Genomic DNA, 61,942 nt, shown 5'->3' with positions numbered 1-61,942 from the left:
TATCCATCCGTCTATCCAGCCGTCTATCGGTCTGTCCACCTGCCTATAGCTGCCTATCATCTGCCTATCATCTGCCTATCTGCCTATCTATCCGTCTACCTACCCGTATGCATCTCTCTCTCTCTCTCTCTCCGTAAGCATACAAGTATAGATACGCGTATCCACCCAGCTACACGTGGACGTCTTGCGCGGGAGGGACAGTCAAGCGGTAAGACGGACGGCTGGTCGGCCCCCCGTTTCCCAGGCGGACGGTCAGGGGAGCCGGCGGGGACCGGTAGACCGGGATCCCCCCGCCGCGGGAGCCGGTAGACCGGGAACCCCCCGAGCCCCTCCGGAAGCCGTGAGGGAGCCTGGCGGCGGACGCTACCCGGCCGGCGGCTCCAGGGGCCCGGACGCTTTCGCGCGTCGGCCCCGCCTCGCCCGCCCGGGGGAGCTCCGGAGGAGCCCTCCGCGCGGAGGCGCCCGGGCGTCCCCTCCCCTCTCCTCCCGCCGGCGCGGGTAGACCGGGGAGCCCTCCGGCGCCGGGAGGGCCCGGAGTCTACCGGGGGAGGCGGTAGACAGGGGCGCCCGCGCCGGGCTTTGCCGCCGCCGCCGGGGGGGGTGGTGGGGTGTCTGTCGGGTAGGTGAGATCGGGGGCGCCTCCCTTCCCGTCGCCGCCCCACCCTTCTTCCTCTCCCCGTTCGGGTAGACCGGGACCGCCCGTTCCGGTTCCCCGACCCGCCTGCAGGCAGGCGGCCTCCTCCTCCTCCTCGTGCTCCCCCCCCTCACGGGTAGATCAGGGGGCGCCTCCCTTCTCGTGGCCGCCCCGCTCTTCTTTTTTTTTTTTTCCCCCGCTTGGGTAGACCGGGACCGCCCGTTCAGGTTCCCCGCCCACCCCTCGAGAGGGAGGAGGGGCCCCTCCCGCAGGCGGGCAGACGTTGTCCTCCTCCTCCTCCTCCGCCCAATCCTCCGCGTCCCCAGTAGCGCGGGTAGACCGGGCCGTTCCTCCGAGGGGAGACCGGGCCCTCCCCGGCCCTGACGGGTAGATCGGGATCCCCGGACTTCCTTGGCGCCGGGGGAAAGGGGTGTTCTATCTGTGTCTCTCGGCCCGCCCCACAGGGGGGGCCGGCGTCCCTCTCGCCCCCGCCTCCCCGTGGCCGTCGCCGGGACCCCGGTATGCCAGGGCTCCCGTGGACCGGAGGCAGTGAAGGGGGCTCGGGGCCCGAGGGACAAAGTCCCGCGCGGGGTCCCCGGTCTGCCCGAGCGGGGACACCACGCTGGCCCCTGAGTACCCGCGGACGCGTCTTGGGGCCCCCGGGGGTCCCCAAAGGGCCGCGCGCGGCCGGCGGGGGCGGCCGGGAAAGCAGGCCCGGCTCCCAGTTCCCCGGACCGGCCTCGGCCTTCGGATCCGACCCCTCGGACGCTTCCGCCGGTAGACCGGGCCGTCCGCGATATTCCTCCGGCAAAAGAACCCCCTCGTGCCGGCGGAGGACCTCGCCGCCGTTAAGAACCGCCGCTTCCCGCTTCACGCCGTCTCGCTTCCGGGACCGTCGACCGTCGCTTTCTCGGCTTCGGTCCGACCGTCGCCTCGGAGCGGAGGATTTACCTTCGCCGCCGACCGACGCCGGAGGCCGTCCTTACGGGGGCTTTCGGCGCCCTCGCTTTTCGTACGTAGATTCTTCTTTCTCCAGGACTTGCTCTTGAGGCTCGTCGTTGCTATTACAGATACCCGTCTGTATATAGATGGGTATGCGTACGGACAGACAGACAGACACCTGGATACAGCTATGTACAGCTACACATCTATGGATCTCTACATCTATCTCTATACCTATACCTATACACACGTATATACGCGCACCTAGCTATCTAGCTATCTAGCTATCTTGTCTGTCTGTCTGTCTGTCTACCTGCCTATATCTGCCTGTCTGCCTATCATCTGCCTATCTGCCTACCCATCCGCCTACCTATCTGTATGCATCTCTCTCTCTCTCTCTCTCTCTCCGTAAGCATACAGATACAGATACGCGTATCTAGCCATCTGCACGTGGACGTCTCGCGCGGCAGGGACGGTCAAGCAGTAAGACAGATAGCTTGTCGGCCCCCCGTTTAACCGGCGGGGGCGGAGGAGAGCAGGCCCTCCCTCGGGCGGGCGGACGGGCAGGGAAGCCAGCAGGCTCCGGTAGACCATAAACCGGGTCTTCTCGGAGTCGGGTTGCTTGGGAATGCCCGGGCGTTCCCTCCCCGCTGGTGCGGGTAGACCGGGGAGCCCTCCGGCGCCGGGAGGGCCCGGAGTCTACCGGGGGGGGGCGGCGGTAGACAGGGGCGCCCCCGCCGGACTTTGCCGCCGCCGGAGGTGGGGGTCTCGCGGGTAGGGTAGATCGGGGGCGCCTCCCTTCCCGTCGCCACCCCGCCCTTCTTTTTTTCCCTGTTTCTCCCTGTCAGAACTCCAAAGCCAATTACTGATCAATATTCACATTCCCTTTGGTTACTGTTCATATTTTGTGTAATTGCTTTAACTGTAGTTCTGTCAGCTTTGCTTTGCTTTGCTAGGGGGGATGGGGCGCTTGGGACGGATTGCAGCTTAGGGTTGGAATGCACTGTTTAATTAGCTGGAGACATCTGCGGAGCCTGTCCAAGGTCAGGTTGGTTTCTCAAGCCTAGTTAGCTTGGGAAGCAAGGGGGGAAGAAGGTGGAGAGGAGAAAAGGCGGGAGAGGAAAAAAAGGTGGGGGCTTGAGTACTTTTAACTTGGTGTTTGAGGTTTGGCTTTCAGATTTCACTGAAAAGTCTGTCTGATCACTTTCATCTGTATCTCAATAAACTTCACTGCTTTTAAGCAAGTTGCTGTTGTGGATCACTGGTGGAAGTTGTTGGATCTTACACTCCCCCTCCTTCCTCTCCCCGCTCAGGTAGACCGGGACCGCCCGTTCCGGTTCCCCGACCCGCCCGCCCGCCTGCCCGCCCGCCCGCAGGCAGGCAGCCTCCTCCTCCTCCTCCTCCTGCTCCCCCCCGGAGGGGGGGTCTCGCGGGTAGATCGGGGGGGGGCCTCCCTTCCCGTCGCTGCCCTGCTCTTCTTTTTTTCCCCGGTCGGGTAGACCGGGACCGCCCGTTCAGGTTCCCCGCCCACCCCTCGAGAGGGAGGAGGGGACCCGCCCGCAGGCGGGCAGATGGCCTCCGCTGCCCGACCCGCCTCGTCCTGGGCGGGTAGACTGGGTCCTCCCTGGCCCCGACGGGTAGATCGGGATCCCCGGACTTCCTCTGCACGGGGTAAAGGGGGTGCCCTATCTGTGTTCCTCCGCCTGCCCCTGGGTCATCTCCTTTAATTTGTATTTTTATCTGAGCTGGAGAAAAATTCAAAAGCTTCTCTAATTCTCAGCTCCATTTGAGCACAGCAATGTTTGCAAGTATCTCTCTTGGAAACTTTATCAATGGTTGAGATTCTGTAGATGAAAAATCAATAAGTTAATCAATGGTTTTTTGATTGCCGTGAACTGGGGATATAAGTTTTCATTAATTTTCTTCTTGAAGAAAGCAACAATTAATTTTAAACATTATCTTCCCGCTGTCTTTTAAAACCAAAATATTTTCAAAACATACACTTCTACTGTACAAAATTCACACATGATTGTTTTGCACAGAAACATTCTGTTATTTTCTCTGTTAATCAACTACTTGCTAATTTTACATAGAAGTCTCCAAGTACAGCACATTCTGTGCAGGTGCAACTTTTCTTGTCCACAAAATAATATTTCTAAACATAGATATTTTTTTCTATTCAAAAGCATGCTGTTTTCTGGATGAAATATGCTTTTTTCTGCACAGAAAATGCTTTTTTCTGTACAAAACAATTATATATTAATTTTGTGCAGTAGTCCTGAATTGCAACAATTCTTGACAGAGCAGGAATTTTCTCATCAAGATTTCTCCTTTTACAAGGAGCTGCATGCTTTCATTAAAAGTGATGGAAGTATCAGACCCAACAGACTAGCCACCAGTGGGGAGCATGTGATGGTCCTGGTGGGCCAGCCAGCCAGAGCGGAGCCTGTGGTGGTGGAAGAGGAGGAGGACGAGACCCCGGACCTTGAATGTGCCCAAGACCTTTTGATGCCCCCTCAGGGTAAGATGCGCCATGGCCCCTGGGGGGAAGGGAGGGGGAAATGGGGGAAGGGGAAGATGTGGCCCTGGGGTGGGCACAGGGCAGAGATGACCCTTGTCCCTTGTCATACAGATGAGGAGCAGGAGGAGGAACACCCCGACTCGGGCGATTCCTCCAGCAGCCAGAGACCTCTGGACCCCCGCGCCCTGCTCAGACAAATGTCTGCTGGGGCCGGGAGCTCCAGAAGGAGACCACTATCTCGTGCTGAATCCTCTTCCATGACCAGCAGCTACCGTGACCGCTCACCTCTCTCCCGGGCCAGTGCACCCGCCAGTGATGGCAGTGAGGCCGAAAAGAATATGCAAGGTAAACCCTATATTTATGTTTATAACTGCATGGCTCAACTGCGCAATTGTGGCATGTTTCTTTCACTGCTTACTGTGCTGGTATATTTGCAAGGTTGCTGTGGAAGTAGGATTGTGAGTGTCCCTGGCATGGTCATGTGCTGCATGTGTCCCACATTCCTAAGGCACCCCTCTCTTGCATGTAAATCTCTCCTTTCCCCACGCCCTTAGTTTGAAGCTCTACCCTTTGCCACAGCTTTGAGTGAGAGTTCCTGCATGGCAGAATGGGGTTGGACTAGATGGCCCTCAGGGTCTCTGCTAACTGCAGGCTTCTGTGACTCTCCGGTTGTATGTCCCATAGTAGGAGGACGAACAGAAGAAGAAGAAGGAGAAGAACCACCTCCAGCTAATCCTATAGCTGCCATGACACCAGAGGAGCGGCTTGCGACCAAGAAGAAAAGGGTGCGTCCATCAGCAGCTACTAGAACTGTGGCGGCTGTGGATCAGCTCAAGGCTTGGTCAGCAGAGCACATGACAGCACTGATGGAGCAGGGGCAGCGAGCCTCTGAGGAAAGGGAGAGGGGCAGACAGTCCCGTAGGGAGATCATTGAAAGGGCACTGGGATTTCAAGAGAGAGCACTGGAAGTTCAAGAGAGGGCCGTTCAGAACCAAGATAGAGCAATAGACAGGTCAGACCAACATCACGAGACCACAGTCCAGGAGCAGAGGCGACTCAACACCACCTTGGAAGCGGAGACTGTTCTGATGGGGCAAATGCTGGAGATCATGAGGGGAGGGCAGGGTGGCCCAAGACGCAGAAGGGTACATAGGGAGCACGGTGGAAGAGGCAGGGCTGTCCCCAGGGTCGTGGAGGAAGGGGTTGGGCAGCAGGAGCCCCCAGCAAGAGCAATCCTTCCAGCTGAGGAGCAGGGAGTTGCAATGGAGGTGGAACTGTCTCACCAGCCTCTTGCTGGGCCATCCTCCAGCCTCTTCAGTGACTCAGTGGCAGTCCCACCGCCCACAACTCACCCCCAAAGGCAAAGGGCAACTAGAGGGGGCCTGGGATCAAGGGGCAGGGAGCACTGACAAGGCACTAGGTCCCATATGTCCCATAAAGACATCATTTCGCCTCCCAGGGTATGTGTTCCCTCCCAGCCCTATCTAATCTATTCTTCCCTTCCTGTTACCTCCTCTCACCATGCCTGGCTCACTGGTCCCCAAACCAGCAATGTCCAAACTCTGTCCTTCAGGTGTTTGGACTTCATCTCCCAGAATCCCCAGACACTTTGCCTGTGGTCTGGGATTCTGGGAGATGAAGTCCAAACATCTGGAAGGACAGAGTTTGGACATTGCTACCTCAAAGCACTCCTGCCTAGGATTAGAATGCACAGTTGCGCCTAAGCTGTCACATTCACACACACAGGCACACTGCCGCAGTTGCGCACAATGAACCACACAATTTTTTTTTAAAATAAACTTTTTTATTCATAACAACAATAAAAATTTTATTTACAACTATTTACAAAGGGAAGGGGGAGGGTGAAGGGGGATGACAGGGGGACAGGGAAGGGAAGCTGCTTCAGGGAGGGGGAGGCGGGGGTGGGGCAGGCAGCCGACGGAGGATTTCCTGGAGGGTCTGCTCCATCGAGGACACTCTCTCCCCCAGCTTCTCCACCTTCTCCTCCAGGGCAGAGAACCTCCGCTCTGTCCGGTTCTCTGCGGGGGGGGGGGGAGAGGATAGTTAGAAGCAGCCTGTGGAGCCCATCACCCACTCCCACAGGCAGGGTTTCTGGGTACTCCCTCTCCCTTCCCTGGGTTCACCTCTACACTTACCTCGCTGCCGGGCTTGGAGGACTCGATCCAGGGCCCTGGCATCAAGGGCCAAGTCCCCTGGCTCCCCTGGCAGGCGACGGCTCAGGCCAGGCTCCTCTTACTCGGCGGCGGCAGCAGCAGCAAGGACATGAAGCCCTGCCAAAGGGGGGAAAAAGGCCCGAAATCTTCAAGGGTTTCAAAGAACGCTGCCTTGAGAGTTTTAAACTTTACTCTACATGGGTGCAGCGTTCTTTGAAACCCTTGGTTTCGGAGGGCACAAGATGACTCGAGAAAGTACCCCCGGTTGGGCTTGTTGGTGCTGGCCATCACCCTTCTTGCAGCTGCCTGTGGCATCAGGGAGTCCAGGAGGATCCCGACCTCCTCATCGGTCCAATAAGCGATGCGGACCAGGACCCTCTTGCGTGGCGCTGCCATCTTGATCGCCGTCCTGGGGTCTTGCACAGTTGCGCACGGGTATATATGGGCACCTGCGACTCAGGGCCGTTAGGCCAAGGTGGTCCTAGGCCAATGAAAGCTCTCAGAGGAGCAGTTTGAATCTCTCCCCCAATAGATGCCCTCTGGGTGCCCTATTGATACATTCAAATGGGCCATTAGGAAAGCTTGAGTTTGAGGGGGATTGATACATTGTCAAAGGGGAAATTGGCAGTTGGAGCTGATGTATCATTTTGACCCAGGAAAACAGGCGCCAGGAGACCTTTTGTGTGTGTGTGTTTGTGTGTGTCCCCCTTAGGTACGTGGCAAAACATGCCCACAGCACAGATCAGGAATGATAGGCAGACTCAAACTGTGGATAATGGGATACATTTATTCATGTGCTTATGCTATTACAGAACAATGCACTCTGACATCACAGATGATGGCACAGGAGCCATACTTCAGATTCTCTGTGTCAGAAAAAAAAATCTGCCAGGGCATCCCTCACAGCCTCCCCTGCATCCTTCTTGGCAGTCTCTTCATCCTCCGTGATTGCTCCCAGGGTGGGCAGCACAAAACGACGCCTATATCGCATGCCCTCATCCAGGGCCCTGCCCTTGGTCCCACAGATGTGCAGAATGGCGCATGATGCGAGGATGGGCACCACGTTCTCCTCTGCCACCAACAGTGGGGCAGTGAGACAGCGCCATCTCGCCTTCAATCTGCCAAACGATCTCTCCACGGCCCCCCTCACGCGATTCAATTTTTTGTTGAACAGCTTCTGTTTGGGAGTCTGGGGGGTCTTGAAGGGTGTCATGAGCCACTTCCGAATGGGGTAGGCACAGTCAGCCAGTATCAGGGGCCTGATCTGCTGGCCTCTGATGTTGATGCTGGGGTTCCCTTCCACATAGATGCCAGCCTCCATGGCCTCATAGATGAGAGAATTCCGTGCCACCCTGGCATCGTGGGCTGACCCATGCTATCCGAGCTCCATGTCCACGAACCTTCCTGTGTGGTCACATGTCCCTTGCAGGATGACAGAATAGGAGCCCTTTCTGTTGACATACGCATTCCTCAGCCCCAAGGGAGGTATGATCAGGCAGTGGCACCCGTCCATGAGGCCAACCACTTGTGGGAAGCCGCGCCGACCAAAGGCATCCATAATCTGTGGGGGAAATAAAGGGAGAGAAACAGAGGAATTGACATGACAACTCTTTTACACATGCGCAACTGCACCATAGCAAGAACAGCAAATGTACAGTGAGGGGGTGACATTTGACACAGAATATCACAGAGCTGCCAAAGATTAAAGGGAATGTGGTCTGGCTGTCCCTACCTCACGTGCGTTCCCCAGGTACACGGTCCGTGACAGCAGCAGCTTCTCCATGGCCAGGGCAAACTCCACCATGATTTCCCCCACGGTGGCAATGCCAGCCCCAAACAGCACCGCCGTCACAATATAGCTGGATTTGTGTGCCAGTGAAAAGACACCAATGGCCACTCTCTTCTCCACCGGGATGGCTTTCCTCATCACTGTGTCTGACTTCTCCAGTTCTGGGCGCAGGATGCCCACTAGCCTGTGGAAGAGGGCACGGGGCATTCGGAAGAAATGCCTCCATTGCTCATCAGACCATATGGTTGAGACAAAGTTGTCCCACAAGTCTTGCGATGTAGGGACCTTCCAGCATCGGCGGAGCCGCGCCACTTGGGCCAGGGCCATGGCACCGCCAACAGCAGCCTGATGAACTGCTATGTAGTTTTATTGCTGTAAACCGCCCTGATGTTTCGAAGGGCGGTATATAAATAAAGTTTTTATTTATTTATTATTATTATTATTATGGCAGTCACTGCCATTCGCTGTTCTGTGTCATCATCATCATCACTGCTGCTGTCATCCAAGTCTACAGCTGTTGTGGTGGTGGATGATGGGACCTCCATTGCAGTGGCAATGGAGGTGGAGGAGGTGGAGGAGGCGGAGGAGACGGCGGTGGCACCGGCGACACCTGTGGCTGTGGATTGCAGCTTCAGTAAGACCACAGGGAACAAAGGAGAGGAGGCATCCATGATGCCGGTGGCACTTGCAATGCGCAAGCGGGCAAGGATGCCAACATCAGCTGATCACCAGCTGGCAGGAGGCCACCTTTGTTCTTGGGTAGGGCAGGGGGAAAAGTTTAAAGGGGCCTGGGCGCTTTAAATGTGCACATGCGCATTCCGTAGCCGGCAAAAGGGAAATTGCCGGCTGGTGCTGGACTGCCGCAGCTGCGCACTTCTCACCCGGCAAAAGGGAAAAAAAGCCGCGTTTTTGGCCGCCGGTGCGGAAGCTGCCTCTCTCTTTGCGGCGTCCTGCAAGGCGGCGGTATGGAAGCTACGGGTCAGAAACGGCCCCAGGTGAGGCATCTTCACTGCCCCCCGTGTGGAAGCCCGATACACCTGAGCCACGCCCCCAGGGCGGGCGGTCTGGAGGCTCCATATTCAGCAGAATACACCTTCAAGACATCTTCCCCTGCCCGTCTGTATCCCGCCATAGTTTGTTTGTGCGAGGGGACACTTGAAGCTGTGTTGGAAAGGCATATATCAGGGGAGATATGGGGAGACATATCTGGGATTGTTTCTTGGAAAGAGTCCTTCACGTTGGAGCAGCTCCTGTAGTAAAAGTATTTCCCTTTTCCTGATTGTGCTAGTCTCCAGTCCAGAGCATGTGGCCTCTGGAAATCCACTACACACACTGGTTGTGCTCCTCTCCACCCCATTGAAAAAGTTGAGAGTCTTTCATTGCCAAGGAGAAGTTTCTCCCTTTGCACCTGGTCACAAAGGCCATCCTCCAGCCTCTTCAGTGACTCAGTGGCAGTCCCACCGCCCACAACTCGCCCCCAAAGGCAAAGGGCAACTAGAGGGGGCCTGGGATCAAGGGGCAGGGAGCACTGACAAGGCACTAGGGTTTCGTAGCAACTAAGAAGCTGGTTGAGCAGTGAGCAAGAAGCTTCTTGCCCACACTGTCCTCTGGCACAAGGCCAGAGGGGGAGAGAGGCTTCTTGGTCATTGCTCAACCCCCTGCTCAGTTGTTGCTCTGAGGGTGACCAGGTGCAAAGGGACAGTCAAGCAGTGAGAAGTCTCTCACCTGTGCCAGCCTTTACTACAAAGCTGGCATTGTCGAGAAGCATGGTCAACAAGGGGATTGGGTGCAAAAGGGGCAGTGACCAAGATTGGTTGTTTTAAATTGATAATAGAACAGTAGACCTAATATCAACAAATTGGCATTGGGGGTGGGTGAGTGCTAGGGTTGTCACCCAAGAGGAAAGGGGACAGTGATAATGTTATATTTTTTGTGATGGAACCACCTTTGGCCTCACAGTTCTAACTCTTGGGTTCTTATCACTCAACTTGCCCTTTTATCCATAAGATTCCTCCTTCAATCTGGTACTTGGACCTCAAGGTGACCATTATGTTAAACAAGTGGCTGTGTTGGTTGTTGGTTCCTGGGTGGTATAGTGGTACTATAGGTCCTCCTTGCTGATTATTAAATCACATGTTCAAACAGTGATGCAGAAAATGAAAACAGGGAAGATTTATCATAACAGGTAAAATAAACATGTAGCCTTACACTGGTTTCAGATGCAGTATATCAGGGACGTAGCCAAGGGGAGGGGTCCATGGTGTCCGGACCCCCCCCCCTTCCATTAGATACAATGAATGGTGTGTGCCGCCGCACCCAAGCCGCATTATACTGGTGGCACTTAGTCTGGACACCCATTCCTTCTCAAAATCCTGGCTATGTCCCTGAGTATATGGTAACACCTAACCTTCAAACAAAACAGCACTTTCCCCTCAACAATTTCCACATTTTCAGCTCTCAAAAATTCTGTCTCTTCCATTTCCCTCTTCCTAATTGGCCCTACCTCTATCTCTGACTGACTGACTAACTGCTTAACAGACAACCCTCTAGATTTTATTCTCTCCCCCCCCCCCCCCCCCCAGCATTCACGTAATGTGATTGCTTGGCTCTACCAAAGCTTTTCTAGATTCTTGCTTCACATTTCTCATGAAGCAAAAAATAAAATATAATGGTTAAATGAAATCTAGCATCAGCACTTCCCAAAGGTGAGTGGAAACTGAATGGAAACACCTGGCTGAATGAGACTACATGTGAAAGGGATCTGGGAGTCCAAGTAGACCACAAGTTGAACATGAGTGAACAGTGCGATGTGGCAGCTAAAAAGGCCAATGCAATTTTAGGCTGCATAAATAAAAGTATAGTCTCTAGATCAAGGGAGTAATAGTGCCACTGTATTCTGCTTTGGTCAGGCCCCACCTGGAATATTGTGTCCAGCTCCAGGCACCACAATTCAAAAATGACATTGAGAAACTGGAGCGTGTCCAGAGGAGGGGGACTAAAATGGTGAAGGGTCTGGAAATCATGTCCTATGAGGAACGCCTTAGGGAGCTGGGGATGTTTAGCCTGGAGAAGAGAAGGTTAAGAGGAGATATGATAGCCCTGTTTAAATATTTGAAGGGATGTCATATTGAGGAGGGAGCAAACTTGTTTTCTGCTGCTCAAGAGAACAGGACTCGAAGCAATGGATGCAAGCTGCAGGAAAAGAGATTCCACCTCAAGATTAGGAAGAACTTCCTGACAGTAAGGGCTGTTCGACAGTGGAACACACTCCCTCGGACTGTAGTGGAGTCTTCTTCCTTGGAGGTCTTTAAGCAGAGGCTGGATGGCCATCTGTCGAGCATGCTTTGATTTGGATTTTCTGCATGGCAGGGGGTTGGACTGGATGGCCCGTGCGGTCTCTTGCAACTCTATGATTCTATGAGTGGAAATGAACAAAATTACAATGGCATTAAGAGACAAAGCTGATGATGTAAATCACATTTGGGACCCACTCTTGAAGTATTACAAAGACAGATGGATAATCTAAGCAGATTTCTCAGTTAATTTTTTTAAAAAAATTTTTGATAGGTAATTTTATAACAGCGGTTAACGGGTAGAGATTTAAGAATTGTCAGTAGATAAATATGTAATCTTTTGCGTTATTATACACACATGCACACGCACACACAAGTGTTATAAAGGAGATGTAGCTGCATGTAGTTTCTGTTTTGATAGAGGAATATACAGTATATGATCAGCTGTTAAGGTGACATTTACTACAAATAACTATTTGGGGGAGGGGGAAGGGGGGGAACTTATAACAAAGAGGATTTTAAAGCAAATTTTCCTTATTTGCATATACTGTAAATTTCAATAAAGATTACTTTTAAAATAAAATAATAAAAAAGAAGAATTGGTTGAAAAAGTATTTCCCAATATTCAAACCAATTATAAAAATCATGATTGGCTGAGTGAATGAGCTATTTTTGATGCCAAGAACAAAGACTAACATTCAAATCAAGGCAGTCACATACAAGACACTGTTGTGGAAGCAGATGAAGTGGTTAATTATCCAACAGAATTTTTTAAATTAACTCAATCTGCCAGGGATGCCAACACACGTACTGCCATTGAAAATCAATTATCATGTTGCGCAATATCAACCAGCCAAATCTTTGCAATGGCATGCGACTTGCAGTAGAAAAATTAATGAGCGATGGCGTTGAAGCAACAATCTTGACAGGACCTTTCAAAGGTGAAGATGTCCTCATTCCTCGCATTCCTATGATTCCAACGGATATGCCATTGCAGTTTAAGAGATTGCAATTCCCAATTCGATTGGCGTTTGCTATCACCATCAACAAAGCTCAGGGCCAGTCTTTAGAATTGTGTGGTTTAGATCTAGACACGGATTGCTTCTCAATCTCTATATCTACACAGACAATGGAACAGCAAAAAATATTGTACAGTGTGCCCTTGGCTTACACGGGGGATCCATTCTGGACCCCTCCACGTAAGCCAAATACCATGTATGCTCAAGCCCCATTCACTTGAATGGGGCTTGTGCACACGGTGCACGCCCCATTAATTCAAGATTGCAATTCCCAATTCAATTGGCGTTTGCAATCACCATCAACAAAACTAGTTTCTCTCCTGTATAGTCAAAACGTGTGAAATCGGTAAATTGTGGGAAATGAGTCTAAACAGGATACGTTTTGACTAAAAAGGGAAAAAAATATTCAAAGCATTGTTGAACTACATGAATCAAGGAAAAGTATAATTTACTGGGGTATCTTGTTAGTTAAATGAAAGACGGTTACCGACTAACTTTGATTAAACTCTTTTTTCTTTATAAGAGATTAAATGAAATTTCTAGCAAGCTTTCTTATAGAACATCGATAATTTAGCAAGACATTACAAAATAACATTACATTTACTAAGTTATAATAGTAGTTTGTTAGGAAGTATAACTAAGATTGAATGACATAAAAAGTATGTTTGTATATTTCTATTAAAATCAGCACTATGCATAAAAAATGGATAGCAAAAGAGAAAAATGTTATTAAGATGAATGAAATGAATAATAAGGAAAAATCAATATTGAAAGTGGAGTTGTAATACACTGTAGATATATAGCTAAGGCCCTGTACAGATGGGCCCATAGCACATACTCCTTTACAGATGCTCCCTAACCCAGTACATACTGAGTACGTCAAAATGGCGGCGCCCTGTCTACATGGACACCGCCATTTTAACATAACAGCCACATCGCGTCCAAACAGCGCGTCCGTTATGTACTGGTGCCCTTTCAGCGGTGCCAAAAGGAGCTCTAAAACGGAGCTCCTTTTGCACTGCGTATCACTGCATTTTACATGGCCACGCCAGCGATACAGAAGAGAAAGGGGCCAAGTGGCCCCTTTCTCTCTCTCTCCATGCCACTGTCGAGGTGTCCTTGGGGCATGAAGCCCCAAGGACACCCCTTTCCAGACCATGGGGAAGCGGCATTTTGCCGCTTCCCCGAGGCCTGGAAAAGCGGCAGATCAGGGCTTCCGGGGCCGCCGCTGTGGCAACTCAGACCCCAATCCGTCAGGAAAAGGGGCGGTCTGTATCCCGCCAAAATTAGATAACTCTTTATGTTTGATCCAATTGAAATTTAAGCATTCAGTGTTTGGAACATTTTTCTGTTTTTGAATGATGGATTTTATTTAATAAAGTTTATGAACAACAACAAAAAATCCCGTGGTCTGTAGCATTTGTCTCCTGTATGGACTCCCTCATATTCAAAAGGTGTGGATTTTGAGGAAAATATTTCACATATAACAATTGAATGATTTTGCTCCTCTGTGGATTCTCTGCCGTTTCAAAAGATGCCAGGTTTGAGCAAAGCATTTCCCACTCTCCTCGTATTTTTATGGTTTCTCTCCTCTGTGGACTTTGTGGTGCCTCACGAGAACTGACTTGTCAGCAAAACCTTTCCCACACTGCTGGCATGTGTATGGTTTCTCTCCTGTGTGGATTTTCTGGTGCCTCACAAGGGCGGACTTCTGAACAAAACCTTTCCCACACTGCTGGCATGTGTATGGTTTCTCTCCTGAGTGGACTATCTGATGATAAACAAGGTTTGTCTTCTGAGCAAAACTTTTCCCACACTGCTGGCATGTATATGGTTTCTCTCCTGTGTGCACTCTCTGATGCTTCACAAGATCTGACTTGTAAGCAAAGCCTTTCCCACACTGCTGGCATATGTATGGTTTCTCTCCTGTGTGGACTCTCTGATGCTTCACAAGGACTGACTTCTCTGCAAAACCTTTCTCACACTTCTGGCATGTGTATGGTTTCTCTCCTGTGTGCACTCTCTGATGCTTCACAAGGGCTGACTTCTCAGCAAAACCTTTCCCACACTCCTGGCATGTGTACGGTTTTTCTCCTGTGTGAACTCTCTGATGCTTCACAAGGACTGACTTCTCAGCAAAACCTTTCCCACACTCCTGGCATGTGTATGGTTTCTCTCCTGTGTGCAATCTCTGATGGACCACAAGAGCTGACTTGTAAGCAAAGCCTTTCTCACACTGCTGGCATGTGTATGGTTTCTCTCCTGTGTGGATTTTCTGGTGCCTCACAAGGGCTGATTTCTGAACAAAACCTTTCCCACACTGCTGGCATGTGTATGGTTTCTCTCCTGTGTGCACTCTATGATGCATCACAAGATCTGACTTGTAAGCAAAGCCTTTCCCACACTGCTGGCATGTGTATGGTTTCTGCCCTGCGTGGACTCTCTGGTGTATCACAAGATGTGACTTATGAGGAAAGCATTTCCTACACTGTTGGCATGTGTATGGTTTCTCTCCTATGTGGATTTTCTGGTGCCTCACAAGGGCTGACTTCTGAACAAAACCTTTCCCACACTGCTGGCATGTGTATGGTTTCTCTCCTGAGCGAACTATCTGATGGTAAACAAGGTTTGTCTTCTGAGCAAAACCTTTCCCACACTTCTGGCATGTGTATGGTTTCTCTCCTGTGTGCACTCTATGATGCTTCACAAGATCTGACTTGTAAGCAAAGCCTTTCCCACACTGCTGGCATTTGTATGGTTTCTCTCCTGTGTGGACTCTCTGGTGTATCACAAGATGTGACTTATGAGGAAAGCATTTTCCACACTGCTGGCATTTGTACGGTTTTTCTCCTGTGTGGACTCTCTGGTGGCTCACAAGACGTGACTTATAAGGAAAGCATTTCCCACACTGCTGGCATGTGCATGGTTTCTCTCCTGTGTGGACTATCTCATGGTAAACAAGGTTTACCTTCTGAGCAAAACCTTTCCCACACTGCTGGCATGTGTACGGTTTGTCTCCTGTGTGGACTATCTGATGGTAAACAAGGTTTGTCTTCTGAGCAAAACCTTTCCCACACTGCTGGCATGTGTATGGTTTCTCTCCTGTGTGCACTCTATGATGTTTCACAAGATCTGACTTGTATGCAAAACCTTTCCCACACTGCTGACATGTGTATGGTTTCTCTCCTTTGTGCACTCTATGATGCTTTACAAGAGTTGACCTCTGAGCAAAGCATTTCCCACACTGCTGGCATTTGTATGGTTTTTCTCCTGTGTGGACTTTCTGGTGTCTCACAAGTCCTGGTTTTTGAACAAAACATTTGCCACACTCCTGACATTTGTAGGGTTTTTCTCCTGTGTTGTTTATCCAGTGGGTCATAAGATCCCTATGCACTTTCAAATGTGCCATAAGCAGTGAACTGTGTGCAAAGCATTTTCCACACCTCCAGCATTTGTGTGGTTTCCTTACTGTATGGGCTTCTTGATAGTTTACACTGAACAATTTAGAACCTAAACCTTTCACACATGAAATTTCACACCTGAAGTGTTTCTTTAGGGAATGAGGCATCTTGCAAGGCAGAAGCCCCGTATTTTGGTGTTTGTAGGGCTTCTGTCTGATATAACTTTCCTCCTCTGATGGTTGAGTTTGCTTAGTAACTTCCAGTTTTTGCCTAAAACACTTTCCATACTTAGCACATACATATGTTTTCCTCCAGTCTTCTGCTGTGAAGAAGAAAAGCAGAAAATAATAATTGTGTGAAAAAGTGGATTAGAGGAAAATAAATCATCAGAACAAAAGAAGCCATGCTATGCTCTCTCTTACGGCATAAATCCAGACTATCTGATAGCCTGTATCTTCCCACAAGAGCCTCCTTGAGTTTTACAAGCTTCAGGGGAAGGCTCTCTCCACCCTCCAGCAGATTTTGACCATAGAGTCATGCTGGAGGACCTCTAGATGTCTAGAGAGGCAACTTCTGAAGGTCTTCCAGCATGAATCTAGGGTCAATCTCCAGCAGAAATATCAAGGATCATACTTACAAATCAAATCAAATCAATCAATCAATAAATCCTATATACTCAGCAACCTTTTAAGCTCCGGACGAATACATTTTCATTCTTTCATAATATTTTAAATTTAGGATTTTACCTGCTGACACCCCTATATCATTTTAGCTTTGTTTCACCCGCTATACCAGTTTTATTTGAGCTGCAACAAAAATATAACAGTATCCGTCATGAAAGGCCAAGAGAACTGTTCAATAGGTCTGAAGAGAAGGACTTGGGGGCAAGCACCTGGCTCCCTGGACTGTTGCTTTCCTCTCTTGTTTGAGGCCTTTCCAGAGACATCTGCTCTCAGAGGAATGGAGCAAGACTACTGAGACTGGAGGATTTGTGAGAAAAGTCTGAGGGAGGGGAGCTTCCTCTCTTGAGCTGAGATTGAACCTGAGTCCTGCGGTGCCTAGTGCTCAGTAAAGATGAATCATATTGTGTTGAGCAGAGCATCTAAGGCAGGTGTTCTGTGGGCAACACACTGCTGCTAGGCCTGGTTTTGCTGCCAGGTTTTCAAAATAGCAATAAAGGACATTAATGACATGCAGGGTTGACAAATGCTCTACCTAAATACCAAATGAAATTATTGATTTCAGTTAACTTAGACCCTAAACAGACCAGCAGAAAGCACCAGCGTGAGAGCATGGTGTTTTGACACTGCATGCCCTGCCATTGGCCTCACGCACCATCATCAGGGGACACTCCTTATAATAAGCTTCAGCTGTCGGCCTTATAAGGGACAAGCTTTCCAAGTTTTAAATAAGGGGCTTCTCTTAGAATAAGGCATACTTTGCAACCTATGTATGCCTGTTTGAATGTGCAGGTTTTTGTCATTTTGTGACAAGGAACTGATTTAATTTAAAAAACAAAAAATAAAAACAAACTATGCTGAAAACCTTTTCTCCCCATAATTTCTGTTTTCCCTCCTCCCACCACCTGATTGTTCTTCTCCAATGTATAAAGTTCTATGTGTAATCCATACAGCAAAATAGGCCACAGCAGGAGCCTAAAGATCATCATCATCATCATCATCATCATCATCATCATCATCATCAGTTAATTTGCATCCTGCTTTTCTCATAGGGCAGCTTACAGTCTAAAAATACAGTACAATTAAAAACTTACAAAAGTGACAATTAAAATGGAATAATTAAACTATTGAAATGTAGGGTTTTTAAAAAATAAAATACAGTTAAAAAGGTGAAAGTGTTTAAAACCAGACACATTAAAGAAATACACCACCCACAGGATATTCTTTAAAAACTTTCTATTTTAAATGCCTGTCTAAACAAAAAGTCTCAGCCTGCCAGCGGAATGACAACAAAGAGGGAGCCATTCTGGTCTCCCTGGGAAGGGAGCTTCAGAGCTCAGAGGCAGTCATGGAGAAGTGTCAGGACCATGTGGCACACAAGGTCTAGAAATGACATGGATGTGGCCCCTAGGTGGAACTGGAGCAGAGATAACTACAGTCCATGTGGCAGGTGTGCATGAGTCAGCATTTGGGAGCTGTGCATCATGGGACATCTGATGCAACATGCACAACAGGTGAAGTCAGCCAAAGGTGAATCATGAGATATGGTATGATGCAACCTGCACTGGGGATGATGATGATTATTATTTATATTGCCCTGTAGATTTGCACAGCGCTGTACATAAAAACAATAAATATAAAAGAGTAAACCTGCCTACGGCATACAATCTAAGAAATAATAGGATAATACATATAAAATACATAGCAATACAGGAAATGGTTCAATAAAACAGGGGATGAAACCAGCAAGGTTTCATTGGTGGCAAGACACCACATGACTTCACACAAGACCATCTATAAAAGGGAGAGGGTGATTATCTCCGTTGTTGGGTTGTTGTGGTCAGTGACTGGCGAAGCACTTTGTATATAGAGCTGTGAATATCCAAGACGGCTGTCTGGTACTCTGTGCGATTCTGTAAATAGCTTGCAACAAGTGAATTAAAGCCCTCTTGTTTGAGTGAGAGCTTTGCTGTCTAGCAGTGTTTATTTCTTCAAGCCGGAAGCTCAAAGCTGGAGCCTGAGTGGGAGGAATTTTTCCTTCTCAGCTTGAAGCCTTTGCAGACGTCTCTCCAAGAGCCTTTTTGTGGTGTCCTGCCTGCGTGGATCAACTCTGCACGTGGCCATAGTGGACACAGCACACCTCCCTACGCCCCAACAAGAAGACCCTCTCTTGGGTCCCCACCAACTGCACTTGCGATAAGGCCGGGACAGAGACAAGGCCCACTACTGGAGATCCTAGCACCCAGGACAGTTCATACAGGGAGATATGATCTGTTAAATAGCCCAGACTTGAGCCTTTTCTTTGGCCCAGAAGACCAGTGCCAGCACCAGAGCAGCTGAGGTGACTGAGGAGGAGGAGGGGCCAGGTGAGAGCGGCTCCTTTAAATCCAGCTTGCTTACTGCATCCCCAAAGAACTAAACCCTGGCACAATTAGGTTGATCATCTGATCCTATTGGAGTGAACTGGGAATTAGTGGATATCCTGAAAGCCAGATGGAAAGCATCTGGATAAAAATTAGAGGAAAGAAGCAACAATGGAACACACTGCCTCCAAATGTGGTGGAATCTCCTCCTTTGGAGGTTTTTTAAAGAGAAGCGCAATTCAAAGTGCCCTACACAGCTTACGTCCACACTATTTGAGAGACCATATCTCCCCATACGAACCTGTTAGAGCCCTAAGATCTTCCAGGGAAGGCTTTCTCTCAGTCTTGCCAATATGGAAAGCTTACTTGGTGAGGACACGAGAAAGCCTTCAGAGGAAAAAGCCCAGGATGGAGTAGCTGGGGAAGGTGAACATGCCAATCCAGTCCCTTTCCCAGTGGAAACAACTGCCTTCCTAAGGGAGCTACCCACTCGGAAAGAGGCGGAGAGGAATTGATCCTCCTCATCCTTTTCCTGGTGGGACAGGTGCCTTGGGTAGACATCTTTAGTACTACTCATATTTGTCCTCTGCTCTTCAGTCTTGGAGAGATCCTCCATCAGTGTCACCCTGCCACACACACTATTGCTACTGCCCACTAACTCTTGGTACATTTCTTCTGCCTCTTCAGCAAAAGCATGTCTTAGGAGACCCTACTACCAGCCACACTCTGTCAGCATAGCTTCTTGCCTAACAGAAGCATGCAATCCCATCACATTTTAAAATGGAAATGATCAACAAGGGAACTAGAGAGCCTTCCCAAGACAGCCCATAAACTCACAGGTTTCCTCCATGATCTGCATATACAGAGCTCATCCCTTTCCCATCGGGGACCCCTTCAAAATACTGTATCTGTTAATGCCATTATTATAAATGAATCTTAAAAGAGAAGACATAATCATCCAGGGAAAGAGAGAGCCTTACCAAGGGAGTCCATGATCCCAGAGATCTCTGCCGTGATCTGCCTGTGCAGGGCTCTCTGGTCTGGAGCCAGCAGGGCCCACTCCTCTGGGGAGAAGGACACGGCCACCTCCTCAAAAGTCAGCAGGCTCTAAAGACAGAAGAAAAAGGTTCTTGCTCACACTGGACATCAAGATGGCTGCCGGCTGTGGCAATTAGAACAAAACAGTCACACTGGCTGATACGGCTCCAAAGGCAGTTGAGATGAGACTGATTCTTCTGCTTACACCAGCATGAACATCGTGAACAAAGTGTGACAAACAGAGGAACCTGAGCACATGACATATTCTACACCTTCAGTAAATGGAGACGGGCTTTAAGGAAACATTAGGCAACTGCAGATGGGGTGGGCATTTCAGCATGCCAGGAGGGAGGATGCTGGATCATGTCCAACTGCTATATTAGCCCACTTTCAGCTGGTGTTTTTGGATTATTTTTGGGGAGGCAGGTTGTGGAACTTTATGCCATATCCTCCATCTGTCCCAATTTGGCAGCCACAATGCCAAATAATTCTCTTTTGTCCACTTTTCCAGAAGATTCTATATAACTGCTGGCATACTAAAGGAGGATTTAGAGTACAGAGGAGAAGGTGACTTGGGAATAATGTTTTGAAGGGTTCTTGTGACGATTACTCTAAATTTTTCTGACCACTGTTCTTTTAAATTGACAGCACCATGGGCATTTTTATCCCACCACTGCCAACAAATTATGACGACCCACTCTAGACTCTTAGTGTTGAGTTGCGTGTTTTAGTGTTTTAAAACTCAGGCCTAGTGTTTCTTCAAACAAGAATAAAAGTTTATTTGAATGTAACGATCTACAGTGTGTTATGGTTCTGTAGTTGATATTTGTTCCACTGTCAAACAACCTTTACTGTCAGGAAGTTCCTCCTAGTGTTGCGGTGGAATCTTTTTTCCTGTTGCTTCCATCCATTGTTCCATGTTTTAGTCTCTGGAAAAAAACAGGCTTACTCCCTCCTCTATATGACATCCCTTCAGGTATTTGAACAGGTATTTGAACAGGGCCGTCAAATCCCCTCTTGACCTTCTCTTCTCCAGGCTGGACATCCGCAGCTCCCTAAGATGTTCCTCATGGTTTCCAGACCCTTCACCATTTTAGTCACCCTCCTTTGGAAATGCTCCAGTTTCTCAACATCCTTTTTGAATTGTGGTGTCCAGAACTGGATACAATATTCCAGGTGGGGCCTGACCAAAGCAGAATACATTGGCACTATTATTTCCCTTGATCTAGACACTATACTTCTATTGATGCAGCCTAGAACAGCATTAGGCCTTTTTAGCTATCACGTTGCACTGTTGACTCATGTTCAACTTGTGGTCTACCACCTAGATCCCTTTCACACGTAGTTTCATGAACCCAGGTGTCACTGTCTTTGGCCTTCTATCTGGGGTCAGAGACAGGGGGTCCCTCTCCATCCCAGCCACTGGGGAGGATGGGCAGTAGAGTGTGAACACACCATATCCTTCCAACATTTCACAGGTCAAACTCAGGCCAGAAGAGACCAGCCAATACCAAGGTACAGTCAAGATGGCAAAGGTTATGAATGAGGAAGGAGAAAGAGGGAGGAGAAAGTACAGCTGTAGCTTTTGCCTGAGCTGTGTGTGTATGTGTGTGAAGAAAAGTATTCTGTCCTCTCCTCTCCCCTTCTGGGACAGCTGAGTAGGAACTATTTTGGCATTTTTGACTCAGTTTGCAGCAACAGAAGGAAGCAGAGGACAAAGGGGAGAAAGGGAGGAGGACAGAAAGTGGGAACCTGAGCAGAGGCTCAGGTTCGGATTGAGTCCTCCAAGAAGAAAGAGAACAAGGAACTCAGATTCCTACAGTCTGCCAAGGAGAAGTGAGCAGACGCGCTATTTCCTAGAGAATCATAGAATCATAGAGTTGGACGAGACCGCACGAGCCATCCAGTCCAACCCGCTGCCATGCAGGAAATCCAATCAAAGCATCCCCAATAGATGGCAATCTAGCCACTGCTTAAAGACCTCCAAGGAAGGAGACTCCACTGCACTCCGAGGGAGTGTGTTCCACTGTCGAACAGCCCTTACTGTCAGGAAGTTCTTCCTAATGTTTAGGTGGAATATCTTTTCCTTTAGCTTGCATCCATTGTTCCGGGTCCTGTTCTCTGGAGCAACAGAAAACAAATTTGCTCCCTCCTCAGTATGACATCCTTTCAAATATTTAAACAGGGCTATCATATCACCTCTTAACCTTCTCTTCTCCAGGCTAAACATCCCCAGCTCCCTGAGTCGTTCCTCATAGGGCAAGGTTTCCAGACCTTTCACCATTTTAGTCGCCCTCCTTTGGGCACACTCCAATTTCTCAATGTCCTTTTTGAATTGTGGTGCCCAGAACTGGACACAAGTGAGAGCGAGAGCTGAGCCCTCAGATTCCTAGAGAGTCCCCCAAGCAGCAAAAAGGATAGAGGGCTCCGATTCCTAGTGCCATGGCCAACCACGAAGAGCATTCAGCTCCTCAGGTGCAGGAGGAACCTGGGACTGTACCAGGCCCCAGTTCTGCCCTGCCAGGTCCCAGCTCTGCTCTCCTTCCCAGTGGATTTGGCTCAGCCAGACCCTAGCTCTGTGAGATCTCCTCCAGTGGAGCCTGGGGTTCAGCAGCCCAGGTGCCAGACTTGTGAGACATAGAGCAGCAGAGCATTGAGGTTCCTACCTTTAGCCAGAGGAGGTCAGAAAGGGTGTGCTTTTGGCGTTCCAAGAGGCTTGCTGAGGGAATCCCTCATTAGCCACTCAGCAGCTGGGATAAGGGAGAGAGAAGTGACCAGTGGAGTCCCACAGGGTTCTGTCCTGGGCCCAGTGCTATTCAACATCTTTATTAAGGACTTGGATGACAGAATTGGGGGCACACTTATCAAATTTGCAGATGACACCAAACTAGGAGTAGCTAATACCCCAGAGGACAGGATGAAAATTCAAAATGACTTTAATAGATTAGAAAGCTGGGCCACAGCTAGCAAAATGAACTTCAACAGGGAGAAATGTAAGGTACTGCACTTAGTGCGAAAAAATGAAATGCACAGATATAGGATGGGGGACACCTGGCTTAAGGAGACAACATGTGAAAGGGATCTAGGAGTCCAAGTAGACCACAAGTTGAACATGAGTCAACAGTGTGATGCGGCAGCTAACAAGGCCAATGCGATTTTAGGCTGCATCAATAGAAGTATAGTGTCTAGATCAAGGGAAATAATAGTGCCACTATATTCTGCTTTGGTCAGGCCCCACCTGGAATATTGTGTCCAGTTCTGGGCACCACAATTGAAAAAGGACATTGAGAAACTGGAGAGTGTCCAGAGGAGGGTGACTAAAATGGTGAAGGGTCTGGAAATCATGAGGAACATCTTAGGGAGCTGGGGATGTCCAGCCTGGAGAAGAGAAGGTCAAGAGGTGATATGATAGCCCTGTTTAAATATTTGAAGAGATGTCATATTGAGGAGGGAGCAAGCTTGTTTTTTGCTGCTGCAGAGAACAGGACCTGGAACAATGGAAGGAAGCTGCAGGAAAAGAGATTCCACCTCAAAATTAGGAGGAACTTCCTGACAGTAAGGGCTGTCTGACAGTGGAACAAACTCCCTCGGAGTGCTGTGGAATCTCCTTCCTTGGAGGTCTTTAAGCAGAGACTGGATGGCCATCTGTTGGGGATGCTTTGATTGAGAGTTCCTGCATGGCAGGGGGGTTGGACTGGATGGCCCTTGTGGTCTCTTCCAACTCTATGATTCTACGATGGGGGGGGGGGAATTGTATGTTTATGAATAATATTGTATGTGGAAATTTCAGTTGTAAGCCACTTTTAATTGTCTTGTTACAGAAATGCAGGGTAGAAATAAAAGTTCTATTATTAATTTATTATTCCCTCTGAGGAAGAAAACAGGTTAACTATTAGAAGTACACAAATCCAAAGGTTGAGGCACAGATGATTAACCAGCCCTGCTGCATTCTTCCTACCTGTTTGTTTCCTGCCTAGAAAGAAAGAGACTTGTATGGTTCCAGTTGAATGGGCCAGGGGTCAATTAAATTATCCATACCAGATAGCAGATGGCTTTGTCCGATTTCTTTATAGGAAATAGGGAATAGGAATATCTATCATCTCCCCTTTTCGACTCAAGAAAAAGTTCAGAGAAAAAGGAGAGCAACTCTAACTCAAGAATAAGAGGGCTAAATATATGGGATTCATACCTAGAGAAGAAGTTTGCACATTTTTTAAATGTTTTTAATATTTTTTTCAGATTTTACAAAGATACATTTTTACAATTTTTAAAACCCCAAAGTAAACTGAAACAAAATTCTCCACTAGCACTGAGAGGTATGTGATCTGAGAAAATAGGAACCCAGATTGCTCCAATTCTCTTGTTCTAGGATTACTTTTCCTTACCTGATCTGGTTGTGGTTCACCGCAAAGAGGGAGAGGCAATTGAGTCCTTGTTGATGGGATCATTCCAGCCTCTGTGGGAGAGACCAAGGCGAGAGGGAACCCAGTCACATCTGTTGCTGTTACAAGTAGTGTTCTTAAACACTCACTAGGAAGTACAGGCACCCCTCGGTTAACAAAACCTCTGACAAGCAAGCTCCTTTGTATAAAGTCATATTATACCCGCCTTGTCCTCATTTCCTCTTGATCCTCTGCACAGCTGAAACTATTTTAGCAGCATATCCATTGGAAGGAGGGTGAAAGAGAGCTGGAAACCACATAGGGTTTTCAGCATCTGGTTGCACAATATGTCTGGAGTAAACAATGCATTAACACTGTGGTGGAAATTCCTTGTTGAAATAAAAAGCTATAGAAAGATGGAGTCACCTTTGTTAGCCAGAGTATTAGTTTTTAAAATAGAGGCTTGGAGTTTTGAAAAAATTAGAGCAAAGGAGTAAAAAGAGCATCATGACCCGTAAGAAGCTGGCACCAACAGAATTAGACATAATATACACAATTTAAGATAAGGATACATTGTTGACATTCAGAAGCAAGGTTAGAAGGAAATTACTAAATTCCTAAAGGAGGGGGTAAAGAGTGATGATGCAGTTTTAATATATGCATGCATTTCTGTTCTGATTGTAAGAATTCTGTATGTTTAAATTGTAATTAGCCAATCAGATATATTGAAGAAGCTTCTTTGTCTTCAATAATATAAAAAGAGCCATTTTGTCTTGTTCGGGGCCTCAGCTTTTTGGAACTTTTTGAATTCCACTGAGTTCAATGTTTTCCTTTGTCAACAATTGGAAATAAAATTATGGATTTTCAATTTACTCGGTCCTCTTGTCAATCATTGCTATGCCAGGCCTAGATCTTTAAGTTTCCTGAAATTTCTGTTACAACACGTGAGCTGAGAAACAGTGGGATTCTGCTCTAGCTGATCCTACTGCAGCCGTGTGTTCCTGCCTATAACATACTAGGGAAACAGCAGCTGCCTCCAGAGACCCTCACTGAGCATGAAGGAACAGCTAAAGAGAAATAAAATGGAAGAGGAGAGAAGCCTGTCTCAACAGCTATCCCTCATAGATGTATGAGTTTGGCCACCAAAATGGAAATAGCAAGAAAGTTTGGGGCTGGCAAAATAAAATGACATTCCTGCATTAATTATGGAAGAAGTCTTCACATGGGTTCCAGAAGGTTCCTAACAGTATTGTTTATTCATACAAGGCTTCCCCAACCTCATGGTTTCACTTCATATGTGCCAATTGTTAGTTTGGAAGAAAAAGTGTGCTGAAGCATGACCTGCTTTTCATTTTCTGTGGTTCAGGAACACATCCCTCGTCTTCTCATATGATTTATGCCTCTCATGCCAATTTTACTGTTAAAACAGGCATGCTCTAGAACACATTGATATACACCTGTATCCTCTTTGACATCTTGGCACGAAAGAACACTTCCAGGCCTGGAAAATCCAAAGGGTGTTTGGGTGCAGTGCTTCGACTGTTGGACTGGGAAAATTCAGTTCTAGCATCCCAGGAGCCCTGAAAGACTGGGCAGACTTGGCTCCCCTGCTTTCTCTGAGCCTGACCTACCTCACAAGGATAGGGTGGGGGGTGTGACAGACTTGAGTCCCAAAGAGCAAAAGCCAGCTCTCAATACAAACACACAGGGTACAAGATGCGCCTTTTAAGCCAGAGAGGCAGAAAATCAATCTCCATACGTGGAGATGAGCATCACCAAAGTTGGGATGTCATATTGAAGAGGGAGCAAGCTTGTTTTCTGCTGCTCCAGAGACTAGGGCCCGGAACAATGGATGCACGTTCCAGCAAAAGAGATTCCACCTCAATATTAGATGGAACTACCTGACAGTAAAGGCTCTTCAACAGTGGAGCACACTCCCTCAGGGTGTAGTGGAGTCTCCCTCCTTGGAGGTCTTTAAACAGAGGCTGGATGGCCATCTGTCGGGGATGCTTTGACTGAGAGTTACTGCATGGCAGGGTGTTGGACTGGGTGGCCCTTGTGGTCTCTTCCAACTATGATTATAAGCTGAAAATTAATTGAAGACACACAACAACAACAACAGCGAGGCATACTTACCTTGCAGAGCCCCCACTCCATCATACTCCTCCTTCATTGCCATCCATTGTGGACTTTGCCTAGGATTCAATGGAGCCTTCTCTGCCACAGGGAATTCAGAATGAATTACCGACAAGAGGTTTTTGGCCTGAAACAGCAGTCGGGATTCAAGTCTTGGATGAGGAAATGGCAAAGACATGGAAGAGGTTTGGGCGTTTGTGAGATGAGACTTCCAACCACCGTTAAGCCAGTAAAAAGCCAGTAGCACATATGTCCAACTTGAAAATGACATACAAAATAAGAGCTCAAAAAGGTGGGATACAGAAGGACACATGTTATTACACACAAACAATTCCATGGAGCACCTAGCAAGAACATCTGGAGTTCTGGAAAACTCTGCTTTGACTTATAATGGCAGTCTACTAATGAACTCGTGTGTGTGTGTGTGTGTGTAATGAAGAATTAAAATAGACATATAGGGAAACAAACATGAAAACCTATTGCTACTGTACAGATATACCCACTTATACACTCTGTGGGCACAACACTAATATTGGTAATTTGTTATGTTGGCTTTGGAATAAAAACAACATGACAAAACTCAGCAACGGTAAAAATGTTTCACCACTTGGAAGTGAAAACTGACGACTTGCTAGAGTGGGTGGAAACCCATTCTACTCCTGAACACATCATAGGTGCAGGTCAGGTTGTGTGGCAGCATCAGCAGGGAAACCTGAGAACTTTCTTTGACAACCTGGCACAAAGGGAGCATACATCTGGTTTTACAACAGAATCACTCTTTTCAGATGCTTCAGGGACTGAGATTCCATTTCATCAGAAGGCTGATCTTCCCCACACTTCTCCCTAGCAAAGCCAAGTCTGGGAACACCAGATTTCAGCCTTTGCCCTCAAAGTCACCAAAGGCCCGTTCTAGACGGGCCTTTGCCACACCCCTAGTACGTACTAGGGGTTGGCTGAGGACGCAGCGTCCAAACAGGCCTCACCCCTAGTACGTACTGGGTACGTCAAAATGGCGGCACCCTATACACATGGGCAGTGCCATTTTGATGTGACGGACGCTTAGCGTCCGCATGCCATGGCACCCTTGTGACGCCGCAAGGGCGCCATTGGTGCCTTGCGGCGTCACAACGGCCCCGGAAAAAGAAACCGCTTTTTGCTGCGCTAGGGAATCGCGCGGTTTGTCTGCTGCAGTTCCCTGCCTCGGCAAACACGGGCGCCAGCAGAGTGCCCTTTTTGGGCGCTCTGCAAAGCGTCAAAGACTCAAAAAAGGCAGCCTGGAGCCAAGTCCTGCTCACCTTGGCCCCAGGAAGAAATGCTCTCACCTGCTGCTCTTTCTCCTTCTTCTCTGCCTCTGCACGACTCAAGACGAAACCCTCTGCCAGGGCCACCGCCTGGGAGCAGGTCTCTGCCCCACATTCCCTGACCCAGTTCCCCATCTCTGGGGGCAAGATGCTCAGGAACTGCTCCAATATCACCAGGTCCAGGATCTCTTTTTTCGTGTGTCTCTCAGGCTTCAGCCACTGACGGCAGAGATGGTGGAGTCGGCTGCAAACCTCTCGGGGTCCCTCTCCCTCCTTGTAGGAGAACTGTCTGAAGCACTGGCATTGCTTCTCTGAGCTGGCAAGCTTCTCTCTCATGGACCCCTGGATTATCCTCTCCCAGATTCCCCCACTGCTCTCAGCAGTGAGGTCATTGTGGCCTTTTCTTCCTTCAGGAGCAACTGATTTTGGTTCCTCCATCTATGTTTTTTAAACCAAATGAAGCCACAAAAAAGATCAAAGTTATTCCTTCATCATCCGTCTGAGGGCAACGATCTCCCGAAGATGCTCTGTAGCAACAGCCTGCAAAACCAATACATTTTGTTATTACTGATATTATCAGACATTTACAGAGTACCATCAATGTACATTATTATCTTGGTACACCTACCCTAGAGGTACTAGAACCTGTCTAATCTTTTAAGTACTAATCTGGTTACTACTTGGATGGGAGATCACCAACAAATATCAGGTGCTGTAGGCTCTATTTCAGAGGAAGGAACTAGCAAAACCATCTCAAAGCATTTCTTGCCTAATAAAATCCTGTGAAATTCATGGGGTCACCATAATTTGACAGGTGAAAAGGCAGGTTGTGTTCTTTCACCGGAGAGCCAGTATCAATAGTGGGGAAAACATCAATAGAGTGAAAAGCACAGTATGCTATTACCATTGTTAACCTTCAATGTTACATTTTATACGGCATATAATATATACACTGGTACCCCGGGATACGAAAGGACCGGGTTACGAAATATTCGGGATACGAAAAACGCGGCTTGTAAAAAGCTGTCCCGGGTTACGAAAGATTCTTCGGGTTACGCAATCCTTTTCGGCGCGAAATTCAAAAGATGCAAACTGCAGCGATAGGCTTTCCAGGGATTTAAAGGGCTAACGGCTAACCCAGGGGGCTGGGTTAGGATTAGCTTTTTGAATTTCGTTAGCAGCAGTGATTGGCTTGCGAAATCAAGCCAATCAATTGCATTGGCTAACGAAATTGGGGGGGGTGGCTTGCCTTGAGAAATAAAAGCCGGCTTCCATCGATCTGCTCCTTTGTCTGGCCCTGTGGACTGTGTGAGGAAGAGTTGATATTTTGAGCTCTGACTCTTGGGTTCACTTGCGGTTCGGACTTTGCCTGGCTTTGGACTTTTGCTGCCTTTGCCAGGTGTATCTTCGGATCAAGACCGGCCATCAGGAATTTCTCTACAGGTAGGTTGATGGATTTTTACCTTCTTCTTGTGGGGTGGGGTGGGCTGAGACAGTGTGACCATGCTTTTGCTCTGGGGTGCTGGGGTGCTGTTTATTTTTTTTTAAATTTTTTTAATTTTTTTTTAATTTTTATTTTTTTTATTTTTATTTTTTTGGTGTTTTCAAAGTGTGGATTGTGGGTTTTGCTACACTACTGGCATGTTCAGATTTGTGGATGATGGGCTAGAGCTGCTGGGTTGCATTTTTGGGGGTTTTTTGCTGTTTGGGTAACATGCTCTGATGTGTGGATGATGGCTTAGAGCTGCTGGGTTGCTTTTTTGGGGGTTTTTTGCTGTTAGTGTGGCATGCTCTGATGTGTGGATGATGGGTTAGAGCTGCTGGGTTGCATTTTTGGGGGTTTTTTGCTGTTTGGGTAACATGCTCTGATGTGTGGATGATGGCTTAGAGCTGCTGGGTTGCTTTTTTGGGGGTTTTTTGCTGTTAGTGTGGCATGCTCTGATGTGTGGATGATGGGTTAGAGCTGCTGGGTTGCATTTTTGGGGGTTTTTTGCTGTTTGGGTAACATGCTCTGATGTGTGGATGATGGGTTAGAGCTGCTGGGTTGCTTTTTTGGGGGGTTTTTGCTGTTTGGGTAACATGCTCTGATGTGTGGATGATGGGTTAGAGCTGCTGGGTTGCATTTTGGGGGGTTTTTTGCTGTTTGGGTAACATGCTCTGATGTGTGGATGATGGGTTAGAGCTGCTGGGTTGCTTTTTTGGGGGTTTTTGCTGTTAGTGTGGCATGCTCTGATGTGTGGATGATGGGTTAGAGCTGCTGGGTTGCTTTTTTGGGGGTTTTTTGCTGTTTGGGTAACATGCTCTGATGTGTGGATGATGGGTTAGAGCTGCTGGGTTGCATTTTTGGGGTTTTTTTGCTGTTTGGGTAACATGCTCTGATGTGTGGATGATGGGTTAGAGCTGCTGGGTTGCTTTTTTGGGGGTTTTTTGCTGTTTGGGTAACATGCTCTGATGTGTGGATGATGGGTTAGAGCTGCTGGGTTGCATTTTTGGGGTTTTTTTGCTGTTTGGGTAACATGCTCTGATGTGTGGATGATGGGTTAGAGCTGCTGGGTTGCTTTTTTGGGGGGTTTTTGCTGTTAGTGTGGCATGCTCTGATGTGTGGATGATGGGTTAGAGCTGCTGGGTTGCATTTTTGGGGGTTTTTTGCTGTTTGGGTAACATGCTCTGATGTGTGGATGATGGGTTAGAGCTGCTGGGTTGCTTTTTTGGGGGTTTTTTGCTGTTTGGGTAACATGCTCTGATGTGTGGATGATGGGTTAGAGCTGCTGGGTTGCATTTTTGGGGGTTTTTTGCTGTTTGGGTAACATGCTCTGATGTGTGGATGATGGGTTAGAGCTGCTGGGTTGCTTTTTTGGGGGGTTTTTGCTGTTTGGGTAACATGCTCTGATGTGTGGATGATGGGTTAGAGCTGCTGGGTTGCATTTTTGGGGTTTTTTTGCTGTTTGGGTAACATGCTCTGATGTGTGGATGATGGGTTAGAGCTGCTGGGTTGCTTTTTTGGGGGGTTTTTGCTGTTTGGGTAACATGCTCTGATGTGTGGATGATGGGTTAGAGCTGCTGGGTTGCATTTTTGGGGGTTTTTTGCTGTTTGGGTAACATGCTCTGATGTGTGGATGATGGGTTAGAGCTGCTGGGTTGCTTTTTTGGGGGTTTTTTGCTGTTAGTGTGGCATGCTCTGATGTGTGGATGATGGGTTAGAGCTGCTGGGTTGCATTTTTGGGGTTTTTTTGCTGTTTGGGTAACATGCTCTGATGTGTGGATGATGGGTTAGAGCTGCTGGGTTGCTTTTTTGGGGGTTTTTTGCTGTTAGTGTGGCATGCTCTGATGTGTGGATGATGGGTTAGAGCTGCTGGGTTGCTTTTTTGGGGGTTTTTTGCTGTTTGGGTAACATGCTCTGATGTGTGGATGATGGGTTAGAGCTGCTGGGTTGCTTTTTTGGGGGTTTTTTGCTGTTAGTGTGGCATGCTCTGATGTGTGGATGATGGGTTAGAGCTGCTGGGTTGCTTTTTTGGGGGTTTTTTGCTGTTTGGGTAACATGCTCTGATGTGTGGATGATGGGTTAGAGCTGCTGGGTTGCTTTTTTGGGGGTTTTTTGCTGTTAGTGTGGCATGCTCTGATGTGTGGATGATGGGTTAGAGCTGCTGGGTTGCTTTTTTGGGGGTTTTTTGCTGTTAGTGTGGCATGCTCTGATGTGTGGATGATGGGTTAGAGCTGCTGGGTTGCTTTTTTGGGGGTTTTTTGCTGTTTGGGTAACATGCTCTGATGTGTGGATGATGGGTTAGAGCTGCTGGGTTGCTTTTTTGGGGGTTTTTTGCTGTTAGTGTGGCATGCTCTGATGTGTGGATGATGGGTTAGAGCTGCTGGGTTGCTTTTTTGGGGTTTTTTTGCTGTTTGGGTAACATGCTCTGATGTGTGGATGATGGGTTAGAGCTGCTGGGTTGCTTTTTTGGGGGTTTTTTGCTGTTTGGGTAACATGCTCTCATGTGTGGATGATGGGTTAGAGCTGCTGGGTTGCTTTTTTGGGGGTTTTTTGCTGTTAGTGTGGCATGCTCTGATGTGTGGATGATGGGTTAGAGCTGCTGGGTTGCTTTTTTGGGGGTTTTTTGCTGTTTGGGTAACATGCTCTCATGTGTGGATGATGGGCTTCATTTGCTGCTTTGATTTCTTCATGGCTGTGCTGTTTTCAAAGTGTGGTGTGAGACTTTTAACACTTTGGCTATGGTCACATGTGGCCAGAGACTCTCACCATAGGGTTGCATTTTCAGATTTTGGGTTTCTGGCCTATGGGCTTGTGTTCTTGTGTGCTTTGGCCATGGCTGTGATGATTTGAGAGTGTGGGGTGGGACTTTTGCAAGTTTGGGCCAGAGAGTGTGACCATGGGGGTGGGGGTGGTTTCCAATTGTGGCTTTTGCTCAGTGCCTGTGCCTTTTGTCCTTTTTAGGCTTGAGCTACTGTACAGTATGGCTCCCAAGCCAAGCGGTGAGAAGAAGAAGAGGGCTCCCTTGTCCTTGGAGGACAAGAAGGACATCATTGCCAAGCACGAGAGGGGCGTGCGCTTGGTGGACATTGCCAAGGAGTATGGACGCAACCCATCGACGATTGGCACTGTCCTCAAGCAGAAGGAGGCCATCAGAGCTGTTGTGGCTCCAGCGAAAGGCGTGACGACCATCGCCAAGCAGAGGACACCGAAGCATGAGGAGATGGAGCGCCTGCTTCTCCTCTGGATCAAGGAAAAGGAGCGAGTCGGGGACACTGTGACCACCTCGGTCATCTGCGAGAAGGCCACCGCCATCTACGAAGACCTGGCCAGCAAGGAGGCAGGCGAAGGAACTTCTTCGCAGGAGGAGCCAGCCACCCCGGACTTCAAAGCATCACGTGGCTGGTTCGACAGGTTCAAGAGGAGGACCGGGATCCACTCTGTCGTCCGTCACGGCGAGGCGTCCAGCGCAGACCACCAGGCCGCTGAAGCATTCGTCGTCGCGTTCAAGGCCATGGTGGAGGAGGAAGGCTACGTCCCGCAGCAAGTCTTCAACTGCGACGAGACGGGCCTCTTCTGGAAGAAGATGCCTCGCCGCACCTACATCACCCAGGAGGAGAGGAGACAGCCAGGCTACAAGCCAATGAAGGACCGCTTCACACTTGCGTTGTGTGCCAATGCCAGCGGGGACTGTAAGGTCAAGCCCCTGTTGGTGTACCACTCCGAGAATCCCAGGGCGTTCAAGGCACACAACATCCAGAAGGACAGGTTGCCAGTGATGTGGCGCTCCAATGGCCGCGCATGGGTGACACGCCTCCTTTTCGTCGAGTGGATCAACAGTGTCTTCGCCCCGACAGTGAAGCGGTACCTGGAGGAAGAAGATTTGCCCCTGAAGTGCCTCCTCCTCTTGGACAATGCTCCTGCGCACCCGCATGGCCTGGAGAAGGACATCCTCGCGGAGTTCTCCTTCATCAAGGTCCAGTTTCTGCCACCCAACACGACCTCCCTCTTGCAACCCATGGACCAGCAGGTGATCGCCAACTTCAAGAAGCTGTACACCAAGCACCTCTTCAAGCGTTGCTTCGATGTGACCGAGAGCACACAGCTGACCCTTCGTGAGTTCTGGAAGCAGCATTTTGACATCGTGGTGTGCTTAAAGATGGTGGACTTGGCCTGGCAGGCGATCACCAGGCGCAACCTGATTGCTGCGTGGAGGAAGCTGTGGCCTGATGCTTCTTCCTTGGAAGGGTCACAGTCCGAGGGTGCTGAGCCAGGTGAAGAGGAAGAGGTGCACGAGATCGTCTCCATCGCGAGGTCCCTGGGACTCGACGTGGACAACGAGGACGTGGAGGAACTCATCGAGGAGCACAACGAGGACCTGACAACAGAGGACCTGAAGGCCTTGGCGGCGATGCAACACTCGGCCGTGGATGAAGACGTGCTCCATTTCGACAGGGGCCAGGAGGAGGAGGCTGCGGGGGCATCTCTGCCAACGGCAGAAATTAAAGACATTTTGCGGCAATTCCACAATGTGGCTTCCTTTGTGGAGAAGCACCACCCTGAGCAGGTGCTCACCAGCCATGCCATTGCCCATTTTGATAATGTCTGCCTTAGCCATTTTAAGAACCTGCTTAAGGGCCGGCAAAAGCAGACATCCTTGGACCAGTTCTTCCCTAGAGCGGGAGAACCGTCTTCCAAGAAGGCAAAAGGTGACCCTTAAAAAAAAGGTGACCCTTAAAAAAAACACCAAATTCTTTTTAAAAAAATGGTTAACTTTGTTAAATTGGTGGCATTGGCTAAATTGGCTGAATTGGTTAAATTGCTTGAATTGGCTAAATTGGCTGAATTGGTTAAATTGCTTGAATTGGCTAAATTGGCTGAAGTGGTGAAATTGCTTGAATTGGCTGAAGTGGTTAAATTGCTTGAATTGGTTTAAATTTGGCTTTTTGGGCTGCCCCTCTCCTCCTCCTCCTCCTCCTGCCTCACTCCGAGATGCCAGGACCAGATGCCAAGACCAGCAAAGATAAGAAAAACACTTTTGTACTGTATGGTCATGGGTGTGATGATTTGAGAGTGTGGGATGTGAGGTTTGCATGTTTGGCCTTGATTTGATGTGGGCCAGAGAGTGTGACCATGGGGTGGCATGTTCAGATTTGGGGTTTCTGGCCTTTGGGTTTGGGTTCTGGGGTGGCATGGTCATGGGTGTGATGATTTCAAAGTGTGAGATGTGAGGTTTGCATGTTTGGCCCTGATTTGATGTGGGCCAGAGAGTGTGACCATGGGGTGGCATGTTCAGATTTGGGGTTTCTGGCCTTTGAGTTTGGGTTCTGGGGTGGCTTGGTCATGGGTGTGATGTTTTCAAAGTGTGGGCATCGATTTTTGCATGTTTGGCCTTGATTTGATGTGGGCCAGAGAGTGTGACCTTGGGGTGGCATGTTCAGATTTGGGGTTTCTGGCCTTTGGGTTTGGGTTCTGGGGTGGCTTGGTCATGGGTGTGATGTTTTCAAAGTGTGAGATGTGAGGTTTGCATGTTTGGCCTTGATTTGATGTGGGCCAGAGAGTGTGACCTTGGGGTGGCATGTTCAGATTTGGGGTTTCTGGCCTTTGGGTTTGGGTTCTGGGGTGGTTTGGTCATGGCTGTGATGTTTTCAAAGTGTGGGCATCGATTTTTGCAAGTTTGGCCTTGATTTGATGTGGGCCAGAGAGTGTGACCATGGGGTGGCATGTTCAGATTTGGGGTTTCTGGCCTTTGAGTTTGGGTTCTGGGGTGGCATGGTCATGGGTGTGATGATTTCAAAGTGTGAGATGTGAGGTTTGCATGTTTGGCCTTGATTTGATGTGGGCCAGAGAGTGTGACCATGGGGTGGCATGTTCAGATTTGGGGTTTCTGGCCTTTGAGTTTGGGTTCTGGGGTGGTTTGGTCATGGCTGTGATGTTTTCAAAGTGTGAGATGTGTTTGGCCTTGATTTGATGTGGGCCAGAGAGTGTGACCATGGGGTTCCTTTTTTAGATTTGTGGTTGCTTTGGTCATGGCTGTGATGATTTGAGAGCAGCTCCTCCTCCTCCTTCCCCTGCCTCACTCTGAGATGCCAAGACCAGCAACACTTTTTTTCTTTATCCTTTAGAATGGGCCTTACCATGGGGATGCATGTTCAGATTTGGGTTTTCTGGCCTTTGGGTTTGAGTTCTGGGGTGGTTTGGTCATGGGTGTGATGTTTTCAAAGTGTGGGCATCGATTTTTGCAAGTTTGGCCTTGATTTGATGTGGGCCAGAGAGTGTGACCATGGGGTGGCATGTTCAGATTTGGGGTTTCTGGCCTTTGAGTTTGGGTTCTGGGGTGGCATGGTCATGGGTGTGATGATTTCAAAGTGTGAGATGTGAGGTTTGCATGTTTGGCCCTGATTTGATGTGGGCCAGAGAGTGTGACCTTGGGGTGGCATGTTCAGATTTGGGGTTTCTGGCCTTTGGGTTTGGGTTCTGGGGTGGTTTGGTCATGGCTGTGATGTTTTCAAAGTGTGGGCATCGATTTTTGCAAGTTTGGCCTTGATTTGATGTGGGCCAGAGAGTGTGACCATGGGGTGGCATGTTCAGATTTGGGGTTTCTGGCCTTTGAGTTTGGGTTCTGGGGTGGCATGGTCATGGGTGTGATGATTTCAAAGTGTGAGATGTGAGGTTTGCATGTTTGGCCTTGATTTGATGTGGGCCAGAGAGTGTGACCATGGGGTGGCATGTTCAGATTTGGGGTTTCTGGCCTTTGAGTTTGGGTTCTGGGGTGGCATGGTCATGGGTGTGATGATTTCAAAGTGTGAGATGTGAGGTTTGCATGTTTGGCCCTGATTTGATGTGGGCCAGAGAGTGTGACCATGGGGTGGCATGTTCAGATTTGGGGTTTCTGGCCTTTGAGTTTGGGTTCTGGGGTGGCTTGGTCATGGGTGTGATGTTTTCAAAGTGTGGGCATCGATTTTTGCATGTTTGGCCTTGCTTTGATGTGGGCCAGAGAGTGTGACCATGGGGTGGCATGTTCAGATTTGGGGTTTCTGGCCTATGGGCTTGAGTTCTTGTGTGCTTTGGCCATGGCTGTGATGATTTGAGAGTGTGGGGTGGGACTTTTGCAAGTTTGGGCCAGAGAGTGTGACCATGGGGTTGCTTTTTTAGATTTGGGGTGCTTTGGTCATGGGTGTGATGATTTGAGAGCTCATCCTCCTCCTCCTGCCTGACTCTGAGATGCCAGAACCATCAAAGAGAGAAAAAAACTTTTTTTCTTTATCCTTTAGAAAGTTTAGAATGGACCTGTCAGTCATTGTTAAGATCATTAGAAAGTTTAGAATGGACCTGTCAGTCATTGTTAAGATCATTAGAAAGTTTAGAATGGACCTGCCAGTCATTGTTAAGATCCTTAGAAAGTTTAGAATGGACCTGCCAGTCATTGTTAAGCTCTTTAGTGCCTCAGGCAACTTTGTATTACATTGTATTGTAGGGTACTTAGCTTAATAGGCCTCTATTGTGACTTTGTTTTGACTTGCAGGTTCAGTCTGAGGTCATGGAACGCATTAGTTATTTTCAATGGGAAAAGCGCTTCGGGTTACGAAATTTTCGGCTTACGAAAGGAATAGCGGAACGAATTAATTTCGTAACCCGGGGTACCAGTGTACAATTAGTATGGCGTAGCAATTTGAATATTGATCTACAGCCCTGGAGACCAGTGTTCAATTCTCTACTCGGCAATGGAAACCTCTTGGCTGACCTTGGGTGAACCACACACTCTCAGCCCTAGTATACCCCATGACAGCATCGCCTTAGGGTCACCATAAGTCAGATAAGACTTGAAGGCACAATACATAATATGTAACTCTGTAATATTTATCCTGTCATTCACTGGTGAACAGCCAACAAAATTTTTGGTCTTCCCACCAAGGAAAACTTAGGGCACAATCCTGAGGTAACTGGAAGGCCAGATTTGTTTAAACAAAGGAGAGGGTTGAAGATAGTTTTTTTTATTTTTAAAAAAAGAACAATAGAAAATGCTTCCAAGTTCTGTACAAAGAAGATGGAGGAGTGAATGTAGCTGCTCAGCTACTCTGTCAATCCATATTTATTTGTCTCAAAATAAGAATAAGTGTACAGTTGCTTAAAAATGGCACACCTATAGAGCTTTGTTGCCACTAACAGCCATGGCTCTGTGCCCTATGGTATCCTGGGATGTTTAGTTTTGTGAATTATCTCCCTGAAAGCTCTTAATGCCTCCCCAAACTGCAAGCCCCAGGATTCTACAGGACCTGGAACCATGGCAAGTGGCACCAAAGCTAGAATTGTGGAACATGAAGAAGTGCTTTCAGTTCAATACAATTGTGACATTAAAAGAAATAATGAGACAGCACTAATACTCAAAATTATAAAGATGCCTGTTGCTCAACAAATTTTGGGCCCAAAAAGACAGGCCAAATAAAGCCGCTTTGGGTCTGTTTGGAGATATGCTGTTTAAATGATAAATGCATCCTAAGAGGCCGGAAGCCGCACCAAAGCCATGCTCCAGCCCTAAGGATTGCAGTGCAGCTTTAACGCAACTTCTGGCCTCTTAAGATGTGTGTGTCATTTAAAGAGTATACCTCCCAAGAGACCCGAAGCAGCTTTATTTTGGCCTGTCTGTTCGGGCCCTTGGTTCTTCCTGTTGTTTAACCTCCACCTAAGTCACTCACTGACAGAAATGGTGAGAATCTTGGTTATGGGCACAGAAACCTGAACCCACAAAAACCAGACATGTTGGTCCATAGTTGGCCCAATAGACAGTGAACCCAAGGGAGAAGTGAAAGCCAAGGGGCAAAGTGAGTGGGTGGCAGGAGCCCAAGGAGAAATTCTGGGTGAAGAACCTGCAAGGGAGAATTTCCACAGTTCTCCTACACAGAGAATGTGTGTGTGGTTTTATTACTCACTCCATGGCTCTCAAACTGAAAAAAAGGAACTGATAGCCAGGCAGCTCTGGGTACACTTTTTAATTTACTTGTTGTTCTTGATATCTGCTTTCAGCCTCAAAAATTAAAAATTCAGGCCTGGGGGTTCGGTGGCTTTCCCCGCTCCGCCCCAAAGAATTGAGGATCTGGATTAGCCCTCTGGTGCCAAGGCTGTGCCTGGGTTTGGGGAGAGAAAGCAGGAGAAATGATGATGTTTGAAGGACTCCTCCTGCCCCTCTCCTGCCCCAGACTGAAAAGGGAGGGGAACCTGAGTTGGGATGCAATTGGGAAATGGGGGCCTGGCCCATCCTTTTGGGGGAAGAGACAGAGGATGGGGAGACTTTGGCCTTTCTCCTCATTGGCATTTTCTGCTGTTCTGTTAAATAGTCTGCCACCTGCATTTGGGCACTGGCAAATAAAATACGTAAATGAATGGCTTTTCATCTTCCCGGTTTTATTCCCCCCACCCCCAAGATCTCTTTGCTTCCATTTTGAGAAGGGGGGCTGAGTGTGTCTGTTGCCTCCCAGGGAATAAAAAGTCTTCTGGAGCCTTAAAGGCTAACAGAGTTGGAGGGGCCTTCTCAGGAAAGCGGATAAAAGATGGCAGTCTAAGGGCTGGAACTGGAAAAGGGGAAAACGCAGAATTCTTTCCTATGTTAAGGAAAGGAGGAATTATTTCCTATACAGTCACCCAAATGCTTGGAAGGATGACATTCAAAAGTGCTGATTTTCCCAAGAAAAAATTGTGGAAAAACAAAATTATTTCCTCACTTTTCAGACCTTCAGACCTGAATCGTACAGAGCAGATCAAAGAGACTCACCTCTTTCCTGACAGGGATGTTTCTGCCTTTTTGGATGGTCATAAGATTAGTCTGTGGTCTTCATGGTCTCTCTCTTGTGCCTACCTCACTGGGTTGTTGTGGAGGTAAGAGAGTCAGGAACATTTGTGCCTCTCTGTTTTCCTTTCTACATTCATAAAAAGGGACATTAAAAAAAATCAGAATTTTTAAAAATCAGATTTCTTTTCATTTTGTTTATTTTCTTAAATCTGGTTTTACTTAACTAGACATTTTCTTAAACCTAGTTTTAAAAATCATCTAGCCATTGTTACAGAAAGAGGTTTTCTCTCCTTGTGGACTGTTTGGTGTAAACAATGGCTAAATTGCCCCATGGATTTCCATGGGTCTTTTAAAGGATAAATTAAAAGGCAAGAACAATATTGTGTTTGTGGAGGAGTGGTGAAGGGAACTGAGGGTGGCCTCCCTACCTCCCTCCTTTCTTTCTTTCCTTCCTTCTTAACTGTTTCTCTCTCTCTCTCTCTGCCTGCAGTCTCCTGGGGCTCTTTTCCATTCAGGGAGCCCCAAAAGAGCGTCTCTCTCTGGGTCTCCTTGTGAGGAGGAGAGACCCAAACCCATCCAGCAGCCTCAGGAATAAAGGCCCTCTCCCCATGTGCCCCATGGAAGAGAAAGGAAGGGGAGATGGGGGGCTCCCCATGGGAACTGCCCTCTTCCCCCTTTCCATGAGGGTCCTGGGGGAGAGGGCGGGGGAGGGGAGGCTGGGGATGCAGAGGGGCTCCTCCATTGCCAGGCCCTTTCCCTGGAGAGAAAGAGGGCAAAGGAGGGCAGCCCTTCCTTCTCCCCCCAGAAGCCAGGTCTCCATGGGGCTCCCTTCATCATCCCCCCCATCATCCCCCTCTTTCCAGCCTCTCTCTCTCTGTCTCTGGGAGCAGGGCTTCCCTTCCTCCCTGAGAGCCTTCATTCTCAGAAGGGACCCCCATCCTCTCCATCCTTCCTCCTTCTTCTTCCTCTTCCTCACAGCAGAGCCCTCCCAATAAGCAGGGTCTCCCTTCATCCCAAAGGGCTCTCTCTCTCTTCGAAGGACCCCTGCCCCTGAGATCCACAGAGGCCCCAAGGATCCACTCCCTTCCCACCTCCTCCTCTTGCTCTCTCTCCTCCCCTGCTGCTCCAACTGGGCCTCGCCTTCTATCCAACACCTGACCTTTGCAAACAGTGTTCCTCCTGCCCCTCTAGGAATCTAGGCCCTCCGCTTCCTCTCCCTCGCATTCCCCCCTTGGAGGAGGACTCTAAGAATCATAGAGTGGGAAGAGACCCCCCCACCCATTGCCAGAGCCAGGGCCATCCAGTCCAACCCCATCCTGCCACCACCCCCCCTTGGAGGATGCTGAGCCTTTTCTCTCTCCCTCGGACCCTGGTTGGCAGGGAGGAGGAGGAGGTATGGCGGGGGGCGGGGGGCGAGCAGAAAACAGCAAGAGCCCACCTTGCTTTTATTCCCTCCTGAAGGGAAGCCCCACAAGAAGGATGGAAGGAAGAGAGGCCTAGTGGGTGGAGCAGGGACCTCAGGGGGAGGGGGAGTACACTCACCCATCCATTTTTGCAGATTTGACTTTTGTGGATTTGATTATTCACAGATTTCATTAATATGTCCTCTCTAGGAATATCTACATCCTCCAGTGCAACTCTATGGTCAACCTTTAGTTAAAGTTGCACTGAAAGACCTAGACATTCCTAGAGAGTATACTTTGTAGCTCTTCCAGGGCAGTTTTGTGCTCTGTGTCTGTCAGACGTTGACCACAGAGTTGCACTGGAGGACCTACAGATCATTCCTAGAGAGGTGTCCTCTCATGGTGTTTTGGTTATTTGCGGTTTGTCCATGTTCACGGGGGTCTTTTGCCCCTGACCTTAGTGAATGTGGAGGGACAAGTGTATTTGGGGAGGAGTTATCAAGTCTAGAATTTTATAAAAATACCCCCAAAATCCCTATCCCAAAATGCATCTGTGGAGGTAATCAGGTGGCCCCTTTTCCCTGGCATCACTTGATCAGAGAGGCCTCCAAGCAAGCTCTGCATCTATAGGGTGAAGTATGTCTCCTTATGACCCTAAGGGAAAGGCATTATGGGAGCTGCCCCTTGGCTGCCATGACCTGAAAGCGGAGAGACCATGTAGGCAGCAGCCTTACTTAGAAGTTGCAAACAGGAAAGATTCCTTCACACCTAGGAGACAGATTTATGACTGGGAGATGTTTCACAGACACAAGCCATTCCGGCAACAATCGTTTTCCCATGGCATAGGATACCTATAGATCAAGTGATGCATAAATTTGGTTTTGCTTTGATGTAGAACAACAACCTCCACTGACTACGTGACTAGGAACCTATAAAAAGTCCAGTTTTTCCTTTGTTCGAAGTTCCATGTTGGTGGCAGGCAGGCACTCTGTCAGTCTGCTTCTCCTGGTTCCACGCACCCTGTGATGACTGGTCCTCCAGTCATCTGGGAACTTCTTCTGAACCATAAGGGGTTAATCTGGGAGGAGGAACATGCTAATGAGAGATGACATCACATGCTAATGAGCTGTAGCATCATAGCTGATGTAAGGTCTAACTGACCAATCAGAGAGTAGGACCGCGAGATTCAAGAACTTTCTATGGGAAATCTTTAAAAGGCCCTTTGAGGCCATGCGCTCTTTTGTCTCTCTCTTGATCCTCTCCTGAGGGGGAACCAGATGATGTCTCTTTGAGTCTGGGAGACACAGACTCAGGGGAATGCAGGTCGAGCGGCAAGGAGCCCTCCCTGCATCCAGGAACTCAAAAGGACTACAAATCCCATCTTCCGTGAGTAGTTAGGAACGTGTTAGCTAGTGCGTTTAGGCCTTTTGTTATTTTCAACAATGGCTTGTCTGGAATGAACTCTATAACTATGTTCTTTGACCTGCAAGGCAAGGAGGCTTTGCAAGAACGATATAAATTCTTTCTATCCTATTCTATCCCTTTTTAAAATAAACTTCTTTCTTAAAAAGCATCTGCTATCTCTCTGCTCCTGTACACGCGCCTTGACTCGGCTACTGGTTGTTCTGGGTTGGCAAGAAAGGAAACTAGATCTCTCCCTCTATTCCTCACAAGTCCCAGTGTGTGTGAGGAAGGGGTAGCTGTGGAGCTACAATAAAAATATAATTATAATTCATTCACTGGGTGGTGGCAGCGAAAAGTTCTTTTTGTAAAGGGATCCCCTGAGAGTAATAGACACGCACAGGGCTTTGCCTTCTGGGATCATCACACACCCCTTTCCCCATTTTCCTTCAGTGTTGCTGCATCTACCTTGATTCCGAGGGAAACCATTGAAGGCAAGTATTTCCATTAGAAGGCCTTGTGTTCTCTCTCCATTTTTCCTCCCTTTCCTTCTATTAGCCTTGAGTGATTGCATGAGTGAATGTATGTGTGTGAGTGTGTCCCTCTGTGCATCAATAAACTAGATTAAAATTCAAAGACTTTGCCTTTGCGTCAGTTCCTGGAAGTTCTGTTCCCTTCGTAAACACTGCTGGGATTCGATCCAAAAAGGGTACTTGTAAGGAGCCCTATATTGGTATGTTGAGCTAATTAATATTCCCCAAAATTGGAGCAGATATCCTTACAGAGGGGCAGGCAGGGGGGCATGAGGGGAGGAGGCCCCCTCTAAATCATGCATGGGGTGCCTCTTTGAGACTCATTGGAAGAAAGGTTGGCACCATGAGCTTTCATAGACTTCAGTCTATTTCCTCAGATGCATTTGGTATTATTATTAATATTATTATTTAGAGAGACCTTGTAGCACCTTTGAGACTCACTGAAAGAAAGACGTTGGGAATGTGTTATTTGAATCTTTGCATGACTGTATGTAACTGTTAATATTTGATCTACAGTGGATATAAATACTTACAGGATAGCATTCCCTGCTAAATGGCTTCAGGTTGTGTAACACAGGTGTGCTTGATTTTTGATTGCTAGAGTGATATATAGAGCTCCCCCTTGCTAACAATCAATTGAGCATTATTTTGCTGTGGACATCCAGATTACAGTAAGTAGGGCTATATCTATAGGCCTGTTACAGACTGCCAAAATAAAGCGGGTCTCTTTGGAGGTATGCTGTTTAAATGATGCATGCATCCTAAGAATCCGGAAACTGCACCAAAGCTGCACTCCAGTGCTTAGGAATGGAGTGTGGCTTTGGCGCGACCTCCGGATACTTAGGACTCATGCATCATTTAAACAGCATACCTCCAAAGAGACCTGAAGCAGCTTTATTTTGGCAGTCTGTAACAGGCCATAGTATCCTTTCCAAAATTTCCTTACTAAAATTCAGAATTGGTATACACACACACACACACACATATATATATATATATATATATATTGAATCTATTCAGGTCTATAGTGAATAACTAACTACTTACCTTTACGGGATGTGCCCACATATATCGCTATACCTTCTATGCTATCATAACAGGTATATTTGTAATATGGTTCATCTACAATATGGTCTTCATTATATATTTTTTTGATAAATCACTGATATTATTATTTATTTATTCAGTATTTCTTGACCACTGAAGAAGAGTTAGTGTCGAAATGCGTTTGGTCCTATTTTTATCTATTTTATATTTGTAATGGACTTGCACTGTATCCCTCCCATTTGTTTCTATAGAGTTGTTGAATACTTTACTTGTACCTGTATATTATATGTCAAACATCCCTTAACTTCACTCATTGCTTGGGATTTATAGTTTGTTAGCCTTGTACACATTGGCTATACTAGCATTTTTATGAATTGGTTTGAGTATCATTTTACTCTGTCTTTGGGCTCTGTACACAGATCCTAGTATTCCTGCCTGCCTAACTGATTGACAACATTTTTAACCCATTTTTTTTTCTATCTTGCTCTTAATAAAACTGAGCCTTCTTTTTATGCATTGCCTCTTTTTCCCGTAGACTTTTTCTGTTTTGCAATATTCCTTCTAGGTTTAGGGTTGCACCTCCGTATTTTTGGCAGCTTATGGTGCCTCTTTGGCATCATGGAAATGCAGCGCCAGAGGTGCATCATGATGGTGTGCACTGTCTGGACTGGCACGCACCATCATGGCACCATGGGCGTGGTTAGGATGTCCAGCATCAGGATGCTACACCCTGACTCCACCCACAGGCCAGCGCTTTTTGCCAGTCTGTATAGGGCCTTAGTGCAGAGGGGACTGTGATAAGTTTGCAGGTGTATCTTAATATAACCACACTAGGTTGAAGTAAGCAACCAAAGATATTTTCTTGCTTTATGTTTTTTTAATAAAGTTACTATAGTTGCCCCTGCATTCTCACAGACTTGAGGTCTGCGGTCTTGAATATTCATGGCGGGGCGGCACACACCCTGCACACGCTCGCGAGCATGTGCCCCACTTAAGCCCATGGGGCTTGAATATCAGTGAGTATCTGTTTTGGCAGGTGTATGTATCTGGAATGGATTTTATAACAGAGCTCTCTGTCTGAGTGAGTTCTAGACATTATAAATAAAGGCATGCAAGCTATCTAAGACATTGAACTGGTAAGGGGAAGACACTTGAGATCCTAGTTCTTATATACTTAGGGAGAGTGTTTGAAAAAGCAGGGTAAATGTCAGTGACAAGGGACCTTATGTGGAGAAAATTAAAAGGTAACTTTGGGCATAAGAAAGGTCCTGCCACAGCTTTAATTTAGTTATTTTGGGGCTATACAGATTAGCCTGAAGGGGCGGCAAAATGCCACCCTTTCCGCCCCGGATCAGGGCTGTGGCAACCGCATGCCACAGCCCTGATCCAGCCTTCGGAGGACGCAAAAAGGAGCGGCAAAACACAGCTACTTCTTGCGCTCTGTAATGGACGCCATATCCATTGCTGTGTGGCATGATGATGCCCTTTTGGCATCGCCAGAGTGGCGTCATCATGGCACGCACTGTATAAATAGGTGCATCCCAAAATAGTGCAATGGGGCAGGGTCATGGTGTTGAGTGTGCAGACGCTACGTTGTGACTCTGCCCACAGGCCGGCCTTTTGGGCCAGTCTGTAGAGGCTCTTTGTTTCCTAGTTTATATTCAGGTTTGATTTGCTCTCAGGGCCATTTAAGTGTCTTGCTGGTGGTCTATGGAAGAATGTATACATGTGTACACATATAGAACCTTCATTTGTACTTTCTGCAGGTTTGCATAGGTCCAAGATGGTCTCCAGACGTAGGGAGAGAAGAGAACCTACACTGAAAGCTTTCTCCATGGAAGAAACTGCAGAAAAGATGACCTTTGAACAGGTTCAGACCTTCCTTCTTTGTGATGGAGCCTTCGGCATTTTGTCAGTCTGGGATGCTATGGGTGATCAAAGGTCATCCTCTGTCCTGCAGTGGCTCAGTTGATCAGTTCTTCCTGCCGTCTTCTCCTTGTTTCCCCTCTCAGCTAATCAAGGCCAGGGATGGTAGGATTAGGGTTACTCAAATGGTGGTCCCCTCACAGCTTCCATCAGGAGGACTTGTTCTATTATTGCATGAGCATGGTTTTTAGACAAGATTGGGCCATCATTTTGTTGAAGGGAGGCACCTGACTCAAGCAGCGGGTTTTGAGCCAACAATCTTTTCATGCTGGAGAGAAGGGACCAGTGGGGTGCCACAGCAGTCTGTCCTGGGCCCAGTGCTAGTCAACATCTTTATCAATGACTTGGAGGACAAAATTGGAGGCAGACTTATCAAATTTGCTGATGACACCAAATTAGGGGGAGTAGCTAATACCCCAGAGGACAGAACCAAAATTCATAATGAACTGAATAAACTAGAAAGCTGGGCCAAAGCTAAGAAAATGAAATTCAACACAGACAAATGTAAGGTACTGCACTTGGGGGTGGGGAATGAAATCCACAGATATAGGATGGGTGACACCTGCTGAATGAAACTATGATGTTTATCACACTATGCTCTTAAAGAGGTAATATTCCAGTGTGACTCCTCTAGCAGCCTCCTGTTGCATGCTGGGATTGGCAGTTTTAAGGAGCTGAACTTCTCTGCCTGAGAATTCTAAATACCCCTCCTTAAAACTGCCAATCCCAGCATGCAACAGGAGGCCGCTAGAGGAGTCACACTGGAATAGTACCTCTTTAAGAGCATAGTGTGATAAACATCTATGTGTGAAAGGGATCTGGGAGTTCAAGTAGACCACAAGTTGAGCATAAGTCAACAGTGCGACGTGGCAGCTAAAAAGGCCAATGCAATTTTAGGCTGCATCAATAAAAGTATAGTGTCTAGATCAAGAGAAGTAATAGTGCCACTGTATTCTGCTTTGGTCAGGCCCCACCTGGAATATTGTGTCCAGTTCTGGGCGCCACAATTCAGAAAGGACATTGAGAAACTAGAGCGTGTCCAAAGGAGAGCGACTAAAATGGTGAAGGGTCTGGAAACCATGAAGCCCTATGAGGAAGGACTCAGGGAGCTGGGGATGTTTAGCCTGGAAAATAATTTTTATTATTGCTTTTTTATTTTATTTCATTTATTTTTATGATTGCTTGTTTTTATTTTATTTTATTAGTTTTATTGCTTGTTTTTATATTATTTTATTAATTTTTATTATTGCTTTTTTATTTTATTTTATTTCATTGATTTTTATTATTGCTTTTTTATTTTATTTTATTTCATTGATTTTTATTATTGCTTGTTTTTTATTTTATTACATTAATTTTTATTATTAAATATATACACCCCTGCCTTGTTTTTTTACTTTTTTATTTTCATTATTTTTTATTATTAAATATGTGCAAGTATATTTTCTGTGTATTTATGGTGCTTTGAATGCTAACAAGTCTGCCTTTCTTGGACAATTATAGTGATGATGATGGTGAGATTGATATCAACAAGCCTCTGAGGCACGGCCAATGTAACTTGCTGTGATTTTTACAAACTCATGCGCAGTGAAGAAAAACCACAGTCCCTTGCCCAAGTACACACTTCTGAGAAGTACAGTTGAACCCGAGGGCAAGTACATTTCTGCCATCTGTCTAGGAATAATGCCAAAATGTCCTCCATTTTTATCATGCCTAAAACATGCATTTATATTAACATTTTTTTAAAATCCTCAAATTTTTTGCGTGTCCTCAATTTTTTTTAAAAAAAATGTGTCCTACATTTAAAAATGTTGCCCTACATTTGTCCTACATTTGTCCCAGTTTGGAGGTCCTGAGCCACGCTCGCTGCACTCTGCGAAGTTTTCTTGCATCCTTTTTAAGTGTATAATCACGGATTCACCTTTCTGCTGTTTACAACAATATAGCCTTCTGCTGTACAGCATTTTAGAGAAGGCTCCAGCTGATTGGTTAACTGCTTCAAGAGCTTTCCAAACTTCAAATGCTGACCTCTTATTTCTAATATGATTTAGCTGGCTTGGCTCTATAGCTAAAACAATTGTTGCTCTAGCTTTTTCATCACCATCTAGCTGGTCTTCATCAGGAGGATCTGGCTGTTTCTTTACATAGTCCCATAAGTCCTGCTTTAAGCTAGCATATACATTTTCCATGAAGTATAATTCTTCTCGGACAGTTTCTCAAACTTGACAGCCGCTTCCATGTTTGCACTGAGTCTGCAACTTAAACAGCTGCAAACAAACACTCCGATACTGATAACAGTCTGGGAAGGCTGCCAAACAAGAATAAACTTCCAAAAACAAACTGATAACAACAGAGTCTGTGAGCAGACAGCACTTAACTTACTCCTCTTCAGGACTTTTCTCTTCAGCCCTCTAGTAATCCAAACACAGCTCACCATTTGCAGAACTAGATCTCCCACAGCTTCTTTAGCGTTGTCCATGCGGCTACTGGGCCCATAACCTTTGTTGGGGCGTGGAAAGACGCACTGTGTCCACCATGACCACCTGCCGAGTTGAACCACGTCAACAGGACTCCAGAGAGAAGGAATCTGAAGAGATGTCTGCAAAGGTATTCAGGCCAAGAAGGAAAATATTCCTTCAGCATTGCAAAAGAACTTGAGCTCCCGGCTTGAGAAATAGCAACGAGCACTTCAAGCCTTCACTCTACACGAGGGCTTTAATAATAAAGTTACTTTGCCAACCAAACAACCATAACAACAAAAAAATAGAGGCAGTTACTCTTACACCAACTGTCATAACTGACACACTCTCTCAGAAGGACTGGCAGCATCAACTGTCAACTGTCAACTGCCACTGGAATTGTAATAGGTTCCGCTACAGCTCTATCTTGTAGTCACATACATGTCATTTCCTAACAGGGATCACCTCCAGTATTTCTTTAACATTTATTGAAATCAGCTCTCTTAAAGTTAGAATGTGTGGCTGTCTATGCCTGGCTTCTCCTTTCCATTGTATAACAAACTCTAGGAGAATGTGGTCACTCCCAGTGTATCCCATTCTATTGGTATTTTGAAGTGATCAAATAATGCCATTTCCCCGAAAATAAGACATACCCATAAAATAAGCCATAGCAGGATTTCAAAGCATTTGTTCAATGTAAGCCATACCCCGAAAATAAGACATATTGATGAGCCTGCCGTGGAACAGAAGGAGGCGGGAAGGGAGTGGAAAGATTGGGGGCAATGGTTCTAAAGGAAATTCAGATTGGAATTCCGGGTTTGGAAAGTTATGATGATGTTCCAGATGAAGACGACTTAACTATATTTGAATAAATGTAGATTGTTGTACCATACTTAATAAAAATAAGACATCCTCTAAAAATAAGCCATACTGTGTCTTCTTGAGGACAAATAAATATAAGGCTGTGTCTTATTTTCGAGGAAACACGGTATTTGGAATGCACCATGTTTCTTCCTTCCCTTTTGCTTAGTCACTCTCTGAATGAGGTCTATTTTCTATTGCAGATTACCTTTGGGGATGTTGCTGTATATTTCACAGAGGATGAATTGCAACTGTTGAATAAGAACCAGAGATGTTTGTGTGAGGAGGTCATGATGGAAAACTATGAGAATGTGAACTTTCTGGTAAGGAACTTGAGCCCATTGTCCTTGCTAATTATTACGCAACGCTGGGGGGATGTAAGGGGACAGGATTATGTTGTTATTGTTTGTGTTATGTATTTTTATTTTGTGTTGTAATCCCGCCTTGATCCATAGGGAGAGCCAGGATAAATAAATAAATAAATAAATAAATAAATAAATAAATATTATTCCTTAGGAGACTGAGCATCTTTTCATACTGCATTGTCTGAAGATTCCACTTGAATTGTCATGGCAACATCCTTTGGAATCCTGGGATTTTTAGTTTCATGAGGCATTAGAGCTCTCGAGGAGCCTAAATACCCCTCTCTAAACTGCCAATCCTAGGATTTCATAGGAAGAAACCATGACTGTTAATATTTTTGTCCCTCAGCATATCCCAGGCCTAGTTTACTGAGTTTTCTTTTACCCTCCTTTCAGCCTTTCTAGGGTTTGGACAGGCTTCCAACATCCTCTTGGGGAAAATGGCTGTCCTGGCCTTAAAATGGCTCAGAGAGGGCCAGAGAGGACAAAACTGCCTCTACCTCCCCTAAGGGATGTTGGGTGATATTAAGGAGCAAAACATTATTTCATTTTTTCCAGGAGGGTGCCCTCTGAGATATCCTGGGGGTCCAGTGTGGCTTCTTAAAGATTCCTCTCTGGAGCCTGAACCTCACCAAAATTGAGGTCCAACTTTCAGCCCCATTCCTCATCCTTTCTTGTTGATTTATTTGTACAGCTGTCCCTCCACATTCCCGGGGGTTAGGGTAACAAGACCCTAGAGAATGTGAAAAAAACCTGCAAATAACTTGCCCCCCCCCCCCCAAGGCAGCCATTTTCAGGATGGGAGGGACAGGGGAACAGGAACACTCATTTCCTCCACCTCTCCCACCTTGGAAATGCCAGGAGAAAGGCTTTTCGGGGTGAGAGGGGTGGGGAAACAGGAGTGCTCCCTTCTTCTGGCCCCTGCCACCCTTGAAAGGCTTGGAGAAGGTCTGGGGGAAGCGCATCTACATGTCCCCTGCCTTCCTTCCAATGCAGAGGACTCACACGCACTGCTCTCGTCCCTCCTCCGATGCCTCAGAGAGCTTGCCCAAGAGTGGGGGGGAGCGCGCATGCACGATTACTCCACCTCCCTTCCAATGCCTCAGAGAGTTTGCCTCATCCACCTTAAGCATCAGAAGGAAGGCTGGGGACCCGTGCACGCTGCTCTCGCCCCTGCTCCGATGCACCCTTCCCAGCTGCTCCCTCCATCCTAGATTTCCCCCACCCTAAAGGGAAAAGCCTGGTAGGGAGGAGGAGGAGGAGTGCATGCGCTGGTGGCATGACACTCGCAAATAATCCAATTCGCGAGAGTCATATCTGCGAATGCAGAGGGACGGCTGTATATTTATTATCCTTCCTTTCTCACCAAGTGGGCCTCAAATTGTCTCTTTCCTGCATCACACTCTATTTGTGTGTGTGTGTGTGTGTGAGAGAGAGAGAGAGAGAGAGAGAGAGAGAGAGAGAGATTGAATGTATAAAATAGAACGGCAGGGAAGAGATGCTGAAGTTGAAATGCTGAAACCGGGCAGATGGGCATCAGGGCAGATGGGAAGGTTGTAGAGTGGAGTGAAGAGAGAAATCGAAGCTGATCAGGCATCTGGGAGCAAGGGGGGGGGGGGAGGAGGGGAAAAAGCAAAGACAGTCTAGCTCTGTGTTGATAGGAAGGTACCTCTGGGAAAGTCCAGAATAGGGCCAGAATAGATCTCTTGTGTATTGTGAGACAGCTGTGAGCCTGAAAATTTTTAAACAACTGGTCCAAGTAAACTGATATGAACTGCCTCAGGTGCTTCTTTTCATACATATAAAGGAACTCCATTTAGCAATTCTTACTAATATCTATGAAAGGAGGCAAAGGGCACACAGAAACTTTCGTCTCTGCAGTTTCCTTCCTACTTGAACTTGCTTATTTCTATTGTTGACTCCAGAGGTCTTTCAGAGTTCTCAGTCTTTCTCCTTCTTTATAGGAGACCTTGTGAATCATCAGAGAAACTACACAGGAAAGAAACCATACAAATGCCAGCAGTGTGGGCAATGTTTTGCTCGCAAATCACACCTTCAAACACACCAGAGAGTCCATACAGGAGAGAAACCTTACAAATGCCAGAAATGTGGAAAATCTTTTGCTGACAAGTCACACCTAGTGAAGCATCAGAAAGTCCACACAGGAGAGAAACCATACAAGTGCCAGCATTGTGGGAAATGTTTAGCTCACAAGTCTACCCTTGTGAAGCATCAGAGACTCCACACAGGAGAAAAACCATACCAATGCCAGGAGTCTAGAAAATGTTTTTCTGACAAGTCAAACCTACTAAATCATCAGAGTCCACAGAGGAGAGAAATCATATAAATACCAGGTGTGGGCAAATTTTAGCTTGCAAATCATACCTTCAAATACACCAGAGAGTCCACACAGGAGGGAAGCCATACAAATACCAGCATAGTGGGAAATGTTTTGATCACAAGTCTACCCATGTGAAGCATCAGAGTTCACACAGGAGAAAACCCATGCAAATGCCATCAGTGTAGAAAATATTTTACTGACAAGTCTTCCCTTGTGAGGCATCAAAGTCTCCACAAAGGAGATCAACCATATAAATGCCAGCACTGTGGGAAATGTTTTGCTGAGAAGTCTTCCCTTGTGAGGCATCAGAGTCTCCATACAGGAAATAAACCATACACATGCCAGCAGTGCATGAAATGCTTTGCTCAAAAGATAGAACTTGTGTATCATCAGAAAGTCCACACAGCAGAGAAGCCATATATATGCCAGCACTGTGGAAAATGTTTTGTAATGAAGTCTTCCCTTGTGAAGCATCAGAGTCTCCACACAGGAGAGAAACCATACAAATGCCAGGAATGTGAGAAATGTTTCGCTGGCAAGTCAGACCTTTCAAGGCATCTTGGGAAATGTTTTCCTCAGAAGTCACTCACATCTAGAAAACCATCTAAGACTCCACATGGAATCCAAGAATTATAGAGGGCCACCAAGTCCAACCCCCTGCCATGCAGGAACTCTCAATCGGAGCACTGCTGACAGATGGCCATCCAGCCTATGTTTGAAAACTTCCAAAGAAGGAGAATCTACCACACTCCATGGGATTATGACTAATTGAAAGTATTTACAAATTGTTGTTGAAAATAGATACGGAAGAAGAGATAGTTAAATATTTGATGGTGAAATGAGGTAGAAATGTGCGTCACCCAAAACAGTTATCACAGTGTTCGTTGACATGGACAAAAGGATTTAAATATACAGTGTCACAAAATTAGAGGGAATTATTACAAGATGTATCTGAGGTGGTATTTGACATCTGACAAATTATCGAGAATCTGTAAGACAAAGGACAATAAGTGCTGGAAGTGTAAAGAAGGACCTGGCAATTTCTACTATTGTTGGTCTTCTAAGGTAGTAAGAACATATTAGTGGGCAATAAATGACACAATAGGGAAAATGTTATGTATTAGTCTAGAAATGATACCCGAAATGTATTTGCTAGGAATGTTTGAAAGCAAATAAGACAAAGAATATGGTAAAATTTACTTTATTTAGCCTCATCAGCTAGCACAAGAATGGAGAGCAGGGTTTTTACACAGTCAAGAGGAATGATTACTTAAGTTGTATGATGTGGTTGAAATGGATGGGTTAATGCAAATATGTCTTTAGACAATTTTGATATGGAATGGTCTATAGTATACAATTTTTTGAAGGAAAAATTAGGGACACTAGCTACACCAGACATTTAAAATATCTAAGTGATTTATAAGAATGGGATAGACTGACAGAAGAAAGGGGATGATAGAAGATATATATCAGTGTATCTTGGCATAAGCATAAAGAATAATAAGATAGTGATATAGCAATAGCAAGTACATTTCTATACTGCTTATCAGTGCACTTAAGCACTCCCTAAGCGGTTTACAAAGTGCAATCTAATTGCCAATCCCAACAGTCTGGGTACTCATTTTAGCAACCTCCTTAGAATGATGCAAGCCTGAGTCGAGCTTGAGCCCCTGGCTGATATTGAACTTGCAACCTTATTATTTGTGAGTGAGTGGCTGCAGTACATGCATTTAACTACTGTGCTACCAGGGCTTTGATTCAAGGAAAATAGAAACTCCCACCTGACGCTGTCCCCAGAGTGGGTTGGATCCAGAAGTGAGAGCCCCTCTGGGCTCGCCCCCTTCCCCCCCCCCCCCGCCTCACTGAGTAAGTGATAAAACTATAAGAGTAGTGGTATTTCACCAGTGGCCCGACAGGCGGGCCTCCCACTTATTCTACGCCTCTCATGTCTCTTCACAGGGCCAGACTAGAGTCAAGCTCAACAGAGTCTTCTTTCCCTGCTGATTCTGCCAAGCTGTTCCCTTGGCTGTGGTTTCGCTAGATAGTAGGTAGAGACAGTGGGAATCTCGTTCATCCATTCATGCGCGTCACTAATTAGATGACGAGGCATTTGGCTATTTAAAAGACTGACTGAAGTCAGTTAAATTTTGAGTTAGTGCGGGGAGACCAACCTCCGTGATGGCCTGTCCATCTTTTAAGGTCAAATGTCAAGCCAAGTGAGCAGCATGATCCCAGTCTCCACCTATGATGGTCAAGTAGGAGAATAGGGCATGTAATCATTACAAGATCCCACGTCCAGGAATTTAATTAATTTAAATAATAATAAATATTAAATAACAATCAATATTAGGAACAAATAAATAAATAAAACATTTAGTATGGCTCCATCAAGAAGAGACATGCAAGATGTAGTATAAATAGAGTTCTATAAATAATTAAATAACATATTATAATATTTTAATTTAGTCCAGTATATTAGCCATTTTCAAATATTTGTAGCATTCTTCCAGAATACTGAATTGTTCTTCGACTAAATAGCAAGTCCGTCTAATCTATATGTCTTTATTCCTAATTTTCGGAGTATGTCATAGTTTTGAGTTGGCCATTTTCCTCTTGCTCCACACACAAAGCCATGAAAGGCGATGTTTTTTACTCCCCATTCTTTTTCTATAACTTCTCACAGTTCTTCATAGTACTGTATATTATTTTCTCTCGAGCTGCTTCTTCCAATCCTCCTTTTTTCCTTTCCCATCTTACTGTTATGTCCACTACCATTGCTGTTCCATCCTTAATGAATATATAATCTGGTTTCCTAAGGGATTCTTCTTTATTTTTAAGGTGGTTCTTGATATATCATCCATTTCAACTTTTTCGCTTCATTTTCCAAGAGCTTCCCAATTTTATTGTGTCTCCAGATTCTGGCTTTCTTTAATGCTGGGCACTGTCCTAAGATGTGTGAAAGTGATTCAGATTTTGCCGGTCATTTTCTACATTTTTTAATTATATCTTTATTTTCCTCTGGCTAAAAATTCTTTAGTCGGGTATGTGTTTGATCTTAATTTAATAGCTGTTATATATTCTTTTACATGTTTCTTTTTTCTTTAATCCAATGATTGCTGATACTATCATCAGTGAACATTTTAACAGCACTTCCTTGGCTAGTAAACAATGCCCTTTGTTCTGCTTCCTGTTTCTTGTGTGTGGTTTTTATTCTGGTGCTTATTGTATTTTTAATTTTCTCTTTCTCTTTCATTTTTTGTTCTTCTATTCCTAATGCTTTAGCAATTGTTTTTGTTGTGATATCGGAAGAGTTCACGATTTTCAGCAGCATGTTACATCTTTGGTGTGGAATAGATGTTTCAGTCTAGTAATTCCAAATCCCCCATCTTTAATTCTTGTGTAGATGAGATTAGAGCATGTATCATGAGATAAATGAAGCCACATCTTTATAGCTGTTCTTATGAGATGATCTAATTATCTAAACTTGATCTTCCCAGTTTCTAATTGTTCATTTAGATAGGCGTGTCTAGGGATTGTGTATGTTCTTAGAATTTCAATGTTTTGTTTTAGTATTAATGCTGCTTCTCCGATGTTTTGGAGTCATCTTTTCGTTTCTGTAATCATACTGTATTGTTGTATTCCTTTCCAAGGACCCACTTTGACTCCCAAGTATCTTGTGTTATCTTCTGGGTTTATCATTTGTATAGGCATATCATTAATTTTCCATGGTTCTGTATTATTTATTATAAAGGAGTCTTTGGTAGATTGCAGAGCAAAACCATAAGTTTTATTAGTTTATATCTTGAGGCCTGTAAGATAGCAGAAGGTTTCTAATATTTCTATGTTTTTCTTCATTTCTTCAGTGTTTGCGTTCATTACTGTTATGTAATCTGCAAAGGCTAAGGGCTTGATTGTCCAGTCATTGCCTTTTATTCCTTGGCCTTCGGTTTCTAATTTCGTAATTAGTGGATCCATGGCTAGATTGAAGAGTATTGGGGAGAGTGGGTCTCCTTGTTTGACTTCAGATCGGAAATATATATCCGGCGTGTTGCCTTCTTTTACTTTTATAGACGTTGTTGCACTATCATAGGCACTCATGATAAGCTGTATGATATGTTGGTCCATGCTTCTTTCTTTCAATACCCATCTGATGTGTTCGGGGATACAGTATCAAATGCTTTAGCAATATCTACTATTGAGAAAACTGTCATACAAGACAGTTCTTTTTTGAGTTTCAGGAGGAAGACCAAGCTTCACGCGGCCCATCTGGAACATATTTAAGGTCTGCTGGTAATGTGACTGCATGACTCCTGTTGTCGCCATGGTGTAATTAGCGAAGGACAGGGTGGGAATCATTACGAGGTTTTACTCCCATTGTCCCATTCAATACATATTTTGGAATTCCCTCACACCACTGATTAACTTTTTGAGCTTTCAATGGGTCTAGGGCCTTTCCAGATAACATCCATCTATTATAATATGGTTACATCTAAATCCAAACAATAAATGACAATAAAGACATTAAAAATGACAAGCATCAGTATCACTTGGGCAACATTATCCATTCTCAAATAGTTTCAACATTGTCCCTGGATACTGAAGCGTTCTCCACGAGAATCTTTCAGCAAGATTTACCGCTTTCCTTCCAACAATTCCCAAGTGATCCAGCACAACAAAATTACAAGCTGGCCACTTTGCCCTTGCACCGCACACAAATCAATAAAAGCAAACCCTTTCCACCCCAAACTGTTCCTTAATTATATCTTTCAAATTTTCATAGTATCGGACTTTATCCTTGGTGGCATCCTCTAGCGTATTTTCCGTACATTCCCATCGCACAGTGATATCTATCACAATTGCTTCTCCTTCCTTTACAAACACTAGTTCAGGCTTTCTCAGAATGTTGTTTCTATTTCTAACATGTGGTTCTCGTTGTACCGTCCACCTTAACTTATTTCCTCTTCTACCAATAAATCTCCAAGCTTATTGTGTCGCCAGATCCTAGCCTGTTGAATTGCTGGGCATTGCCCCAGAATATGTGGTAATGATTCAACTCTTGCCTCACATTTTCTGCATTTCACAGTGTTATCTTTTCCTCTTCCCAAAAATTCCCTAGTTGGGTACACATAAGATCTCAATTTGAGTGCCGTGATGTATTCTCTCTCAGTCATGTCCTTTCTCCTTTTGATCCAACTATTACTAATAGAATCATTAACAAAAATAGGAACTGCACTAGATTGACATGGGAACTCTTTCCACCTCTGCATGGCTTTCTTTTTGGTATCATTTGGAACCTTAAATTTCTTTCTGTTATTGTTATTAACCTCAACTATATCCTTTTGAATCATTAAGCTCTTCAGTCTTAGTCTCCTCAATTATATCCCTCCTTGGTGGTGCATCTTCAGTACCTTCAGCTGCTAACCAATACTTTTCAATTTCTTTAACAATACTCAATTCCATAGCTATATTTTTAATTATCACATCAGAAGATTCTATTTTTTGTACCAATTTACATCTCAATTCCATTATGATTTGTTCCAATTTAGTGATATTAGGCCTCCATCCGTATTTCTTGCATAAACAAAATCTGTACATGTAGAGGCTGGCAAAAGCAGCCACCGTTTGACTTCAGCCCGTATCCTGTCATCTAATTTCTTTAGCGCCTATTTGGATATACACGATTGTTCGTTTAGGTATAATAGCCTAGGTATCATATAATTCTGTAACATCTCAATTTTTTGTGTTGGTTTTAGAGCCTCCTTATCAATTCTCTTAATCCAATTATCAACTGTGCTTGTCATATCCGTTTTACAGATACCCATGCAAGGGTCACATTTGACTCCCAAATAACTAATCTCTTCCCAGGTTGAATCAATTGTATCTTTTTAGTTCCAATTTCCCAAATTTCAGCATTATTTACAATATACAAATCTTAAGTTGGTTCTAAATAAAAAACAAAGGTTTTAGCTGTCTGAACCTTTAAACCTGATAACTCAAAAAATTCTTCCAAAATTCCCAGGTTCTTTTTCATGTTCCCATAACTATTACTTAACAGTACAATGGAATCTGCAAAGGCAAATGCTTTAGCAATATCTACTCACTCAACTATTACAAGGATAGCCCCATTTTGAGTTATTTAGAGATGGACCAAGTCTATAGCGGCCCATCTGCTCATATTTTAGGTCCAACATTATTGTGACTGCTGCATGACTCCTGTTTCTCTCCATGTTGGTATTAGCGTTTCACAGGGTGGTAATCATTACAAGATTATTTCCACTGTCCCATAGGGAATCATAGATTTAACATTTTATTACAATAGAGGATAACACAAAGACAGTTATCAAACAGATAAAAATGGCAAGCATGACCCTCCCTGGGCAACCTTACCCATTTTCGAAAATTCTTAGCATAGCACCTAAGGTTCTTCTCACAAACGTCTCTGCCTGATAAACTGCTCTACTCCTAGTTATTCCAAGGTGGTCCACTATGGCAAAGTTACCCCTAGGCCACTTCTCCCTTGCCCCACAGACAAACCCATAAAGGTGGACATTATCAACAACAAAATGCTTCCTAATTATATCCCTCAGATTTTCATAATATTGTACATTTTCTTTGGCGGCATTTTCTAGAGTATCTTTCGCATTTCCTCATCTAACCGTTATATCAATTACAATAGCTTCTTCACCTCTTACAAATACCAAGTCAGGTTTCCTTAAGATATTCATGGTGTTTACTAATGGTGTGTACTAATCACACTCAACTATCACGGGGATAGTTCCGTTTTGATTTGTTTAGAGGTGGACCACGCCTCAAGCGGCCCATCCGCTCATATTTTAGGTCCGCATCAATGTGACAGCACCATAACTCCTGTTTCTCGCCATGATGGTATAAGCGTTTCACAGGGTGGTAATCATTACGAGATTCTTTTTCCACCGTCCCATAAGGACAAAGAAAATTTGATCTTACAAATTTTGTTACAAAAGAGGGCACAAAAGACACAGACAATTAACAACACAATTAAAAATGGTAAGCATGAACTTCACTGGGCTATCCTTATCCATTTTCGAACATTCTTAACATTGCACTTGAGTACTGTAGGGTCCTTCTCACTAGTGTCTCTGCCAGACGGACTGCCCTATTTCCATTTATTCCCAAATGATCTAGTACAGTGAAGTTGCCCTTGGGTCACTTCCCTCTAGCCCCACAGACAAACCCATAAAAAGAAACACTCTCAACACCAAATTGGTTCTTCATTATCTCTCTAAGATTTTCATAATATAGTACCTTCTCTTAGCGGCTTTATCAAGAGTGTCTATCGCGTTTTCCCATCTTACAGTAATATCCACTACTACAGCCTCATCATCTTTAACAAAAACCGAATCAGGTTTTCTTAAGATATTCCTATTGTTCTTAATGTGTGGTTCCCTATGAGTAATCCAATTGTTCTTCTTAACCTCATCGGCCAACAAGTCATCAAGTTTGTTGTGCGTCCATATTCGCCCTTGTTGTATAGCTGGACACTGACCCAATGTATGTGGCAGTGATTCCGTCCTCGCCTCGCATCTTCTACAGTTTTTTGATGCATTCTCTTGTCCCCTTCCTAGGAACTCTCTTTTGGGGTAAATGTTGGATCGTAATTTTAAAGCAGTAATATATTCTCTTTCCTTCATATCCTTCTTTTCTCTAATCCAATTATTACTCAAACTGTCATTAACAAAAATTGGCACACTCTTCCCTTGACATGGAAATTCTCCCCATTTTAACATAGATCTCTGTTTAATATTTGGGACACTCGCTTTCGATAGTTTATTCTCCTCTCTTGGTATTGACTCTTCTGTTCCCCCGGCCTTTATCCAGTATTTCTGTATCTCATTTTTAACTCCCATCCTTTCTGCTATCTTCCTAGTTATCTCATCTGAGGATATGGCTATTTTTGTGCTAATTTACACCTGAGCTCAATTATAGTTCTTTCCAATCTTGTAATGCCCAGGCTGCCGTCGTTATTCTTTGCATAAATGAATTCCGTACAGGTGGAAGCTGGTAAATGCAGCCATTTCTTAACTCCAATTCTTATTTTGTCATCCATATACCAGTCTGGGTATCATACATTTCTGCAAAATTTCAATTTTCTGTGTCGGTTTTAGGGCTGCTTTATCGATCTTTTGCATCCAATTTTCTACCATATCCATGGTTTCTGTTTTACATATCCCAACCCAAGGATCACATCTAATCCCAAGATATTTAACCTCATTCCCTGGTTGGAGCCACTCTATCTTTTCTAGTCCTATTTCCCATTCTTTAACATTATTCACAACATAGGAGTCCTTTGTAGGTTTCAAATAGTTTTAGCTGCTTGGATTTTTAAACCGGAGTTTTCACTAAATTCCTGCAAGATCCCCAAATTCTTATACATCTTTTCATAATCACTACTTAACAACACAATGTCGTCAGCAAAGGCAAGGGTGCCTATTGACCAGTCCTCCTCATGTATTTCCCCACCCCTTTTCTCAATTTCAATGATTAATGGATCAATTGCCAGATTAAATAGCCATGGTGACATAGGGTCCCCTTGTTTAACTCCTTTGCCTAAGTTTATCCTTGGTGTACTGCCTTCCTTCAGTGTGAATTCGGTCGTAGCCTCACTATATGCATTCATAACAAGATTAATCATATGCTGGTCCATTCCTTTTTTCCTTAGAACCCACCTAATATGATCATGGGACACTGTGTCGAAAGCCTTAGCTATATCAATGAAAACAACTCCTAACTCCTTTTTCTCTTCCTTGGCCCGACTACTAATTTTCCTAAGAAGCCATAAATTTTCCGCACAACCATTTGACTCGATAAAGCCTCTCTGCCTGACATTAACAGGGCATGCTGTTTTAATTCTTGCCGTTAATATTCTCGAAAAAAAGTCTGAGAATTATTGAGCTGATAGTTAAAGGTCTCCAGTTATTAATATTTCTCTGTTCTTCTAAATTAGATGTTTTAGGTATTAGAATTGACCTGCTTTCCTTAATTATTTTTGGGATCTTTCCTACTACTAGCCATGCATTAAACAACTCCACTAGTATCTGTTTACACTCTTCTTTTTGTATCTCTTTCGCTGTTATATTGTCTGGACCAGCTGCTGTTCTCTTTTTAATTTTCAAATTCCGTTTTTAATTCACCATCCAGTACATATTTGGCTACGGCTGCTTTATCTCTATGGTACATGTGTTGAATTCTTTTATAAGTTATCCTTTTAATTGCCCTCTTTCTCATCCAATTTCTTTTCCCCTTTTTATTTACTTCTTTAATCTTCTTTCTCTTTGTTACCTTTCTTCTCCTATTATTACTACCTTTTATATTTTCCAAAATCTCTTTTTTTGTTATCTCCATTATCTCAATTGCCTCTTCCTTACTTTTTAACCATGTTTCCATTATTTTCTTAACATTCTGGCTTTTAAACTCTCCTATTTCAACCCACTCTTTAACCTTCTTTTTAAATCCATCCTCCAGACCCACCACTTTCTCTTCAGCCCCCCCACCAGAGGGTGGGGGGATTGGAGAGCAAGCCGTGAACTCTGGCAGGAGGTCAACCTCTGTCTTACTATTCTTTGTCCTTTTACTCTCTATCACTCTCCTTTTATCACTAATTTGTTTAGCTGATTTTGTTCTTAATTCACTTTCTATTACTTTGTTGATATTTTTATGTCACTCATATTTAAGCCATAATAGTTCTAATTGTTCTATTTCTTCTTCTGACTAGCAACTCTTATGTTTCCCTCTCTTATTTTCTCTCATCCTATTTTGCATCCTATCTACCTCTTTATTTATTCTATCCCTATTTCTTTCCTCAAGGTGCCTATGCCTTTTATGTTGGGACAAACCGATTTGCATTTTAAATTTCTTCCCACAATGAGCACATTCTAAACAATCTCCTTCACTGGTCTCATCACCCCTGCCTTTGCATTTAAACATATGTACCAGGGTTGAGTGAACCCTTTAATCTTTCCGTGTCACAAGTCTTACAACCGTACAATACTTTCTTTCCTCTATGAACACCCTTAATGTGTTTATCTAGCGCTGTTGGTTTCCCTACGATTTCACAACAAAAAGGACAAGCGGGCTTTTCTTCTCCCAATTGAATTACCACACTATATACCTGACTTTCAGTTATTACATCCCTCTCTGCTACTATTCGTTTCTGGGGAACATTACTCGTTTCTCTTCTTTCATGTATCTTTCGCATTTTCCCATCTAACCGTTATATCAATTACAATAGCTTCTTCACCTCTTACAAATACCAAGTCAGGTTTCCTTAAGATATTCATAATGTTTACTAATGGTGTGTACTAATAGGAAGAACTGCAACGGCAGCTCTCTTTTTTTAGTTTTTCAGAGGTTGACCATGCCTCTAGTGGCCCATCCGCTTTTGTTTAAGGTCCACGTCATTGTGACAGCTACATGCTCCTGTTTTTCGCCATGTTGGAAATAGCGTTTCACAGGGAAGTAATCATCACGAGATTCAATTCCACCGTCCCGAAGGCAACATATAACAAATTTCAGTCTAAAATTTATTCCATATATATATATATATATATATATACATATATACATACATATGACACCAACAGAATAACACATAAATAACAAGGCAAGCATGATCCTCCTTGGCGAATTTATCCAT

The 61,942-nt window shown here is 45.6% G+C and overlaps 1 protein-coding gene across 1 annotated transcript; it reads right to left on the bottom strand.

The window, feature by feature from the left end:
- Nucleotides 1-13,770: 13,770 nt before the first annotated feature.
- Nucleotides 13,771-39,103, bottom strand: LOC149320331 (uncharacterized). Its single transcript, XM_089500599.1, has 7 exons — nt 38,923-39,103; nt 38,152-38,278; nt 27,695-28,213; nt 26,373-26,499; nt 24,240-24,310; nt 19,797-19,923; nt 13,771-16,095 (listed from the first exon to the last, which is right to left on the bottom strand). The coding sequence occupies exons 3-7, from the start codon at nt 28,109-28,111 to the stop codon at nt 13,949-13,951; spliced, it is 2,889 nt and encodes a 962-aa protein (XP_089356725.1). The 5' UTR covers nt 28,112-28,213; nt 38,152-38,278; nt 38,923-39,103; the 3' UTR covers nt 13,771-13,948.
- Between the last annotated feature and the right edge of the window lie 22,839 nt (nt 39,104-61,942).

Source organism: Sceloporus occidentalis, unplaced genomic scaffold, assembly GCF_023333645.1.
Source record: "Sceloporus occidentalis isolate IW3139 unplaced genomic scaffold, rSceOcc1.0.p SCAF_1, whole genome shotgun sequence".
NCBI lineage: Eukaryota > Metazoa > Chordata > Lepidosauria > Squamata > Phrynosomatidae > Sceloporus > Sceloporus occidentalis.
This window is presented reverse-complemented; position numbering and strand designations above follow the sequence as displayed.

Bases quoted from the DNA above. Each gene is read 5' to 3' on its own strand.
- LOC149320331 (XM_089500599.1), bottom strand. From the start codon at position 28,111: ATGGAGGAACCAAAATCAGTTGCTCCTGAAGGAAGAAAAGGCCACAAT. The intron at 26,500-27,694 runs GTGAGAGCATTT...CTGCTGTTTCAG, and splicing joins AGAAGGAGAAAGAGCAGCAG to GCCAAAAACCTCTTGTCGGT. The intron at 16,096-19,796 runs GTAAGGCTCTCT...TCTTCTTCACAG, and splicing joins TGGGATCATGGACTCCCTTG to CAGAAGACTGGAGGAAAACA.